The sequence below is a fragment of the Pleurodeles waltl genome, chromosome 1_1, assembly GCF_031143425.1.
Source record: "Pleurodeles waltl isolate 20211129_DDA chromosome 1_1, aPleWal1.hap1.20221129, whole genome shotgun sequence".
In the NCBI taxonomy this organism is placed as follows: domain Eukaryota; kingdom Metazoa; phylum Chordata; class Amphibia; order Caudata; family Salamandridae; genus Pleurodeles; species Pleurodeles waltl.
Window position 1 is genome coordinate 913265992 of NC_090436.1, and position 72089 is coordinate 913338080.

Sequence of the window (72089 nt, forward strand, 5' to 3'; positions counted from 1 at the left end):
CCGTTCCGCGGTCGAAAGACCGCGGCGGTAATTCTGACTTTCCCGCTGGGCTGGCGGGCGGTCTCGTTCAGACCGCCAGCCAGCCCAGCGGGAAAGACGCTTCCACGATGAAGCCGGCTCGGAATCGAGCCGGCGGAGTGGAAGCTGTGCGACGGGTGCAGTTGCACCCGTCGCGTATTTCACTGTCTGCGCAGCAGACAGTGAAATACATGTAGGGGCCCTCTTACGGGGGCCCCTGCAATGCCCATGCCAGTGGCATGGGCACTGCAGGGGCCCCCAGGGGCCCCGCGACCCCCCCTACCGCCATCCGGATCTCGGCGGTCCGACCGCCGGGATCTGGATGGCGGTAGGGGGGGTCAGAATCCCCGCGGCGGTGCAGCAAGCTGCGCCGCCGCGGAGGATTCAATGGGGCCGCGGTACACTGGCGGGACCCCGCCAGTGGTGCCGGTCCGACCGCGGCTTTACCGCCGCGGTCGGAATCCCCATTGAAGCACCGCCGGCTTGTCGGCGGTGCTCCCGCGGTCCTCCGCCCTGGCGGTCAAAGACCGCCAGGGTCAGAATGAGGGCCAAAGTGTGCTTTTTGTGATTTGATGTAAATCTGTTCAGCCATTTTAGAGAAATTAGGGTTTAAAAAATAGCGATATTCGTGCCTTCAGGAGTCCTATGGGAAAAAATACCATAATTCTGATTAGTTTGTCCATGGGACTGAGCAATATGATTGACCCTCTACAACATGAAGAAAAATGTTACAGCTCCAATTATAGGATTTAAAGACTCAGGGAGTCATTATGATGATGGCGGGATACCCTGCCAACAACCGCGCCTACGGATGGCGGAAGACTGCCAACGCGGCGAAGCCCCCTCAGGCCCTATAATAATGTTCCCGCTGGGGCGACGGGCGGATACAGTGTTTCTGCGCCCTGTCCCAGCTGGAAACAGGGCCTTTACATTTACGCTGGGTCCAATGGAGCCGGAGCAAATGGGGCAGTGCGGAGAGTGCAGCAGCACCCGTCGTGCATTTCACTGCCTGTAATCTGGGCAGTGAAATGCACGACAGGGCTGTGCATGGGGGCACCTGCATTGCCCATGCAAAGTGGGGCCCGAGTCACCCATTCCACCAACCTTTCCCTGGGGATGTAAACCACCAGGAAAAGGCTGGCGGAATGGAACTCATAATCAGCAGGACAGCGCTGCTTGCAGCACTGCCTGGTCGGATCTAAAACGCTGCCACTGCCAGGCTGCCTGGTGGCGGCAGCCTGGCAGTGGCAGCATTTCTACCGTGGCATTTACGCCATGGTCTTAATAGGGTGGGCGGACTGCCACTACTGTGGTGGTCCGCCCACCACCATGAATCTGGCGGTCCATGGACCGCCAGATTCATAATGAGGGCCTAAGTATGGATAACCTGACCCTATAGCCCTTGTTGGTAGGTCTGAGAGTGACCCTTCATAGGCACAAAATTAAAAACAAATATTTCCTGCTCATCACAGTCGGACCCAGCACAGCCTCCGTGTGGCCCTATGAGTTTCCTGCGGTACCCAGTGAGCCATCTTGCTCCTGCTGGAGTCTAACAGGACTAAAACATTATTTAAAAAGGGAAGAATGCTCTGTGGGTGTATGTGGATGATTGGTGGCCACTCACCTGCAACCAGGCCCTGCACCCTACTCCCACTACATGGTTAACTATGCGATGTAACAATACAAAAGGTGTAATTTTACAATAGATACACTTATTGTCTTTAAGAAGGGGCCAGCATACTACTACATATGTAAATGAGACCTATTGGCTTAATCAAAAAGTCACCAATAACTATTTTCTACATTTGCACCTTACAATATTCAATAAAATTGTCACAAAATATTTTCAATACCGCATTTGAAAAAACATTAAACATGTCTTTGAGTCTTATTTAACATTTTTAAGCCACTAAGGGGGTGATTCTAACCCTGGCAGTCGGTGTTAAAGCGGCGGCCAACCCGCCAACAGGCTGGCGGTAAAAAAAATGGGATTCTGAGCCTGGCGGGAACCGCCAACACAGACAGCCACCTTAACACTCCGACCGCCACGGCGGTACAAACAAACAGCGCGGCGGTCACCGCCAACAGACAGGCGGCAGACAATGTACCGCCCACACTATTCCAACTCACCAATCCGCCACCTTTTCCGGGGCGGGAGCACCGCCGATAAAAACACGGCGGAAACAGACTACGGACGGGAAAACGCTCACCATTACGCACTCCAGGAGGAAGGAGGACAGCATGGAACCCGAATTAAACATCCTACCTGCTCTCGTCTACCTTCTCATCTACCACGAGTACGAAGTCCGGCGCAGACGACAACGGTGAGTACTGCACCTACGACACACGGGAGGGGGAGGACGAAAGGTTACGGCACACACATATGCGACCCCCACCCCCCCAAACTATGTACTCACCAATGCAGAGCACCAAGTCACAGTGACACCACCCAAACACCCCTGAAAAATGCCAGGACATAATCATATTTGGAATAAATATTTATGTACCAAAAAGCTCCAGAAAATTAGCGTACAACCATGAAAGATATCCACAACAAAACTAATGACATACACATCAGTGTATAACTGAAGTAACAAGTCCTGCACATCCTACGAATTCAGCATGTCCGTGGGCCAAAGTCTTGAGAAACAAGGGCAAAGCCCACACAGGAGACCTGAGTCCTTTGGAGAGAACACTGCAGGGGCATCAGATGTAAAAACTACAGGCACCTCAGGGGGAAGGGAAGGGGGGGGCACCACAGCCACATGAGTCCACTACGCCAGATCCACGAGGAGCCACCATGGCCACTGGACCATCCTGGGGAGTGCAAAGCCACAGTCTCTCAATGTCTCTACAGTGGGTGGGCTGCCCACTGGACCATCCTGGGGAGTGCAAAGCCACAGTCTCTCAATGTCTCTACAGTGGGTGGGCTGCCCACTGGACCATCCTGGGGAGTGCAAAGCCACAGTCTCTCAATGACTCTACAGTGGGTGGGCTGCCCACTGGACCATCCTGGGGAGTGCAAAGCCACAGTCTCTCAATGTCTCTACAGTGGGTGGGCTGCCCACTGGACCATCCTGGGGAGTGCAAAGCCACAGTCTCCCAATGTCTCTACAGTGGGTGGGCTGCCCACTGGACCATCCTGGGAAGTGCAAAGCCACAGTCTCTCAAGTCTCTACAGTGGGTGGGCTGCCCACTGGACCATCCTGGGGAGTGCAAAGCCACAGTCTCTCAATGTCTCTACAGTGGGTGGGCTGCCCACTGGACCATCCTGGGGAGTGCAAAGCCACAGTCTCTCAATGTCTCTACAGTGGCTGGGCTGCCCACTGGACCATCCTGGGGAGTGCAAAGCCACAGTCTCTCAATGTCTCTACAGTGGCTGGGCTGCCCACTGGACCATCCTGGGGAGTGCAAAGCCACAGTCCATCAGGTGGATGACAGTCTCCACTGGTCAAGGAGGAGGCATGGTGGGCACAGTGAACCATAAACGGTGCTTGAGACGGCGGTGCCCAGCGGAGCGGTGCTTGAGACGGCGGTGCCCAGCGGAGCGGTGCTTGAGACGGCGGTGCCCAGCGGAGCGGTGCTTGAGAGGAAGGGCCCAGCGGAGCGGTGCCTCAGAGGAAGGGCCCAGCGGAGCGGTGCTTGAGAGGAAGGGCCCAGCGGAGCGGTGCTTGAGACGGCGGGGCCCAGCGGAGCGGTGCTTGAGAGGAAGGGCCCAGCGGAGCGGTGCTTGAGAGGAAGGGCCCAGCGGAGCGGTGCCTCAGAGGAAGGGCCCAGCGGAGCGGTGCTTGAGAGGAAGGGCCCAGCGGAGCGGTGCCTCAGAGGAAGGGCCCAGCGGAGCGGTGCCTCAGAGGAAGGGCCCAGCGGAGCGGTGCTTGAGAGGAAGGGCCCAGCGGAGCGGTGCTTGAGACGGCGGGGCCCAGCGGAGCGGTGCTTGAGACGGCGGTGCCCAGCGGAGCGGTGCTTGAGAGGAAGGGCCCAGCGGAGCGGTGCTTGAGAGGAAGGGCCCAGCGGAGCGGTGCTTGAGAGGAAGGGCCCAGCGGAGCGGTGCTTGAGACGGCGGGGCCCAGCGGAGCGGTGCTTGAGAGGAAGGGCCCAGCGGAGCGGTGCTTGAGAGGAAGGGCCCAGCGGTGCTTGAGAGGAAGGGCCCAGCGGAGCGGTGCCTCAGAGGAAGGGCCCAGCGGAGCGGTGCTTGAGAGGAAGGGCCCAGCGGAGCGGTGCTTGAGACGGCGGGGCCCAGCGGAGCGGTGCTTGAGACGGCGGTGCCCAGCGGAGCGGTGCTTGAGAGGAAGGGCCCAGCGGAGCGGTGCTTGAGAGGAAGGGCCCAGCGGAGCGGTGCTTGAGAGGAAGGGCCCAGCGGAGCGGTGCTTGAGACGGTGGGGCCCAGCGGAGCGGTGCTTGAGACGGCGGTGCCCAGCGGAGCGGTGCTTGAGAGGAAGGGCCCAGCGGAGCGGTGCTTGAGAGGAAGGGCCCAGCGGAGCGGTGCTTGAGAGGAAGGGCCCAGCGGAGCTGTGCCTCAGAGGAAGGGCCCAGCGGAGCGGTGCTTGAGAGGAAGGGCCCAGCGGAGCGGTGCTTGAGACGGCGGTGCCCAGCGGAGCGGTGCTTGAGACGGCGGGGCCCAGCGGAGCGGTGCTTGAGAGGAAGGGCCCAGCGGTGCTTGAGACGGCGGTGCCCAGCGGAGCGGTGCTTGAGAGGAAGGGCCCAGCGGAGCGGTGCTTGAGAGGAAGGGCCCAGCGGAGCGGTGCTTGAGACGGCGGGGCCCAGCGGAGCGGTGCTTGAGACGGCGGTGCCCTGTTCAGCGGTGCTCTTCTCCACGGCAGGCCCTGTTCAGCGGTGCTCTTCTGCACCGCGGGCCCTGTTCAGCGGTGCTCTTCTCCACGGCAGGCCCTGTTCAGCGGTGCTCTTCTGCACCGCGGGCCCTGTTTAGCGGTGCTCTTCTCCACGGCGGGGCCCTGTTCAGCGGTGCTCTTCTCCACGGCGGGGCCCGGTTCAGCGGTGCTCTTCTGCACCGTGGGCCCTGTTCAGCGGTGCTCTTCTCCACGGCAGGCCCTGTTCAGCGGTGCTCTTCTGCACCGCGGGCCCTGTTCAGCGGTGCCTATCTCCACGGCAGGGCCCTGTTCAGCGGTGCTCTTCTGCACGGCGGGCCCTGTTCAGCGGTGCTCTTCTCCACGGCAGGCCCTGTTCAGCGGTGCTCTTCTGCACCGCGGGCCCTGTTCAGCGGTGCCTATCTCCACGGCGGGGCCCTGTTCAGCGGTGCTCTTCTGCACCGCGGGCCCTGTTCAGCGGTGCTCTTCTCCACGGCGGGGCCCTGTTCAGCGGTGCTCTTCTCCACGGCGGGGCCCGGTTCAGCGGTGCTCTTCTGCACCGCGGGCCCTGTTCAGCGGTGCTCTTCTCCACGGCAGGCCCTGTTCAGCGGTGCTCTTCTGCACCGCGGGCCCTGTTCAGCGGTGCCTATCTCCACGGCGGGGCCCTGTTCAGCGGTGCTCTTCTCCACGGCGGGGCCCGGTTCAGCGGTGCTCTTCTCCACGGCGGGGCCCGGTTCAGCGGTGCTCTTCTCCACGGCGGGGCCCTGTTCAGCGGTGCTCTTCTCCACGGCGGGGCCCTGTTCAGCGGTGCTCTTCTCCACGGCGGGGCCCGGTTCAGCGGTGCTCTTCTCCACGGCGGGGCCCGGTTCAGCGGTGCTCTTCTGCACCGCGGGCCCTGTTCAGCGGTGCTCATCCAGCAGGTCAAGGGAGCCAGACCTGGCCTCGACGCCCTGCTCAGTCGCCCTCGGACCGTGACGTTTCTGGACCCTTCGGGGACGGACTCCTGGCCTCCTTAGTGTCCTCCTTCCCAGCTGGGATGTGGCATGTGGGGTCCACCTTCTCCGCGCTCCTGCTGCCCTTCCGCTCCTTTGAAGGGGCTCTCGGGCCCTTGCCTCCCCTAGATGGTGTGGGTGGTGAAGTGGCCGCACATTGCTCCTTGGGGGCAGCCCTGTCGGTCCTCGCACGGCGGTCCTTGTTTTTGCGGGTCCTCTTGCCGGGGGGGGGGCTGGACGTGTCCTTGCTGCTGATCGATGTGTCACTGCTGGCAAAGGGTGGGCTCCAGAACCCAGGCACAACAGTGACACCGGAAGCTGGGCTGGTGGTGGCTGCGGTGCTCTTGGGACTCTTTGAAGATGGAGGGGGGAGGTGATCGGGGGGAAAGAGGTTAAGGTTAGCCAGGAAAAGTTTTTTAGGGCCAAGGTAAAGGGTATGAGAAGTGGAGATGGAAGTGGAGGTAGAGGAGGTGGTTGTAGGAGAGTCAGGTGTGCTGTCATTGGGTGAAGGTGCTGGTGCTGTAGGCTGTCGTGAGGTGGATGGCTGTTGGGTGGGTGGCTGCCTGCGTTTGTGTGTCTTGGAAGAGGGGGTGACAGACACAGTGGGAGAGGACACAGGGGACGTGTACATGGCAGTGGGGGTGGTGACTGCACGAGTGTGGACTGTACTGGAGGGTGAGGTGGTGATGGAAGCACTGGCTGATGTTGGGGTGCATGCAGGTGTGAGTGTAGACGTCACAGGGAGGGAGGAGGGAGACGAGGAGGAGGGGGACACAGGGGTGGCAGTGGCTGTTGGCATGTCTGCATCTGGGTGTTGCTCGGGTGAGTGTTTGCGGGATCTGTGGTGCTTGTGTTTGGATGAGCTGCTCTTGGGTATTGAGGTGTGTGCAGGCTGGTCTGATGGTGTGGATGGGATAGGCTGAGGAACAGGAGACAGAGACAGGCTGGAGGCAGTCAGAAGAGGGAGGCTGGAAACTGGGACAATGGCTGCCGTCAGTGCTGAGGCCAGAGCAGTGAACGCTCGTTGATGGGCAGCCTGACCCGAATGAATGCCCTCCAGGTACGCATTGCTCTGTTGCACCTCCCTTTGCACACCCTGGATGGCATTCAAAAGGGTCGTCTGCCGAACAATGAGCGTCCTGACCAGGTCAATGAGCTCCGCACTGAGGGCAGCAGGGGCAACAGGGGCAGGGGCTGAGGTGCCTGGGGCGAAGGAGACACGCGCCTTCCTGGGCGAACCGGCACGGAGCGAAGACTGAGGGGCTGCTGGGAGGGCGGGGCTGGTGCGCTGGGTGGCGGCTGTACCTGTAGAGGCGGGGGGCACGGATGTTGCCGCCACCCCTAGGGAGCTCCCATCCGAGGACATGTCGCTTTCGCTGCTCTCACCAGCGGTCCCCGTCGTGGTGCTCCCCTCGATCACTGGTGCCCTCGGTGTCTGTTCCTGGGCCCACCGGGGCCTTGTGTCCTGCAGCTCCCTCGTGCTCCGATGCCATATCTCCTCCGCCTGATGATGCTAATGCACACATGCACAAGAAGATGAAGAGAAAGGGTAGGGGGAGAAAAAAGAAGTCCAGGTTGAGTGCATGCAATGTCAACACCGTTGGCGGAGAGGACAGACACAGGTGCCTAATGTCACCCACAGCCCTGGCCTAATGTCACCCAGACGCCTCCACTGCGCAGAAAGATAGGAGAATGTGCTGATACTCACCCCCTTGTGTCTGCTGTGATGTCTTAAAGCGCCCATCCAATTCAGGGTAGGCCACCGCCAGGATCCGGGACATCAGGGGGGTCATGGTGCGACTGGCACCCCTCCTAGGTTGGGAGGCCATCCCCAGCAGTTTCTGCGGTCTTCCTTGTTCCGCGGCGGATGTCCTCCCACCTCTTGCGGCAGTGGGTGCCCCGTCTGTTGTGGAACCCCAAGGTCCGGACTTCCTTGGCGATGGCACGCCAAATATCGATCTTCTGATGGGCGCTGACCTATTAGACATGTACAGGGTGGAAAGGAGGAAATCATCAATGACCTGCATGTTAGATGTAATTGGCCCCCACCCACCCACTTTGCCATATGGCACATGCTCTCATCTGTCGGGCGTTGCACTCCTCATTCGCCCCCCACCCCACCAACTTACATCCACCCCAATCCACACAGGCATAGCCCATTCCATTAGCACCCGGTGTACTCACTTGTTGGTCTGGAGGACCGTAGAGTAGCGCATACTGGGGGAGGACCCCATCCACGAGCTTCTCCAACTCTTCAGACGTGAAGGCAGGGGCCCTTTCCCCAGTCGCAGCAGCCATTGTATCTTCCAGACCGAGGTCACAGCAGCACTTGCAGTATAGGTCCTCTCCTGTGGATGATCAGGTCTCGAGTGATTAAGCAGATAGAAAATGGCGGTCACGCCCGCGGCGGTGCGTACCGCGGCGGTGCGTACCGCGACCGCCGGCGCACTTCGTCATTGGCTCCTGAAACCCATAGGCTTCAATGTTAACCAATGCGGCTTTGCGCCGCGGTCTTCGACCGCCTACCGCCACGGTGTGCCCCGCCAGCGCATTGACCTCACATCCCATTGTCCCACTTCACAGGTCAGGCAGCCGCCATTTCAAGGGCCCACATGGCTTAATTTTGACTGCGACACACAGGCCTAGGCCTTGCATTGCCACACATACACGCCTTTCAACCCATTGCCATTCTTTAACTGTGCAAGCTGTCTGTACGTACCTGTGGTTTGCCTGACTCTGTGCTCCATGTTGTCCTTCCTAGGCACCGTCCGCTGGGACTTGCGATGAGAAGGAGGAATCCTCGCGTGTACCGACCGCTGGTGGACCTGTCGACAATGGAAGAACGCCATATAATACTTCGATACAGACTTGACCGTGCCACTATCCATGAACTGTGTGCCCAGCTGGAGCCAGCCCTGATGTCCCCCATCCGCCAACCCACAGGGATTCCCCCTCTGGTGCAGGTTTTGTCAGTCCTCCATTTTTTGGCCAGTGGGTCATTTCAGACCACAGTGGCCATGTCATCTGGAATGTCTCAGCCTATGTTTTCTAAGATTTTGAGCAGAGTGTTGTCTGCCCTGATGAAACTCATGCGGAGCTACATCATTTTCCCCGATGAGGGTGACTTGCCTACAGTGAAGGGTGATTTCTATGCCCTTGGACATATCCCCAACATCATTGGTGCCATTGATGGGACCCATGTGGCTTTGGTACCCCCAAAAGACGATGAGCAGGTGTACCGAAACAGAAAAAATTATCATTCGATGAATGTCCAGGTGGTCTGTTTGGCTGACCAGTACATCTCCCATGTAAATGCCAAGTTCCCAGGGTCAGTGCATGACGCGTATGTGATGCGAAATAGCAGCATCCCCTATGTGATGGAGCAGCTACAGAGACAACGTGTGTGGCTAATAGGTGACTCTGGTTACCCCAACCTGCCGTGGCTACTGACCCCAGTGAGGAATCCCCGGACAAGGGCAGAGGAACGGTACAATGAGGCCCATGGGCGTACTAGGAGGGTGATTGAGCGAACCTTTGGCCTCCTGAAGGCCAGGTTTAGGTGCCTGCATATGACAGGTGGATCCCTAATGTACTCACCAAAGAAGGTGTGCCATATCATCGTGGCGTGCTGTATGCTTCACAACCTGGCTTTGCGACGCCAGGTGCCTTTCCTGCAGGAGGATGGTCCAGATGGTGGTGTTGTAGAAGCCGTGGAGCCTGTGGAGAGTGAAGAGGAGGAAGACTCAGAGGACGACACAGACAATAGGGACAGAGTGATACAACAGTATTTCCAGTAACACCCAGGTAAGAATCACCCACGCCATTTCACAATTGCTTATAGCCTCCTGCATCTGTACTTTCTGTAGTTCCCCACAGTTGTTTTTCATTAATTTTTGCCTTTCCCTTCCCTTCTCAGTGCTGTCTGACTCAGTACCTGACTTCTGCTTGGTTCGCCCATGAAATACAGCGTATTGACATTGGTATGTTGTCATGACTAATTGACAGAACAGAAATCGAACAGTAATATGTAATACATTTGTCAATAATACAGCATGACTCAAAACAGATTTGTGTGCAAAATGTGATTTATTTACAGTGCTAGATATCGGTACATGTGATTCTAAGGGTGATGGGTGGGGGTGGAGGAATATCCATGGCAGAGTCCAGTTCTCAGTCTCACAGGTGCATTGTCCTTTTGCCTGTGGAAGGATGGAGCATAGGCAGTTCATGGTTGGACAGGGTGGCAATGTGGGACAGTGGGAAGACTTGAGGGGGTATGTCCTGCAGGCGGGGGTCTTGACATCCTACTCTGTCTTTTTCTTTGGTCTCAGGCTCCTCTTACGGGGTGGTTGTTCTTCAGCAGGAGGTGGGGTTCTGGGGGGCTGTCGAGGTGTTGGGACCTCCTGTCCACTAGCGCCGGCGGAGGTGGTAGGCTGTTCCTGGTCCAGGCTAGTGACAGGGGCCCTGTGTGGTGCACCATGGTCCCGCAACGCGTCCTCTATCCTGTGGAGGGCCTGGACGATGGTCCCCATTGCGGTCCCGATGATTCTCAGCTCCTCCCTGAACCCCATGTAGCGTTCCTCCTGCTGTGCCTGGATCTCAGTGAACCTGGCCAGTACCGTCGCCATCGTTTCTTGGGAGTGGTGGTATGCCCCCATGATGGTGGTGAGGGCCTCTTGGAGAGTGGGTTCCCTGGGCCTCTCCTCCCCCCCCTGTCGCACAGCAGCCCTCCGAGCTGCCCGGTTTCCCCCGGCCTCTGTCCCCTGGACGGTGTGCCCGCTACCACTGCCCCCAGGTCCCTGTTGTTGTTGGGGTGTTGGGTTAGCCTGGGTGCCCTGTAGTGGCAGACACACCGCTGATTGAGCTGTCCTAGAGACAGAGGCATGGGCCCGCTGGGTGGGAGCTGTGCTGGTGTCGGCAGAGGGGGTCGGGTCTGGTGTGGCCTGTGGCTGCCTGAGGGGAACCGACTGCCCAGAGGTCCCCGATGGTCCGGGCTGGTCATCAGGTTCACTGTCGACAGAGCTGCTATCCTCAGTGTGGGCCTGTTCTGGGGGTGGGATGGACACTTCTGGACCCTCCTGGCTGGTGTGTTGTCGTTCGGGTCCTGCATGGGGTAAGAGAGTTTGGTTATTATTTCTGTGTGTGCAATAGCATGCGTGTTGTGGGTGCCCTTGTCCCCCAGTGCAGGCATTCCCTGGAGGGAGGTGTTGTGAGGGTATTTAGTGGGGGGGAGGGGTTAGTGCAGTGGTCATGCTTAGGTGATGGGTGCCCATGATTTGTGTTGGCATGCAGGAGTTGGTGTTGGGATGGGTGGGTTGTGCTGGTGAGACATTGTCAGGGAGGATGTGTGCTGGGGGGTTGGGGGTGAGGGTGGGGGTGTGGGTTGGCATGCTGGTGGGGTGGGGGGGATATAGTAGTTGAGATGGGACTTACCAGAGTCCATTCCTCCGGCTACTCCAGCGAGGCCCTGAGGATGCAGGATGGTCAAGACGTCTTGCTCCCACGAGGGAGGGGTGGGTGGGGGTCCGCCGCCAGTCTTCTGGACCGCGATGTTGTGCCTGGAGACCATCGATCGGACCTTCCCCCGTAGGTCGTTCCATCTTTTGCGGATGTCCTCCCTTTTCCTGGGATGCTGTCCCACCGCGTTGACCCTGTCCACGATCCGCTGCCATAGCTCCGCCTTCCTGGCTATACTGGTGTGCTGCACCTGCGAGCCGAAGAGCTGGGGTTCCACTCTTAGGATTTCCTCCACCATGACCCGGAGTTCTTGGTCCGAAAAGCGTGGGTGCCTTTGGGGTGCCATGGGGTGGTGTGGGTGAGGTGTGGGGTGGTGTATGTGATGCGGAGTGTGTTGGTGAGTGGTCCTTTGTGCTACTATGTGGTGTGTGTGATGGTGTAGTGTGCCTCAGTGTGTCTTGCTATGGATTGTCTGCTGTGTCTCTCTCTCCTTCTCTCAGTAATTAGGGTCGCAGGGGTTTGTGGGTGGTGTGGGTGTGTGTTTTATAGTTGGTTGATTGTGTGGGAGTGGTGTGTGTATGTGTATCAGGTGTGTGTATTTCAAATTGTCCAATGTGGCTGTGTTTTGGTGCTGTGTGTGTATTCTGACCGCGGCGGTGTGTACCGCCAATGGAATACCGCGTTTGAATGACCGCCGTGTGGATTCGTGGGTCGTAATGGCATGGGCGTATTTCTGTTGGCGTGACGGTGGAGGTTTGGTCATCTCCAGTTTATCGCTGCCCGCCGATGTGGCGGGCTGCAGTGGATGACGGATTTTTGGAAGTTTGGCCGTTGTGGGTCGGAATGACCGTGGTGGTTGACCGCGGCCGCGGCGGTGTTATGGCGGTCTTATGACCGGCGGTAAGGGCATTTTACCGCCGAGGTCAGAATGACCCCCTAAGTGTAGCCATAGGATCAACCACAAGAGTTTCCTGTGTTCTTGCTGAAAAAGCAGAGAGCTCCAGCTCAAAGTGCTTTAAAAAAATATGGTAAGCTCTCCTAGGGTCATGAACTAAATGACCCAGGAGACAAAGTTTTTTTTAAATTTACTGAGACGCTTCTGTGAGCCCTTCAGCCTCCCCACAGCAAATTTAGGCCAAAAGTCTATTTTTACTAAATTTTTGGTATTCACAAAGGTAAGTTATGAGTAGTATCTTTACTTCTGCACTAGGGGCAGAATCTTTGCACTCAGGGCAGAATCTCTGCACTTGAGTGGAGAGTCTCACCCTGAGTGTGGGGATTTCACTCTAGGTATGGAGTGGAATTTCTGCACTCAGGGCGGAGATTTCGATACAAGTGCTGAGATTCCGCCCCAAGAGCGGACATGAAGATACTACTCTTAACTTACTTTTGTGAATACCAAAAGTTGTAAACTTAGGGCCTCAGTACAAGTTTGGCAGTCTGTGGACCACCATGGCAGTGTTGGTGATCCAACCACTATCGGGTTGGTGATAAGACCGCCGTATTACAAGTTATGTGAGCCTATGAAGCAAAGACCACCGCGGTCCGGCCGGCACCGCCAGACAGCACAGAATACCACGGTCACAAGGCAGCTCAAACAGGACGGATGGCAATGTTTATGCCAGACACTTTATGAGGTTGCACACCGCCTGCGTGACAGTGGTGGTCCAACCACCACATCTCAGCAGGTGGTAATGGGGAGTATAAAGGGAGACACTCACCTGCAGGCAGCCTTACACGTATATTGCTTCCTTGTAGCCCATCTCACACATCCTGTCGCTGATCAAAAGTGCACAAAATCCACACTGCCATGGATGAAACTGACTGGAGGTACACACACATACTTGTGTCATTATGCTCAACAATGACCATCACAACGTCAGTCACATTATAAGGGGGTCATGCTACAGGCAGCAAGTACACTTGTCATTGTGTCCAGGGTCAGAATCTTACACAAAGAAGGAAACATTCACTGTCACCAAATGCCCCTACTGGCAGGTCTCTCACACTGCAGCGCAATACTACACAAAAACACATGTCTCCTCTACCCAGGCACAGGGACAGTGAAGTGTACACAACATTGTGTCACACATCACCAACAACACAGCAACATTACATCTATAAATACAACTCACACACTCACATTGCACACATGCCATGGACTGCTTTCAAATTCAACACACAAATGTATGGATGTGTCAGGGAACAGAAACACCACTCCCATTGAACAGCCCTGCAATAGACACACACATTACCCACATTGCAACACAATGGAAGGATAATGGGATGCACAATCGACATCGAGACAAATATACAAAGCTCAGTATGCAAACAATACCTGCGCAATAGGGATGGGGGCATCAGCAGCACTTAGGGAAGGAGGCTGCACTAGGACACATTTCCCTTCTCCCATGCCCCTTAAACAACATTTGCACAGGAACTGCCCTTTCAGGAATCTTTAGGACAAACAGTACTAGACCCAAGAGACATGGCCATATGCATAATGTGGAAGTGCAAGTCAAGAAAGTAAATAGAACCCCAATTGCATGGGACATACATCTACATGAAGTAGTTGCAAAGTGCACACAGCTAAATGGACACATGCACAGTCAATGCAAACAAGGATAGCAGAATTGAACACCCTCAATGTGTGGACGGTGGAAAACAGACACCTTGTTGCAGTACCCCCCTACTTTTTGCCTGGTTTCTGAATACAACTGGGACTGGAGTGCACTGGGATCCTGTTAACCAGTTTCCCTGTGCTAGTGTTCTTTCCCTAAAAAATTGTAAAGGTAACTGGATATACCTTTAGCTACCACTATAATTCCCTAGTAAAGGGTACTTAGGTACCCAGGGCATGGGGTACTAAGGGTAGGCGTCTGAGGGCAGCAGCACTAATTATGCCACCATCTAGGGACATGCATCCAGATGCACCCAGCACTGTCATTGCAGGCTGGATGTCCTGGTGCAAACCTAAAACACAAACTTGACTTGGCTCACTACATGTGTTCACTTTCCACCATACACTGCAGTTAATATAGGCAAGACACCCCTCTATCAGGCCTTATAGCCCAAAGGCAGGGTGCTCCATATTATATGTGAGGGCACAGCTGCATGAGCAATATGCCCCCATTGTGTCCCTGACAAACCTGGAACATAGTGAGCAAACAGAGCAGCCATTTTAATACATGTGCTGGACACTGGTCAACACGAGTTCCCCAGCTACATAATGGCTACTCTGAACCCTGGGTTGTTTAGTATCAAATACCTCAGAATGATAAATCCAACCTGGTACCAGTACTGGATGTTTTTTATAAAATGTACCCAGGGGTCACCTTAGGGGGCCCCCTGCAAAAGCTAACTAACCTGGCATGGTTGCTGACTGGTTTCAGGAAGCCTGCCACCTCCAGACAGCCAGTATGCAAACCTTGGGTGAGAGCCGTGTGTCTCTGGTTTGTAAAACAATGCCTTCCCTAGATGGAGGAGCTAATACCCCCTTTCTCAGGTATGTGCACTGCCCTGGCAGTGAGCATCAAAGGGCTACCGCCGTTGAAACTCGACCCACAGCCCTGCTGCCAGCAGCAGATGGTCTCCCCCTTTGGAAACATCATCTTTTGTCAGGAGCAAAGGCGGGAAATCACACACAAAGGGTAGGGGGAGTAGCCTTATCTGGTAAGCACCACCCCTAAGGTGTTGCGAGTGAGGTGGACCCTGTTTTTCAGCTTCCTTCATCTTGGGATAGAGGAAAATATCGAATGAGGTTCAGGGTAGTGACCCTTCCCACAGGAAGTGGTCACTATAGTGAGTGTAGCCAACCAAAAGTATGTGGCCCATTGGACACTACCAGGTTCCCCCTAAAATACACACTACATTCAGTATTTAGTGGGCACCCCTAGACCACGATTCAGATTCAAAAAGACAAAGTCCAGCACCAAAGGAGATCCAAAGCAAGAGAACCTTGAACTTGCTGCATCAAGAAAAGGCACCAATCCCTGCCTGCTGCACCGAGGACCCAAAATTAATCGCCGCAGAGGAGCTGGATACTGGACTGACCCCAGGAAACCCAGGGGTCCTCTCCAAGCTTCACAAATTGTCCCAGATCTCCCTTCTGAGTGGAGGTGCCACTCTACAACAAAGCAAAAATCAACAAGCCAGTGAGGGTCACTTCACTGACTGCAGATCTCTCCCGGATTGGAAGCTGCAGCCAGACCCGCCGACACACCAATAGCCACCAGGACAAACCCCGCAAGTGTGCCAAGTTTAGTCGCACTTCACCATCCAGTGGCTGTTTTATGCGAATACCCTAGGTACTGGTCAGTGGACATCTGAAGCCATGTAAAACATCTCCCCCTGAGCTGCAACTGGATAAGAAGAAAGCCCCAGTTGAGGGACTTCAAGAATACTCTGGACCTCCTGTCAGAGTGCTCCCCTTGTCCTGCAAGGGACCCTGACCGCGACCTGCATCTGGACCAGAAAGGCATCTTTTTGCCCTGTACCTGGCCACCCTGTACCTTGCAACGAGGAACCTGCTATGCCCCAAGGGTCCCTCACACCTTGTGACTTCGACACCATGGGGGGACCCCAAGTCACCACCTTTAAACCTGCCCCTGCAGACCTTTTCCAAGTGGTCCCTCGCAGTGGCCCTGCACCAGCTCCAATAGTCTTTCCAACGCTGCTCCCACCAGAACCAGGAGCCACCCAAAGTTCTCCTGCTGGCACAGTGTGCCCACCGACGACTGCGCCCAACCTGCCAAAGCTGAACTTGGTAAAGCAAGCATGTGATTTTATATGGAGTATTACAGGTGGCCTTCCATTGATTCTTATGGTGCGTACCTATGCACAGAAAGACTGCATTTATTAAAACTTGACATATTCATAACTTAAAAAGTACTTAACCAATTTTAATAATTTGAGGCTCAAAAATTATATAAAAACTAAAGTATTTTTATAAATTGGTCTCGAGTTATTCCTTTGAGTGTGTGAGTCGCATAATTGATACTGTGGGTACAACAAATGCTTTGCACTTCTCCAAGATTAGCCTAACTGCTCGACCAAGCTACCTCAAAAATTAGAGCATTAGATGATCTAGCTTTTCCCTCTGGAAACCAACGTGTCATTGGCTGGACACCCTACACAGTGTGTCTAGTTGCACACTACATATAGGGCCAGCCTCCTACATGGACAAACAAAACGCAAGTTGCCACACATTAGATGAATCCATAATTCATATCAGGGGGACAAGTCTAACACCATACATGCTTACATTGGACTGCACAAGAGGAAATACTTACCATACAAAACAGAACACAATGCAATGACACCATAATTGTATTAACAAACACATATCCATACAGTCAACATCTACCTTTGTCTTGGGGGACACCAGGACTGCCCACAAAGACAGATGCAGCAAACAACAGCAAATGGATCAGCAGGCAGGCTGAAACACACACAACTGTAGGCAGACAACACATGTAACTCAGGAACAACATAAAGATAGAAAAGGAATTGCAGGCCAAATGTGTACCCAAAAGAACAACCATTTGGCTTTATTTTTACCTAAATTTGAAAAGTCTAAGGGCATTGGTAGGTCCATATGCAATTGTCCATGCACATCACTGTGCTGTCACTTGCCTCCTAACTGCCCAGGAACCTCAACAGGAAGTGACATCAAGTGGGCAGGCAGGCAGGCATCTCAGTGATCATCCTGGGTGGTCGGACTTGGGAAGGGTGGGTTTGGGCTTGGGCTTGGGAAGGGTGGCCTGCTTCTTATAAGGGGTGGACTTCTACTTGAAGAGGAGGGGTATGAGTGCTTGCAGGGGGGGCAGGCGTGACCGGGGAGGACTTGGAGGTGGAAGGGACAGATGGGGAAGTGAGTGGGGCCCCTTGGGTGTGAGACAGGGTGGAGGGAAAGGGGAAAGGGCAAGGTCAAACAAAAAAACTTTCTTAGGAACACAGGGACGGTCAGCAGAAGGGGGTGGGGATTTGGAGGTCAAGGGAGTCCTTGTCTGCTGTGTCGGTGTGTATGTCTTGGGTGTGTGCATGTGTGACGTATGCTTCTGTGTGGGTGGTGTCTGTTGCATGTGTGAGTGTGAGTGGTTGCATGTCTTGATGGCTGTGAGGTGGAGGTGCTGGGATGTGTGAGTGGTGGATATGTGTGTGTCTGTTGGGGTGGTGTCTGTGGGTATGCTTGTAATAGTGGATGTCTGTGTGACTGTTGGGGTGGTATATGTGGGTATGGTGGATGTGGTGGATGACTGTGTGTCTGTTGGAGTGGTATCTGCGGGTATGGTGGTTGTGGTGGGAGTGTCACTGACTGTTGTGGTGGTGCCTGTGGGTATGCTTGATTTGATGCATGGGCCAGTGGGGGTGGTGGCTGGTGTGGGTATGGGTGTCTGTTGAGTACTTACGTGCTGGTGTGTTTTGTGGTGCTTGTGTTTATATGTGCTGCTATTGTGTGTTGAGGTGTGTGCATGTGGATCGGTCTGTGTGCTTGTGATAGGTAGGGGAATGGGGATTTTGGATAGAAAAGAGGGAGGTAGAGGGGGACAGAATGTGGGGGTGATTGGCTGCCATCATTGTGGAGGTAAGAGCCTGAAAAGATCTCTCTAGTTCAGACACTGCACTATGAATGCCTTCCAGGAATGCATTCCACTGCTGCAGTTGGGTGGACAATCCCTGGATGACATTCACAATGGCTGTCTGACCCACAGAGATACTCCTCAGGAGGTCAATAGTTTCTTCATTGAGGGCAACAGGGGTAACAGGGGCTGGGGCAGAGGTGCCTGTGGCAAAGGAGATGCCCACCCTCTTAGGCAAGTGGACATGGCCAACTGAGTGGGGAGCAACAGGGAGGGTGGCAACAGAACTTGTGGTGGCAGACAAAGATGGTACAGGGGTACATCCTAATGGGTCTGCCATCACTATTGAGTAGCCACTGGAGGAAGAATCTGATAATGCTGAGGATGTTGATCCGGTCTCCCCTGTGCCACTGCCCTCACCCTCCAGGCCACTGTGCCCCTCTGTGCTGGTTGTGTCTCAACCCAAGGTCCCATGGCCAGATGCATCACAACTTGGCTGCACCCTGTCTCCTTCGCTTCCCTGGGCTGATGCTGCAAAAACAAAGAGAAAATAAGGTCATCAAATGTCCATGATCACATTTGGACAACAGTTGTGATTAGCAAACATTACCATGACAAGTAGGCCCCAGCAAAAATCTTCACCTAAGTGGCCCCTACATGTACCATACCATATGCATGCATGCCATCTGAACAGTCAACAGTTGTCCAAAGGAAAATCAGGATTGCATGGCTGATGTTGTGCAAATCACAGTAACCATTCAACAAGTAGGAGACCTAATTACCTTCAATGCTTTGCGTTATGGAGGATACATCACTTACCTGTTGTCATTCAATAGTAGGCCAATGCCAACTTTATTCCCACAGATCCTATTCAAGGTCAGGAAACACATCTTTTTGTCACATACACAATGACACAACAAAAAGAACTGATGCTCCTAGAACATGCCATGTTGCTAACAAAGGTACAATATCCTGGAGAAGGAGATATGGAAATACTCATGTCACACTGGAAACAGTTCCCCAATCCACACTTACCAATTCATGTTTGTTTCAATGGAGTCATGGAGCTAGTACTAATGTTGCTCAGATGTGACACATATTTGCCTTGGAAATGTACATTGTAGGCGAAATGTGCAAAATGTACAAATACATGTCTCCAAACTCCACAACACAATTAATCAGCAAGTTTCAGAGAACTCACCACTAATATTGGCACCCCTTACAATGACATACACTGAGTGCATCAATAGACACCATTATTCCCTTGGATGTTAGAGAGGCCCAGAGATTTGCAAGCGCTTCTGGAAGGCCCTAAAATGTTGCCCATTTAAAAGCTATGTCATTGTCTCCATTTTGATCATGCAAACCCAGATGTCTGTGGATGAATGTTTGTACCCAAACACGTGTTTCCAACATAAATACAAGCCACTCTATAATGCATGGCAACAGTCAGGTTACAAACCTTCCCTATTTCACATGTGTAAAGCACATTGATACAGGATTATAGATCAATGGCATGGAAATGTACATTGTGGGTAACAACCTCTAGGCCATTCTGTCATGTACCTCATTGCTACTGCAGTTGTGCATGTCAAATGGCATTCTATGACTGGTGAGGTTTTGTGTCTGCCAATAATCAATTGTGATACACTGCTGTCTGTGGCACAACATGAAATGTACCCTCCATTGTAAATGTCCTATTCCACACACAGATGCATGACATGCACATATATGTGAGGGCATATAGAAATTATCCCCTCAACACATGCCATGCATACCCTGAAACTGGTCCTAGAATGCTTCTTTCCAGTCCAGTGAGGACCTGACTTGACAGTTTGGGCTGGACTGTTCCCATGAGGAACAGGGTCAAGAATGATTTGCATATGGCTGGGTCCAAACTAGGGTAGCGAGGTGAGCAAAAAAACAATGGATTAAACCCAGATCTTTCTGACTGGGGGTAAATGTTTGCATTGTTCAGCATTCCACCCATCCTCTGCTCTTTTTGCACAGGACAACAGGGGCGCTTTGGCAGGAGGTCCAGGGTGTTCCTGAAGTCCCTTGACTGGGGCTTCCTCCTGATCCTTTTTTAGATCTGGGGGAGCTGGTTTTCTTATTGTCTGACATCAGTTGACCAGTACCCAGTGTAAAGGTATGGTCTGGCCACCAGATGGGGCAGTGCCACCAAGCTTGGAACACTTGCAAGGTTTGTCCTGGCAGTTGTCAGTGTGTTGTAGGGTCAAGCTGCAACTTCCAGTTTGGGAGATATCGGCCAGCCTGGTGAAGTGACCCTCAATGGGGTGCTGGTTCTTTGTTGGTTGCAGAGTGATACCTCCACTCAGAAGGGAGATCTTGGGCGATTTGTGAAACCTGGAGGTCCTCAGGGTTTCTTGAGGTCTGTCTAGTGTCCAGCTCCTCTGCTGCGGCGGTTGTCGAGTCCTGGGTACAGCAGGCAGGGTTAGGGTTTTTCTTGTGCAATAGGTCCACAGTTCTCGTGCCTTGGATCTTCTTTGGGCTAGTCTTTTTTGCCCTTTTGAATCTAATTTCTTGGTCGAGGGATGCCCACTAGATACTGAATGTAGTGGGAGTTTCAGGGGGAACCTGGCAGTGTCCAATGAGACACTTACCTTTGGGTGGCTACACCCACTATAGTGACCACTTCCTGCTGGATGGGTCACTGCCCTAAACGTAATTGGCTCTTTTCCTTCCATCCAAGATGGACGAAAATTAAGTAGAGGGTCCACCTTGCAGGGAACACCTTAGGGGTGGTGCATGCCAGGTGAGGCCACTCCTCCGACCCTTTGTTAGGTTTCCCGCCTTTGCTCCTGCAAAAAGTGGGGGTTTGTAAAGGGGGAATGGGGGTCAAGTTTCAAAGGTGGTAAGCCCTATGATGCTCACCGTCAGAGCACATTCCTGAAGGAGAGGGTGTTAGATCCTCCAACCTGGAAGGGCATTGTCTTACAAACCAGAGAGACAGGGCTCTCTCCCAAGGTTTTTATATTGGCTATCTGGAGGTGGCACCATAATAGGACCAGTCAGTAACCATGCCAGGACAGTTGGCTTTTGCATGGGGCACCTCTAAGGTGTCCCCTGGGTACATTTAGGGATACATCCAATACTGGCACTGGTTTGGATTTATCAGTCTGAGTTGTTTGATACCACACACACCAGTGTTCAGAGTGGCCATCATGTAGCTGGGAAACCTATGTTGACCAGTGTCCAGCACATGTATTAAAATGGCTGCTCTGTTCACTCACTATGTCCCATGCTTGGCAAGGATACAGTGAGAGCATATTGCTCATGCCGCAATACCCTCAAATATAATATGTAGCACTCTGCCTTAGGGCTGTAAGGCCTGCCAGAGAAGTGTCTTACCCATAGTAAATGCAGTGTATGGTGGACAGGGCATACATGCAGTGTGCCAAGTCAAGTTTGTCTTTTAGGTTTGCACCAGATCACTCAGTCTGCAATGGCAGTGCTGGGTGCATCTGGATGCATCGCCCAAGATGGTGGCACAATCAGTGCTGCTGCCCTCAGGGACCTACCCATAGTACCCATGCCCTGGGCACATAGATGCCCACTTATTAGGGACGTACAGTGGTATCCAAGGTTATGTCCAATAGTGCCAATGCATCACAACAGATTACAGGAAAGAGCTCTGGCCCAGAGAATCTGGTTCGGAGGGGGCCTGGCCACTACAATTCGTAAGATACATCAACATCAAGCAAAAAGTGGGGGGATAATCATGTCAAAAAGAGGCCCTCTCTCTCACAGACCCACTTCTTCCAACAAAGGGTGCTCCACTGGCTGTGGACCCCCAGGGTCTGCACCTTCTTGGTGATGGATCTCCAAAGCTCATTTTCTGATGGGCATTGACCTGCCTGGATGCAAAAGACAAATCAAGAGATTATAATCACATGTTTTGGAACAAATGGTTGAGTCACATACATGAAAGAAACACCAAGCTAGAGCTTTTCAATTTGTTAACACTCCACAAGTGTGAAATACACAAGCCCATGAGTACAGGGACATGATTCGAGACATATGTTTTTGGATCCGCAGACTAACCCACTACCCTGCTCAAGGCCCACAATGACTAAGCAAGCAACAGGTAGCCCCTGCTCTAGCAACCTGTACTGTGATGTGAGCCACAGTGAAACACAACACACTTATCTGGCTTCTGAAGGGTAAACTCCTTAGGCCTGACTGAACCAACATATTCATGCTCTGTGTGACCGACTCACTGCATACAGTTCCAGAAGGCAACTGCCATCGTACAAACTTCACCATTACATTTGAGTAACAATCAAGGGGCTGGCATGGGGGGGGGTACAGAAATTGTCTTCCTTGCCCATTTGTGGACTTGTTTAATAGCAAATACAGACTCATGCCACTTCAGGGGGTGTTCTGTGGTACGTACCAGTACCACATAACAGACCTTTGGACATAAGTGTCTATTCTATAGGGATGGCATCCATCATACAAAGGCATTCATTGTATAATATCTGCTATGTGACCAAGCTACTGAGTTGCATATCATGGTCTCCCAGGAATCAACGCACAGTCTGCACTGTGGAACTGTGATTTATGCAATAATCCTGTAAAGGACAAATATGACCTGTGTTAAGGTGAAAAAAGAGCTGTGGGAGTAAGAGACCAAATGATGCAAAATGCACAAATGGACTAGTTGAATGATTCATCCCTTTGCCCATTCCTAATAGTGTCAAAGGAATAAGACATTTAGAGTAGGTTTTGGTACTAGAGCATCATATTGGCCACATGAAAGAATCTTCTGGGGTACAGGGAGTGGGCACAGTGCCCCAACTGCACTGCCATAGTGACACTCCTAAATCCTGGACTAGGTCCCATGCTTGGGGATACGTTTGCCAGGCCCTAGTCTCTGGAGGCTGAGCATAAAGAACCTAAATGACACTACATTCTCATCACTTACATCCATGACAGTACATCATGTGGCCATCACCAATTTAGCATATGGTTTTGTGCCAACCTAAAGGGCACAGAGAGTCATGGTATGCCTTCAATAAAACAGTTTAGCAAGGCCAGATGTGGTTTGAAAGATCTGTGGCACTATACACATTGCTCACATGATTCTCAAAGGACTCATACAACATGCATACGCAGCTCATGCTATCATGCATATACATGTTGTCCAATATTCACAATAATCACGGGGAAGAAGATGTCATTGGATGACAGTAATGTCTCCTTGCTTAGTTATGTGCATTCAACACAAGGATCATTTAGGACCCCAAACACCTAACAAATTAAAATGTGGCTAAACTTAACCTATGGTATATAGCTACCAATACCTGCACATCCTACATCCCATTGATGCCACACAGACTGCAACAACAGGCACATAACAAGTCTAATTAGCACACAGGGGCACATTGTAACCTGTCAGGTAAAAAGGATGGTGAAGTATACAGACAATTGTGGACATGAGGTACTTACCTACTCCTCTGGTGAGCCAAAGAGCTGTTCATACAGGGGTAGGACCTCATTAACTAGCCTCTCCAGACACTCTGGAGAGACAGCAGGGACCGTATCACCTGCTGGATGTGGCATGATTGCTCCCAGAGGCAGAACACAGCATCTCACATCATTAAGGTATTACTGGCTGCAGTGTCAAGAGTCAAGTGAGTGAATCCGCAGAACATAGCTGTCACATCCACCACATACATGGTCATCAGCGCTGGTGGACACAGCCATTGGCCCATCATCACCAGTGGCAACAGCGTTAGCCTATCGCTGTGACCGCCGTAGTTGTAGCTGCCTTGATGACTTCCACCTGTGGTCGCTGGCAGATCCTAATGTTCAGTGGAGTAGGTCAGGCATCCACCTTTCTGGCGGCCTTAAATGCTGTATTGTGCTTCATAAAATTCCACTCACCAACAAAACATGTTTTTTTACATCACAAACATCCTTATCCTGTCTTGTCATGTAGGTCCTACTACTCAACCACCATTGTAGTATGTTGCAGGGCACAGATGGCAATTAACAGTGGGGCATAGTCCATCTCCGCCAACGGTCATTTTGGTGGTCAGGATATATAGTCACATTTCGAGGTTCAACTGTGTTGCACATTGTTGTGCTTCATCCAAATCCATGTTGTGACACATGTTTTGAAAACCACAGGGGTCACATGTAAGCTTTGTGTAATTGGCAGCTGTGTACTGTTGTCAGGTGTATATAGTCAGAAATGATTTGTCACATTATATCATTGACATACATTATGGCCCTCATTACAACCCTGGCAGTCGGTGTTAAAGCGGCGGCAATATTGCAAACAGGCCGTCGGAAGAAAAAAAATGGGATTGCGACTGTGGCGGAAACCGCCAACATAGACAGACACTTTAACCCTCCGACCGCCACGGCGGTAGAAACAAACAGTGCGGCGGACACCGCTAACAGACAGGCGGAAGACAAAGTACCGCCCATTGTATTACCAGAGGCCTATCTGCCACCTTTTCCGGGGCAGAACCAACGCTATCAAAAGCATGGCGGGAACAGTAAACAGAAGGGAAAACACTCACCTCTCAACACCCAACGAGGAACCAGGATGCCATGGAGCCCGAACTTCATGTGTTACCCATGCTGGTTTACCTCCTCTTCTACCAGGAGTATGAACGGCGGCGGTGGCGACCACGGTGAGTACTGCACCTACAACACGGGAGGGGGAGAGAGTGACACACAGATGCAACACGCAACACCCCCACCCTCAACGACATGCACACAAATGCATGCAGCAACATTACATATACACCCCACCACCAACTGGAAGAACGCAAGGACAAAAGGAAATGATTGTAACAATTGTAATCATGAAAAATCCATTAGTGCAAAGTCAAAATTCAGTATATACAAATATGTAAACCAACTACACAGGTCCGGATAGTGTACTAATCATTGTCCGTGGACCACTGCGCCCAAAATGCAGGAGCGAGGCCCACGCATGATACCTGACTGGAAACAGAGAGAACACTGCTGGGGCAGATCGAAAATATACAGGCACCTCAGGGGGAGGGCGAAGGGGGGCACCTTAGCCTGATGAACGCATGACGCCACTGCTGAACGAGGGGGCTCCATGCCTATTGCTGTATCTTGGAAAGTGCAAAGCCACAGTCTCTCTAGTCTCTCCAGTGGGTGGCTTGCCCACTGCTGTATCATGGGGAGTGCAAAGCCACAGTCTCTCAAGTGTCTCCAGTCAGTGGTTTGCCCACTGCTTTATCCTGGGGAGTGCAAAGCCACAGTCTCTCAAGTGCCCCCAGTCAGTGGTTTGCCCACTGCTTTATCCTGGGGAGTGCAAAACCACAGTCTCTCAAGTCTCTTCAGTGGGTGGTTTGCCCACTGCTGTATCCTGGGGAGTGCAAAGCCACAGTCTCTCAAGTCTCTCCAGTGGGTGGTTTGCCCACTGCTTTATCCTGGGGAGTGTAAAGCCAGAATCTCTCAGGTCTCTCAAGTCTCTCCAGTGGGTGGTTTGCCCACTGCTGTATCCTGAGGAGTGCAAAGCCACAGTCTCACAAGTCTCTCCAGTGGGTAGTTTGCCCACTGCTGTATCCTGGGGAGTGCAAAGCCACAGTCTCTCAAGTCTCTCCAGTGGGTGGTATGCCCACTGCTTTATCCGTGGGAGTGCAAAGCTACAGTCTCTCAAGTGGATAACAGTCTCCACTGGTTCTGGAGGGGGCCTGGTGCCCAGAGTGCTTCATCCTGCCAAGGAATGAGGTAGTGGATGTGATTCTCCACTGGTTCTGGAGGGGGCCTGGTGCCCAGAGTGCTTCATCCTACCAAGGACTGAGGTAGTGGATGTGATACTCCACTGGTTCTGGAGCGGGCTTGGTGCCCAGAGTGGTTCATCCTGCCAAGGACTGAGGTAGGAGATGTGATACTACACTGGTTCTGGAGGGGACCTGGTGCCCAGAGTGCTTCATCCTGCCAAGGACTGAGGTAGTGGATGTATCTCTCCACTGGTTCTGGAGGGGACATGGTGCCCAGAGTGCTCCATGTGCAGTGTGGCCGGTACATTCCCTCACCTGGGTGTGCGTGCCACGAGATTTGCGAGGTTCAGGTAGCATGATACGCCATGGAGGCAGCGACATACCCCACACTGCTGCGGCTGTGCCTTCCACCTGCAGGTGCAAACAGTGATGGAAGTCATGCCTCATGGAAGCTGCCCAGGGTCCCGGAACTCTCCTCCAGCCTCAAACGACTGACCACTGGGTATGGTAGCTATGTCAGCTGTGGAGCCTGTGTCCGAGGATGCCACAGGCCGGTGGCGGTGCTTGCATCGGTGTCCGTGGCGGCGGTGCTTGAGGCGGTGTCCGTGGCGGCGGTGCTGGCGGCAGTGCTGGCAGTGGTGCATGGGTCAGCACTGCTGAAGGACACAGCAGGACGTCTCCTGCAGCCTCGAACAGCTGCCCACTGGGGAAGAGGCTGGGGACTGTCGTTGAGGCTGTAGACGTGCCGGGGGCAGTGCAGGTGGCGGTGCAGGTGGGGGTTGTGGTGGAGGGGCAGCTAGCAGTGTTCACCGCCATACAGGTTGGCGTGGTCGTGGACAGAAAGTGTGACACTGGTCCCTAAGTCGGTGCTACCATGCCCTCTCCTGACCTGCTCTTCAGCTTTTGGCCCTTCCCCACCTTTGATGGTGCCACAGTTGTCTTGCCACTATCCCCTTTGGTTTTTGCTGAGCCCTTGCTGCCTGGTAGTTTCGGCTTCTCCCTCTGGGATGTGGGCAACGTTTTCACCTTGGCAGGTGGCAGAATGACCTTGCCCTCGCTATGTGGCACATTGGCAGCCCTGATGGGTGGCGCACTTGATGAGCCCGCAGTTGCTGGCACCACTGTGCCTAGGGATGTGTTGGCTGAGGTGCTGGGCTGGGACCTGGAAAGCCTGGCCCTAGGGGAAGGACGGGGGGAGGTTTAGGAAAGAGGTCAACGTTGGCCAGGAAGAGTTTTTTTGACACACTGGGACGGGAAGATGGAGGGGGTTTGGGAGTGGAGGTAGAGGTAGTGGAGGTAGAGGTAGTGGTTGTAGGAGGTGTACGTCTGGTGAATTTGGGTGAAGGTGCATGGGCCGGAGGCTGTTGTGAGGTGGATGGCTGTTGGGTGGGTGTTTGCCTGCGTTTGTGTACTTTGGGAGGAGGGCTCACTGACACACTGGGAGAGGACACTGGGGATGTGAAAATGGTAGTGGGGGTGAGTGCACGTGAGCGGTGTGTGGTAATGGGCAGTGATGGAGGCAGTGGCTGAGGATGGAGTGCATGCAGGTGTGAGTGGAGACGAGACAGGGAGGGAGGAGGAGGATGTGGTGGAGGGGGACACAGTGGAGGCAGTGGAGGTTGCTGTGTCTGCATGGGGATGGTGCTTGTGTGAGTGCCTGTGGGATGTGTGGTGCTTATGTTTGTCTGAGCCACTCTTGTATGTTGATGAATGTGCATGCTGGTCTGATGGAGTGCCTGGGACAGGCTGAGGTACAGGAGATTGGGTATGGGTGGAGGAAGTTGGAGGGGGGAGGCTGGACACAGGGACAATGGCTGCCATCAGTGCTGAGGCCAGAGCCTGAAATGCTCTCTGTTGGGCTGCCAGAATGAATGCCTTCCAGGTATGCATTTGTTTATTGCAAATGCCTCTCAACACCCTGGATGTCATTTACAATAGTAGATTTCCCAAAGACGAGGGATCTTAGGAGGCCAATAGCCTCTTCACTGAGGGCAGCAGGGCTGACTGGGGCAGGGCCTGAGTTGCCTGGGGCGAAGGAGATGCCCACCCTAATTGGTGAGCGGGCACGGGACAAACGCTGAGGGGCAGCTGGGAGGGCAGTGGTGGTAGGGGGGGTGGCGGCTGAACCTGTTGATGCGGGGGGCACAGAGGTGCCTGCCACTGCAAGGGAGCTCCCATCAGAGGAGGAGTCGCTGTCACTGCTGTCTGCTCCTGTCCCCGCCATGGAGCTCCCCTCACCCTCCGTCCCACTGGTGGCTTCAGACTCCATTGTTTCGCCCTCCAGGGTCAAGTGGGTTGCAGCTCCGTCCTGCTGCGTTGCCATTGCTCCTCCGCCTGATGATGCTATTGCACACAAGAACAGGGAGACCACAAAAAGGGGGGGAAGACAAAAGAAAGACATGTTCAGTGCATGCAACACCACTACCGTTGGTGGACACAACACACAGGGAGCAGCCCTCGGCACTACGCAATGCACTGACAGTTCCTAGAAAGTTCAGCTGACCATGGGGCACGAGGCCAAAGACCAATTGCTGCACACCTGGAAGTCATTGGAGCCTGACTAGGTGTAGATTGCTCTTACCACCTGTGGGTTTGGGGGGCCACATGGCCTGCCTCACAAGGGACCTTGCCTACCAAGTTCGCCCTGGCCTAGGGGAACCCACTGCCCACCTCCTCCACTCAGACACCTCGTAATGCTCGCAGAGACAGCTGAATGAGACTGTACTCACCCCCTTGTGGCTGCTGTGATGCCCTCAAGTGCCCATCCAACTCCGGATAGGCCACCGTCAGGATCCGGAACATCAGGGGGGGCATTGGTGCGATGGGCACCCCTCCCACATTGGGAGGCCATCCCTAGTGGGCCTCCGCCGTCTTCTTGCTTCAGCAGCGCAGGTACTCCCATCTTTTAGGGCAGTGGGTGCTCCGTCTGTGTTAGACCCCCAGGGTCCGGACGTCCTTAGCGATAGCACGCCAAATACCCTTCTTCTGGTGGGCGCTGACCTAGAGGAATGGTACAGGGGGAAAGGAAATTACTTACCTGTCCGGACCGTCATACTCATTGCCCCCAGTTCCCACCCATGCCCTGGTGCACATACGCAGAGCCCAAGGATGAAGCATGTCACCTTTGGTGAGTGAGGGCTCTTGTTCCAAAATAATTAATTTTCCAGGGACCTGGCTTTCTTTCTTTTCTTTACAATCTTTTCCTTAGATAAGGACCCAATGTGGTTTCCCTGATTATACTTACATTGTGGAACTGTGTATACCTTGTTTTTGCACATACACTCCCCATCCGCCCATGCAGGCTTCAGCCCTCCCCATGTATCTTCCATCCACACCACTCAAAACAGGCATTGCCCATGCAGCATGCTCACAGTGTACTCACCTGTTTGTCTGGAGGACCGTACACTTGAGTGTACTGAGGGAGGACCCCATCCACTAGTTTTTCCAACTCCCCCGAAGTGAAGGCAGGGGCCCTTTCCCCAGACACATGAGCCATCGTCGCTTCCAGACACAGGTCACAGCAGCACTTGCAGTGTAGGTCCTCTCCTGTTGAAGGTCAGGTATCAAGTGAGTTAACAGACAGAAAATGGCGTTCACGTCCACAGCGGTGCATACTGTCACCGCCGGCGTACATCGTCATTGGCTCCTGGCACCCATAGGGCCCAATATTAACCAATGCAGAATTGCACTGTGGTCTTCGACCACCCACCGCGACGGTGTAGAACGCCACTGCAGTTACCTCATATCCCCTTGTCCCACCTTACAGGTCAGGTAGCCGCCATTTCAGGAGGCCACATGGGATGGATGTTAACTGCGTCACACCTATCTAGGCCGGGAATATAGACAGATACCGGCACATTGCGGATTAATAACATTTCTGCAAATAACACATTGTGATACCTCAGTGTTGAATGACTCTCTGCTCACTGTTCTCCTCCATAGGGCACGTCTGCTGGGGCAGGTGATGAGGTAGCGGCATCCTCCGGGTTACAGACCCCTGGTGGACCTGTCGACAATGGAAGAGAGACATATCCTGGTCACATACAGACTTGATCGTGCAACTATCTAGGAACTGTGTGCCCAGCTGGAGCCAGACCTGATGTCAGATATCCGCCATCCCACAGGGATACCCCCTCTAGTGCAGGTCATGTCTGTACTCCATTTCCTGGCCAGTGTGTATTTTCAACAGTGGCCATGGCATCAGGGATGTCCCACCCAATATTCTCTAACGTGTTGTACAGAGTGTTATCTGCCCTGCTGAAACACATGTGCAGCTACATCGTGTTCCCTCAGGTGGAGGATTTGCCCAAAGTGAAAGGTGACTTCTATGCCCTGGGACATATCCCCAACATCGCCAACATCATTGGTGCTATTGATGGTACACATGTGGCATATGTACCCCCGCAGGAATGAACAGGTGTACAGAAACCGGAAGAGCTACCATTCTATGAATGTGCAGATGGTGTGTTTGGCAGACCACTACATCTCCCATGTCAATGACAAGTATCCTTGCTCTGTGCATGACGCTTAAATTTTGAGGAATAGCAGCATCCCTTGTGTGATGGGGCAACTCCAGAGGCAGTGTGTGTGGCTAATAGGTGAGGGTAAGGTTCCAATACAGTTGACATAGGTGTCTGGGTATAGGGCTGTCCCTAAGGGTTAGTGTGTGTCTAACAGTTGTCCCTCGACATTTGCAGGAGACTCTGTTTACCCCAACCTGTCATGGCTACTGACCCCAGTGAGGAATCCCAGGACAAGGGCAGATGAACGCTACAATGAGGCACATGGGCGAACTAGGAGGGTGATTGAACGCACCTTCGGCCTCCTGAAGGCCAGATTCCGGTGCCTCCATCTGACAGGTGGCTCCCTATACTACTCACCGAAGAAGGTGTGCCAGATAATCGTGGCCTGTTGTATGCTGCACAACCTGGCTTTGCGACGGCAGGTGCCTTTTCTGCAGGAGGATGGGCCAGATGGTGGTCTTGTGGTAGCTGTGGAGCCTGTGGACAGTGAAGAAGAGGAGGCAGAAGAAGAGGATATCGACAACCGAAACAACATCATCATGCAATACTTCCAGTGAGACACAGATAAGAAGATGTCACTGCTTCCCACATTTTATAATATTGTTTGAGCTAGCATAGGTCTGTCATTTTCATTCAGTGTAAAGACCCTGACTTGTCACTTTGACTTTCCATTTCACAGATCTGGGTCCCACTTTGTGCCCTCTGGTATGTTTACTTCTGGCCTACAGCTGTGTTGCATTGGTATGTGAACAAGTAAATTGACATTACTATATTCCATCGTTATTGCAATTACACATTTGTGAAAGCACAGACTGACTCCAGATAGTTTTGTGATTGAAGTGTGTTTATTCCATGCTAATAAGTGGAGGGGGTTGTAAAATGTGCTGGGGGGGGTGGTAGAGGAATGTCCATGGCAGAGTCCAGTCTATTTGTTTGACAGGTGCATTGTCCAAAGGGACATAGGAAGTGGAGCAATGGCAGTTTAAGGATGGACAGGGTGACAGTGGGACAGAAGGGTGACATTCAGGGGGGTCTCATTTCCTGGCGGGGTCTTGGCAATGTTCTCTGTCTTATTCCTGGATCTCAGGGACCGTTTGCAGGGTGGTTATCCATCTGCAGGGGGTGGGGTGCGGGTGTCCTGTTGTTCCTGTGCAGTACCTCCTGTCCACTAGCGCCGATGGAGGTGGAGGGCTGTTCATTGTCCAGGCTAGTGTCAGGGGCCCCATGTTGTGCCGCTGTGTCCCTCCTGGTGTTGAGAAGGTCTGCCAGTACCCCTGCAATGGTGACCAGGGTGGTGTTAATGGACTTCAAGTCCTCCCTGATCCCAAGGTAGTGTTCCTCTTGCAGCCGCTGGGTCTCCTGAAATTTGGCCAGTACCGTTGCCATCGTCTCCTAGGAATGATGGTAAGCTCCCATGATGTTGGAGAGTGCCCTGTGGAATGTCGGTTCCCTAGTCCTGTCCTCCCCCTGTCGCACAGCAGTCCTCTAAGTTTCGCTGTTATCCTGTGCCTCTGTCCCCTGAACTGTGTGCCTACTGCCACTGCCCCCAGGTCCCTGATCGTCCTGTGTTAGTGGGTTTGCCTGGGTTCCCTGCAGTGGTGGACACACTGCTGATTGACGTGTCCTGGGGACAGAGGGATGGGCCCGCTGGGTGGGTGCTGTGCTGGTGTTTCCTGACGGGGAGGCTCTGTGGTGGCTTGTGCCAGAGGCAGGGGAACCGACTGTCCCGAGGTCCCAGATGGGCTGGGCTGCGCATCTTGATCCAGGCGTGGAGAGCTGCTGTCATCACTGTGGGCCTCTTCTGTGGGGGACTGGATATGTTGGGCACCTCCTGTCAGGTGACGTTGGGTAGGGGGCCTGTTGGGGTGTAAATGCATAATTATTGTATCTGTGTGTGCCATTGTGTGCAATGGGAGAGTGACCCTCTACTCCACGGCTTGCATTATTGGCTTGGTCCTTGTGTCATTGGTGATTTTGGGACATTAGTGAGTCTCTGTAGTGGACATGCTTGGGTGATGGGTGTCCATGCATTGGTGTTACATACAGGGCTTGGTTTTGGGATGTGTGGGTTGTGTTGGTGGGGTATCTGTGGGTTGTTGGGGTGATGGGTGTGAGGGTAAGGGTGGAAGTATGTGATGGAATGCAGGTGGGGTGGGGGGGGATAAGGTAGTAAAGATGTGCCTTACCAGAGTCCAGTCCTCCTGCTACTCCTGCGAGGCCCTCAGGATGCAGTATTGCCAAGACCTGCTCTTCCCATGTTGTTTGTTGTTGGGGAGGAGGTGAGGGTCCACCGCCAGTCATCTGTACAGCAATCTGGTGTCTGGAGACCACAGAACACACCTTCCCCCGTAGGTCATTCCACCTCTTCCTGATGTCATCCCTAGTTCTTGAATGCTGTCCCACTGCGTTGATCCTGTCGACAATTCTGCCCCATAGCTCCATCTTCCTTGCAATGGATGTCTGCTGCACCTGTGATCCGAATAGCTGTGGCTCTACCCAGACGATTTCCTCCACCATAACCTTGAGCTCCTCCTCAGAGAACCTGGGGTGTCTTTGAGGTGCCATGATGTGGTGTGGGTGATGTGTGAGGTGGTGTCTGTTGTGATGTGTGAGGGGATGTGTTGGTATGTGTTGTTTGAGGTGCGTGGATGTTGTGTAAGTGATGGTGTTGTGTGTCTGTGGATGCTGGTGTTGTTTTAGGTAGAGTCTCTCTCTGGCCTGCTTTCAAATTTCTTGCAGTAAGGGTTTGTGGGTAATGTGGGTGTGTATTTTATATTGGATGGGGTGTCTGGGTGTGGTGTGTGTATGTGTATCAGGTGTGTGTATTTTGAATTGTCCAATGTGGTTGTGTTTTGTATGTGTGTGTGTATTTTGTGCGCAGCGGTGTGTTCCACCAATGGATTACCGCGGATGAAAGACCGCTGCATTGATTCGTGGGTCGTGAAACTGTGGCGTATTCTTGTTGGTGTGACGGTGTCGGTTTTATTTTCGCCAGTTTATCACTGACCTTTAATGTGGCGGGCTTGTGTGGGTGTCTGTATTGTGGCGGATTCCGGGCTGTGGGTCGTAATACCTGGAGCGGAATTCCGCGGCTGCAGCGGTATGTTGGCGGTCTTCTGCACAGCGGTAAGCGGGATTTACTGCTAGGGTTGTTATGAGGTCCTATGTATGTTGCTGTGAACACACTGACTAATGTTAAAAATCATGTCTTGTCATACATAGATACCCTAGGAGAGGGAAGATGCAACAACCCCCTGCCTACTGTCCACTGCCAGACCTTCAGACCATGTAGCAACGGCACATCATCATGTACTACCTCCTGGATAGGCACATAATAGTGAACTTATGTCATCAAGTGGAGCCGGATCTGATGGCAACTATTAGTTATCCAATCAGCATAACACCGACTGTACAAGTCATGTCAGTATTGCACTTCCTAGCCACAGGGTCCTTCCAACATAGAGTGTCCCTATCTGATGGTATGTCCTAACCTATGTTTAGTCTGGTATTGAAGGATATCCTCTCAGCAATGTTGAAACACCTTGAAAGGTATACCTGGTTTCCCCAATGTGAGGATTTAGCCCAAGTGAAGGCTGACGTTTATGATCTTGCCCACCTCCCACATGTAGTAGGGGCCAGTAATTGCACATATGTTGGCTTGGCGCCACCACAGGCCAATAAACAAGTTTAGTGTAACCGAAAGAACTTTAATTCCATCAGAGTGCAAATTGTTTGTTTTGTGGAGCTCTACATTTCACATGTCTGTACCCGTAATCCGGGTTCAGCCCAAGATTCTTTCATAATGCAGAACAGCACCATATCCCAGCTAATGTCACAGCCGTACTCAGAGAGGGCCTGGCTGGTTGGTAAGTGACATCTGCCCTAATTGTGTGTGTGCAATGTCAGGTGCTACAATCATGAAGCCAGTGACTCATTGGAGCACATATGTCCCATTCCTTAACAGGAGACTCAGCTTATCCAAACCATCCTTGGTTGTTAATGCTGCTAAGGAATCCAACTACAGGAAGTATACTTCAATGAGGCCCATGGATGAACACGGTGAGTAGTCAAGTGGGCTTCTGCGCTCCTGAAGGCCAGATATAGGTGTCTGGACAGGACTGCTGGAGCCCTCCTCTGCTCACCCGGGAAAGTGTGTCAGACCACTGTGGCATGCTGCATACTCCACATCATCGCCCTTTGGAGGAGGGGATCCTGCAGTGTGACCGGGTGAAACTCCAAGTAAGGATGACAGTGCTGAAGAGGAAGCAGATGACTTGCTGGAAGATCTCATCAACAGCTACTTTTCATGAGTAGAAGTATGTCATGTGATGCCATGACTGTGACTGTGCATTGAATTGTAGTTGTAAGAATGTGTGAAGTTGATATTCTGCAATATTCAGCCAAAGGCTGTTTGATGAGTTAGCTTTTGATATATCACCACCTTAATGATTTTGCTTTGTTTGTGTCAGTTTCCTTGCAATTTAATTTTAATTTCCAGATGCTTGCTATGTGATTTGTGTAATAGGTATTTTTTCAAGCCTATACTCCTTGTTTTGCCTTTGTACAGCTACCTTCACCATTACATCCTCGTATGGGCGTTTCAGAGTTGTGACAATGGCAGGTATATGATGCTGTTCTCACATACAAAGTGGACATGGATTGTTCCAGGTAATGTAGGTCACCGATTGTAAGAGTAAGCTAACATAAAAAAAAATGACATTAGTTGGGTGGGGTTGGTGGTATGGAAGAAGGGAGTTTTGCACCAAAAAATGACATCAGGCAGGTTAGGATAAAAAAATGACTCTAACCTGCCTAGAGTCATTTTCTGATGCAAAACCATCCATACCACATGACTCCAGTCTCAGAAAAGACAGGAGTCATGCCCACCACCACAATGTCCAGCACAGGGGACCAGGGTCCCCTGGGCATTGCCATTGCAACCAGTGCCATGTAGGGGGGGCCATTTTAGGACCCCCAATGGCACTTTAAAAAATAAATAAAATACTTAGCTGTACTTACCTATACTTACCTGGGATGGGGTCCCCCATCCTCTGCTGTCCCTCTGCTGTGGGTGGGGGTGTCCCTTGGGCCTGGGGAGGGCACCTGTGGGCTTATTTCATGGTGCTCCACCATGGAAATAGGCCCACAGGTCCTCTAACGCCTGCCCTGACCCAGGCATTAAAAGATGGTGCTATGCAAGCTCTGCACCATTTTTTGACCCCTCCTCTCTCCTGTGTGTGATTTTAGCACGGGAGATAAATTTGGAGCTAATGCCATAGAGTCATTTTTTGCACGGGAACGCCTACTTTGCATCTCATTGACGCAAAGTAGGTTTCCAGATCCCAAAAATTACTTTAACTCCATAAATTTGGTGCTTGACGGGTCTAGCGCCAACGTATAAATATGAACTTAGTTTTGCACTGAAGTTGCGTTAAAAAATTACGCAAATTCAGTGCAAAACAAGTATAAATATGCCCCTCTGTGCTCCAAGCTGAGCATGGAGTTCTGCAAAAAAAAAACTTCACCGGCCGGTGGCAGAGTGGAGTTCACAGGCATGCCACGCTCAAGTGTCTCTTCTTAGCTTGACGTCAACTTCAGCAACTATAGTGCAGGCTCCTGTATGGCTAGACCAGAATGTTTGGGTCAGCATTGATGTTTTTCCCGCACAGCTACATAGGTGATTTTCCGGAGGGTTTGTGAGGTTGCTTGCCTGGTGCAGGAGACTCACAGCTGCACTTCTTTAGTATGCTTGGGAATTTCTTTGCAGTGGATATATTACTGACTCCTGACTCCTGATGCACAGCACTAGGCGATAACTAGAATCGTGCCACTGCTGGTTCTTGGTCTACTGTCATCTTGTGCTGTAAGGTAGGATGGCCAAAGCAAGGCAAAGCAGCTATTAGTGTCAGTTTTCCAGTCAATAAATTAGATGAGAGACAGCTGCTTTTGTAATATAAAAAATACTGAAATGCTGTTGAGACTGCATCCTGTATATGTGATGTTCGATGGTTGATTAGCATGAGGCAGTGCACTGCTTTTTCGCATGATTGTCAGGTGTGAGAAGGATTAGCATTGCTGGTGCGATGGCCTAGAGACCGAGAAATATGTTAGAAAAACACTGGGAAGAGACATCCGGGCAACAGGACAATGGAGACAGGAAATTAATTCTGCATAAAGACCACAGGAGAAAAAGGCAACTGAACTGGGTCCAAAAGCTGCACCCCTAAAGGTATAGGAAATCTCAGTTTCCCACCCTGTCACCAGCCATGCACTCATGCAGGGTGACAGCCCTCTCATAGATGAAAGGAGGAGCACTTTGGATGCCTCTCAACAGTCCACAGTCTTATTTGGACTTGTGGCACATCAGGAAGTGTCCCTTTTCTATGAACTGGAGACCGCTGGATGAGCAGTTGTAACAGAAAGTTTTTAGGGATAAAGCCTACGGTCAAGATGGTACAGCTGCAGCAGGCAGCACAGGGCATCCATCATTACATAATTTCTGCAGCATACGTCACAAACCAAATAGTCCTTTAGCCCTTAAGTAGCAAATCTTACTATAGCCCAACTGTAGAGGTTGTCCCTTCACACTGGAGGTCTGCGGTCTATACATAAATGTCTGCAGCAGGTGCTCGAGCCAATAAGCTATCTTATATGTCATCACAATAAGGTTGGATGGCACAGGGTCCACTAAAACTGACCAACTACAGGCACACAGACATAGCCCTGGTGCCCAATCACCAGGGCACATCTGGTCTCAGGAGCTGCATGTGCCACACCAGGGTGAAGGACGGGCGGATGGTGATGGGAAGGGTGGCAGCACTGCGACACCGGCCTTCTCATCCCCCACACCTACCACCTGCAGAGTTACCCAGGGATCCTCCCTCAGCCCCACGCTGTTTAACAACTACATGGCCCTGCTAGCCACCATCATCAGAAACTACAGACTCAACATTGTCTCCTACACTGACGACACCCAACTCATCCTCTCCCTCTCCAATGATCCCAACACAGCCAGACACAACTTCTGAGAAGACATGGAAGCAGTCGCCAACTGGATGAAAATCAGCTGCCTACAACTCAAGCAGACAAAACTGAAACACTCATCATGGGCCCTCAACCTGACGTGTGGAACAACTCCTGGTGGCCCCCCCCACTCTCAGAAGCTTGCCCACCCCCACAAACCAAACCCGCAACCTTGGAATCATCCTGGACTCCACACTCAACATGGACCGCCAAATTAACTGAGTTGCATCTACCTGCTTCCGCACCCTCTGCCTCCTACGGAAGACATTCCCCCTCCCCCTCAAACACAGAAAGACCATCACACACGCCCTCATTACCAGCAGATTGGACTACGGCAACGCGATCTACGCCTGAATCAACAAGAAACTCACTTGCAAACTACAGAACATCCAGAACGCCACTGCCAGACTGGTCCTGGACCTACCTCAACACTGCCACATCTCCCAGCACCTGCTCACACTACACTGGCTCCCCATAGAGAAAGGAATCACCTTCAAGATCCTCACCGTCGCACACAAAGCCCTCCATGACACCGTACCAGCGTGTGTCCCAAAAACTTTTCCTGTCCAACCTTGACCTCTTGCCCTCACCTCCTCCACCCCCTCAGTCCCCTAGGGCCCGCCTTTTCAGGTCCCAACCCAGCACCTCAGTCACCACATCAGCAGGAACAGTGGTGCCAGCAGTAACCAGCTTCTGAAGTGCGCCAAGCAGCAGGGCAGCCAGTGTGCCAAGGAGCCAGACCACGGACAGTCCCCCACCTCAGAAGCATAAAAAGTTGCCCACTGCCCGGCGGGAGAAAGGCAAAACATCTGCCACCGAAGGCTTTCCCAGGAGTACAGTTGGGAGTGTGAAGACAGCTTTGCCACCATCCAAGGTGGGGAAGGGGCACAGAAAGAAAGGCAAGTCGACATAAACCTGCACGGCGGACAAGACCACCACCAGCACCGCTGCCATGGACACTGCCGTCACCAGCACCGCTGCCAAGGACACCGCCGCCACAAGCACCGCTGCCAAGGACACCGCCGCCACAAGCACCGCTGCTAAGGACACCGCCGCCACAAGCACCGCAGGCCAATGAGTGCCGAAAGCTCCGACGCTACTGAGGCCGTCACGAGCAGGATGAAGCACTCTGGGCACAAAGCCCCCTCCAGAATCAGTGGAGATTTACATCCACTACCTCAGTCCTTGGCAGGATGAAGCACTCTGGGCGCAAAGCCCCCTCCAGAACCAGTGGTGATTTACATCCACTACCTCAGTCCTTGGCAGGATGAAGCACTCTGGGCACAAATCCCCCTCCAGAACCAGTGGAGATTTACATCCACTACCTCAGTCCTTGGCAGGATGAAGCACTCTGGGCACAAATCCCCCTCCAGAACCAGTGGTGAAAGGCATCCACTACCTCAGTCCGTGGCAGGATGGAGCACTCTGGGCACAAAGCCCCCTCCAGAACCAGTGGAGATTTACATCCACTACCTCAGTCCTTGGCAGGATGAAGCACTCTGGGCACAAAGCCCCCTCCAGAACCAGTGGTGAAAGGCATCCACTACCTCAGTCCATGGCAGGATGAAGCACTCTGGGCACAAAGCCCCCTCCAGAACCAGTGGAGATTTACATCCACTACCTCAGTCCTTGGCAGGATGAAGAACTCTGGGCACAAAGCCCCCTCCAGAACCAGTGGAGAAAGGCATCCACTACCTCAGTCCTTGGCAGGATGAAGCACTCTGGGCACAAAGCCCCCTCCAGAACTAGTGGAGATTTACATCCACTACCTCAGTCCTTGGCAGGATGAAGCACTCTGGACACAAAGACCCCTCCAGAACCAGTGGAGACTGTTATCTACTTGAGAGACTGTAGCTTTGCACTCCCCAGGATACAGCAGTGGGCAAACCACCCACTGGAGAGACTTGTGAGACTGTGGCTTTGCACTCCCCAGGATACAGCAGTGGGCAAACCACCCACTGGAGAGACTTGTGAGACTGTGGCTTTGCACTCCCCAGGATACAGCAGTGGGCAAACCACCCACTGAAAAGGCTTGTGAGACTGTGGCTTTGCACTCCCGAGGATAAAGCAGCGGGCAAACCACCCACTGGAGAGACTTGTGAGACTGTGGCTTTGTACTCCCCAGGATACAGCAGCGGGCAAACCACCCACTCGAAAGACTTGTGAGACTGTGGCTTTGCACTCCGCAGGATACAGCAGCGGGCAAACCACCCACTGGAGAGACTTGTGAGACTGTGGCTTTGCACTCCCCAGGATACAGCAGTGGGCAAACCACCCACTGGAGAGACTTGTGAGACTGTGGCTTTGCATTCCCCAGGCTACAGCAGTGGGCAAACCACCCACTGAAAGGACTTGTGAGACTATGGCTGTGCACTCCCCAGGATACAGCAGTGGGCATGGAGCCCCCTCGTGGATCTGGCGTCGTGCACTCATCCGGCTGAGGTGCCCCCTCTTCCCTTTCCCCTGAGGTGCCTGTTGTATTTCTATCTGATGCCCCTGCAGTGTTCTCTCCGTTTTGATCGGGTATCTTGTGTGGGCCTCGCCCATGCCTTTTGGGCCCAGTGGTCCACGGACTTTAATGGTGCAATACCTGGACTTGTATTCTTGGTGTATATATTTGTTTATAGTGTATATATATTTTTGAATGCTGGATTTTAATAGATTACAAACGTTCAAATCATTTCCTTTTGTCTTTGCATTCTTCCAGGGGGGTGTTGGAGGGTGAAACTGTAATGTATCATGATGTATTAGTGTGTGTGTTGTAGTGGGTGAGGGTGGGGATGGGGGTTTTGCGTGTTGCATGTGTGTGTCACTCTCTTTTCCCTCCCCTGTGTCGTAGGTGCTTTACTCACCGTGGTCTTCGCCGCCGGCATTCGTGCTCCTGGTAGAGGAGCAAGAAGACAAAGGCAGAGAGTATCTGGAGTTCTGGTTCCATGGCATCCTGGTTCCTCGTGGGGTGTGTAGAGGTGAGCGTTTTCCCTTTCAAGTCCTGTTTCCTCCGTGTTTTTGTTTGCAGTGAATCCACCCCAGAAAAGGTGGCGGATTGGCCTCTCATGATACTGTTGGTGGTACATTGTCTTCCGCCTGTCTGTTGGCGGTTACCGCCTCAGTGTTTGTTTGTACCGCCGTGGCGGTCGGAGTGTTAAAGTGGCTGTCTATTTTGGCTGTTTCCACCACGGTCATGATTAAAAAAAAATTACCGCCGGCCTGTTGGCGGTTTTACCGCCGCTTTAACACCGACCGCCAGGGTTGTAATGACCACCATAGTATCCTCCCAGCTCAGTAAACATATATTGAGAGTAACCAGACTTTTGGTCCTTCAACAAATAAACACTGTTCTGTTGTTTGAAGCCAGTAAAACTGTGCTTCCTGTGAGTTGCAGTTGTTATTCTATCTACTTCACACACCTGACCAATGATATCCCCCCAGGTGAGTAAACTTCATTTGGGAGTTGACACACAGGGGCCTTTGGGCAAGGAAACACTGGGCTGGTGTTCGGAGCTATATAAACAGTGGCCACTGGGAGTTGCACTCATCTAACTCTCTTCTACACACACTTGAGAGTTCACTAACAGATGTATTGTAGAATATGTCCACTGAGCTGGTGTCTGTGATTACAGGAGTAGTGCCTGCTGGGAATTTGAGTCATGTCAGTCCTGGTACTACACACACTATACAAATCTCATCTTCCCAGGTGAGTACACTTCAATTGTGACTTGCCCAATAGAGGTCTTTGCACAGGTGAACACCGGGCTGGTGAGAGGAGTAACAGTAAATGAGGCAAAAGGTGAGTTGTGAACATGCATGACATAGTATTTTTGTGACATTTTTTGTGTTGTGACGTACCAGACTCCACTCCCCTAGGTATTCCTGTGAAACCCTCAGGATGGAGGATGACCAGGACCTTCTCCTGCCAGGGAAAGAGATGCAATGGGGGGCTCGGAGGGCCACCACCAGTCTGCAGCTGGTGCCTGAAGACCAGGGAACAATCCTTACCTCTGTGGTCATTCCACCTGTTTCTGATGTCCTCCCTTGTGCGCAGAGTGGTGACTACAGCATTCACTCTGTCAACGATCCAATCCCACATTTCCATTTTCCTATTAAAAGGAGTATGCTCCGAACAATTGTGACTGTACTCTTATCATCCACTATGACTCTTAATGAATCTTTTGAAAAACTGGATTTTTGGACGTGACATGGAGGAACAAAAAAAAAGGATGACAGTGACATACTAAACAGGTGAAGTGCAAAAGGGTGCGAATGGACAAAAGTCTGTGCAGGGTGTTCAGTGGGATGGTGAAAAAATGCAGTGCCTAATCTATGTATTCTACAAAATAAGGTGTTCGGGCCTCGTTGTCTTGCTGTGTAAATGCAAAGGATTCTGGTCTATGAAGGGGTGTGTTTTATAGTGTACTTTGCAGGTGTGTCCATTGAGGCAATGTGCGTCAGCTGTGCTGTATTCTAATTCATCCAATGTTCTTTTGTGCATTACTTTTCTGACCGTGGAGTGCCGTGGTTCGGACTGCTATTGGCTGACTGCCATGGGGGGTCCGCCACGGTGACTGTGTGCTTGTAATGAGGTCAATTGTTAGTCACTGTGCTATCGGAGCTCGAGGTCATACCACCTATTTCCAGGCCATTGCACAGCTAGTGGTCTGCCTTTTTCAGTTGGCGGTGGACAGTTCTGCCTAACTCGTAATATGGCAGTCGGAAAGACCACCAACATGGCGGTCTGGCGGTCCAACTGTTAGACTCGTAATGAGGTCCTTAGACTTTTGGGCCAAGTTTAACTTTGTGGCATGTTTTTGCAATGTGTGTGCCAGTTGCAGGTTTCCAGGCATACTTCTGGGAATGTGACTTTTTTTAAAGGCTCAAATTTCATCTTTGTGGAGTTTTCTGTAGTGCACCACTCCATACAGGGTGAATGGAGTCTTCTGTGCAATTTTGCTATTTTTTCTCTCTGCAGGGAAGCATGTTTCCCCTTGGAGAAAACCCTTCTCCCACAACCTCAACCTCCTGGAAGGGGTGTCACACTAGCCTTTGACTGCAATAAATTTACAGTCCTTTCAAGTGTGGAAAGAAGACAGAGAGGAATTTCGTATTGCCTACAAACTTACATGTTTACTGATACTCCCAGACCTTCTACGTAAACCATGTTCTAGATTGCCCATTTCCAGTGGATTTAGCACCATTCATCAAAGAAAAGTCTGCACTAGGAAACGTGTTGAGCCTGCAAAAAATTCCTTTGTAAATTCTTGGGAGGCAATAAAAAAGAATGTTCAGGGTTAAGTTTACTACCAAATTTAACTTCATGAACTGGTGCCACAATATTCAATTAATGTTTAATCAAGAGAGGAACCTACCTATTTGTGTGTCTACGAGGAGAGCAACAGTATGTTGGTCTCCATCAAAAGATATGTTCTTAGTGGAACAGAAGTTTTTGTTATCAGTACACAACACCACTAAGGAATTGCCTGTAGCATACTGTCTAGCCTTTGAAGCCACATATTGAGCAGAATAAATATAATAATGTTAGTTTGGAAAAAACGTGGTACAGAATGCAAGCATTTATTCAAGAAAGGTGGGGAATATCGAAGGCAAGAATTTGAAGGGTCCCAATATTGTGAATGGAACATCAAGGGACGAAGGGCTTCATTTATGAGGCCCGTGGCACAGGGCGACAAAGCAAGTATCTTGCTAAGTCGCTCTGCGCCACCGAAAAAGGGCAGAAATGCACAGTATCTACAAGATACAGGGGGTCATTCTGACCCCCGCGGGCGGCGGAAGCCGCCCGCCTGGCGGGAACCGCCAGAAGACCGTACCGCGGTCAAAAGACCGCGGCGGTCATTCTGACTTTCCCGCTGGGCTGGCGGGCGACCGCAAAAAGGCCGCCCGCCCAGCGGGAAAGCCCCAGCAACGAGGATGCCGGCTCCGAATGGAGCCGGCGGAGTTGCTGGTGTGCGACGGGTGCAGTTGCACCCGTCGCGATTTTCAGTGTCTGCCACGCAGACACTGTAAATCTCAATGGGGCCCTGTTAGGGGGCCCCTGCAGTGCCCATGCCAAAAGCATGGGCACTGCAGGGGCCCCCAGGGGCCCCACGACACCCGTTCCCGCCATCCTGTTTCTGGGAGTGAAAACCGCCAGAAACAGGATGGCGGGAAGGGGGTCGGAATCCCCATGGCGGCGCTGCTTGCAGCGCCGCCGTGTAGGATTTCCTGGGGCCGCGGGAAACCGGCAGAAAACCGCCGGTTTCCCTTTTCTGACCGCGGCTGTACCGCCGCGGTCAGAATGGCCCCAGAAGCACCGCCAGCCTGTTGGCGGTGCTTCCGCGGTCGTTGGCCCTGGCGGTCCATGACCGCCAGGGTCAGAATGACCCCCACAGTGTAGTTCTTTCCTCTCCCACTGCGCTTATGCACAAATTTACTTCCTAGAGCCAACGCAGGCACCTTTGCACCATGATGCAAGGGTGCCTATATTACGGGCATGATTGTTTTTGTGCAGGAAGGGATACCACACAATCACAAGAGGTGTTCTCCTCTTTCTATGCTGTACAATGCAGCACACATAAAAAGAGGAAAACACAGGGAGGAATAAAGATGTTTCTCCCTGTTGCATCATTCTTGCGCCACCCCCTGAGGTTTTCTAGGAATCTGACACATTCACAGACACAGTATTGCGTGGGAACACCCCAAGCAACCCCCATGGAACAGCCCTTTCACTCTGTGTTATGCATGAAAGGGATCCATATTTACAAGGCCATAAAAAGAACACAGCGCCACCGGAGCATCAAAAAACACTACGCTCAGTGGCGCAGTGTGCCGCTAGGGCCTCGTAAATGTGGCCCAAATTATTGAAAGGTAAGTTTATATGGATGTTCTATGCCTAACATTTCATACACAAAGCTTGATGATCCATATAACTTCAAGTTAAGTAGAAGTGGAAATAAGAATAGTAAATCCATACCTCCCTCTGTGCACTTTGCTATTTTGTTCCTAGATATTCTGGTTACAATATTGTGAGGTCTCAATATTCTGTCTCTGATATTTCATATCTGAACTTTACGGATACTGAAGATTATCGAACTAATAGCCGGGTGGACTATGTGCAGTTATAACGTTAGATGATGTGTGTGCTTGTTTTTTATTTATTTATTTTTTATTTTTTTATTTTTTACCTGAATCATCAAAAACGAAACTTCTAGCTTCCTGGGCGAAGTGAGTTAATCAAAGACCGTAAAGAAATACGGTAGTGAGTGCATGAAGGTAAGGATAAGGACCTTATACAATCTGTGGCAAGAGTAGGCTGACAACTAGGCAGGATGGATTGCCCTTTGGTCCTAGCCTGTTTTGATTTTCAACGTTTGTGCGCAACATGCCATCGCACATTAATATCGAACTGACAAGACTGGGCTGTTGATGGGTGTTCTGAATATAAACAGATGGCTCTTCGTATGAGAGTAAACTGACAGAGCATTATGGGAAACCAAAACAATGGCATATCTACCAACTCTTCAACATTATGGGAACTTTTTTTCTATTTATTTTTAACAGCCTTACCTACGAATAACACCGTTTGGCATTTCATCAGCGTGGCCTTATGCTGGTATTGGAGAAAAGGAACGCGTTTAGCTCCAGCTTTCTAAGATATAGTGTTCAGCCGCTTAAGAAAAGGTCTCTCAGTTAAAATGTCACAGTCAGTCCTATTTTCATTTTCCAGCATGTATTATATTAACACCTCTCTATTGCTTGCAAACCTGCACATTGAGACTTGCACCAGAATATTATACTAGCTTTGTTCCCTGGAACGGGTTCATCGGGGTTACCAATCATGCCATTATTTTAGCATGGATTTGTCTTTTTGTCTTTGGAAAGAGGCGCACAAAATGATGTGAGACAAGAAGAAACTGCTTCGTTATTTCTCAGCCTATTTTTTTTTTTTGCATTACAATTTATATTTTTGTAGTGATGTGAAATATCCCGCTGTGCATAACACAATATTTTGTGATTCCATGCAGTGCTGATGAGTTCAGAATTATGATAACGAAAATTAAGACACTAAAGTGTAAATCCCATTTCTCAGCCAGGGAAGAGAATGAATCACTGGAACACGAAGGACGCCGTTATAATGGTTTTACCAGTCTGATCTAGTTAATCCTTTCATAAAAAGTCATCTGTAGATTACCATAATAATTAGCTATATTTTAAAAGTATATCTTTCTACCAGGGAAATCATGTTTCCCTCCTTTCTTCCTTACTAATGCGTCAAACTGCGAATTATCCAACGTAGGGCCATATTAATGGCCAAGTCATGCAGTGCAGCTCAGCAAGACAACTTGCTGTGCTGCACTACATGACAGGGGAAGGGCAGGAATGCGCCATATTTAAGGCAATAAGGCACATTCCTGTCCTTTCTCTTGGGGTGACGCACTATGGGATGCCTAGCGCCAATGCAGGCACACCCTTTCACCATGGTACAAGGATGTGTGTGTTGCATGCAGGATTCTTTTGTGCAGGAACAGGCATCTTCCTGCACAAAAACAATCTCCTGAGTCTTTTTCCTCGTTCTACTGGTGCATTCTGCAGCACACATGGAAAGAAGAAAAAAAGAGGAGAAATAAAAATATTCCTCCTCGTAAGGCCTCACCTTGAGAGGCATATCTTTTTTGGCACATTCCTTGGATTACCTGCTCTTGTACATCCGGGAATGCATCAAAATCCATGGATGTTGTGTGGCAACACCCATGGAAATGCCTGCCTGGTGCAGAGTAATGAAACACATTGATTTGTGCTGTGCTACTCAAGATTTATGAAGCCACAAAGAGCCACTCATTTTTCATTTGCGTTGCGCTTGCACTATGTCGGGCTCATAAATATGCCCCTTAATACATACTTTTGTTGCAGGGAACACATGCACATTTTATTGTCTCCTAGTAGTTTATTCAGTCGTCTTTAAACATTTTTAAAGTGGTGGCACCCAACTTCAAATTTAAGACACATGTATAAGAGACACACAACTAAACATCTCTGGCTCAGAACAGAAAATATAAATGTAAAAATTTGACTCTCAAGCCAAAAATAAAATAACAGACTATGCCTCGAGTAACATAACAGACTATTCCTCAAGTGGGCGTTCACTCCAACAGGTCTCTTGATGCCATTGAAAGATAAGGAATGTTTATTGTTACCAAGTTCAATGGTGCTATCGTTATCTCACTAAAGATTCAATGGGCTCTCCAGGGTATGAAATTGTGAAAGCAGGAGCACACAAATGCATACAGTTGATACACTCAGCACCTAAACCCTGCATAGTACGAAGTCCAAAATATCTAACATCTATCCAAAAGCAGAAATTTCAAATATCAGAACACGACGACAAACACAAACGTGAAAACACAAATAATTTTAAACTATGCCTGCAAAAATGAAAAGGAGTCAATTTGTTTCCTTCTTTTTGTGGCTGCAAGTCTTATTCTAAATAATCTCTTTTTTAATTTAGTGTATATTGATTAATTTTCTTGTCCTTTTCTTTCTTTGAAATTTGTTATGGGAATGATTCTGCTTTTAATGTACAATTGCTGTTAGCTGTGTGTGTGTTTTATATGTGCAAGTGGATATGTGTGTGTGTGTTTGTTTTATCGCGTATGCTCTCATTATCCTAATGAGACTACTGGATTTGGGTGGCAGAATCACTTTCAATGTGGGGGACTGAGTCTGAACCCACTACAGGTGACACATGTTGGCCTAATCCAGGTTTTGTTCCGGCTAACTAGCAGGGCGTAATCTCCACCCAAGGGCAGGGGTGATTGGGCAACAGCGCGCATGACACAATTGACTCCTCAGGGAAATCATGGTAGCTCAGATCTCATCCGTTTCTCTCAGTTACATGAGTCTCACGTATGCAAGGATCATCAGAGGCAGAGTATAGTTCAATAAGGTTTTATTTAAGTAAGTGCATCTTAGACAATAAAGTATGTATTGCAATAACTAGGACGATGAAAAATGACAGGATTAAAATTGTGACAAGGAGAGTGAAGCATAAAAATAACGCTACCATATTGTCACTAAAATCGTTAAGAGTAGCTCCTACCTAGCCTATGTTAGAGCGCAGCATGTCAAGCTCTAATTCTGCCCTTTAGATTCCCCTAGGAAGACATCATCCCTCATACCTAAGCAAGAGGCCTGTAGTCTACATAAGAAGCTGCAGCGAAGCACTCAGCAATCATCATACAGTCGTGGTCATCTGGCTGGAATCTCCCTTTAACGTACATGGGTCAAAATAGGGTTTTTATAATAAAATAGCTGTTGCTCCAAGAAAGGATCCCTACTTAAGAGTGTGTATGTTTCTGTGAACATTAGAGACAAAGCATACCACTTTTGCCGGTAATCTATCTTACTGCAGCCTTTAGAAAAGCACAGAGCAAAAAAATTGTCTTATTTAAGAACGCAGTGCTGGCCTAGGCAAAGAACAGCCAGATAGAGAACATAAAACAAGAATGAAAATGTGGCTATTGTTAAAATAATAAAACAAAGCTGAATAAAATACATCTTGGTTAAAGTGCACAGCGGCAGGCCTAGTTTGATAAAATAATAAGTATGAAGCTATATCTAAAATGGCTACACAACAGTGTGTAGTCGACTTTGCCAATGCTTTTTTTCTTTTCACTCTTTATCCTTTTTACTTTATTAGTCTTATCTGGCTGTTTTAAATATGCATTTGGCTAATTCACAGTGTAGTTTTTTGCACCAGTTAGAGTCATATTTTTCTTTGATGTGAAAAAGGTTTCTATGTCTATTTTAAGTAGGCCTTTCTACTAGGAAGAGCCTGTTCTATTAAAATTATATGGATTTGATACTTCTTAAAATGGTTTCTCTTTTTTCTTCTTTTTATTTTTGTGGCATATTCTTGCAGTAAAGATAAAAAACTTAATCCATTGCTGAAGCTTGCTTTGCTAATGTTTGTTCCTGTTTTGTTTTTGCCTATCTTCTTTCAAAGTTAGTGCTTAATTATATATTTTTTTATAAGGGTCTAGTGTTCTTTTTAGGTGTGTGTGTGTGTATTTAAAAGCATTATTCCTTTGACATGCATGCTTATTTTCATGTATTTTTTGTATGAACTGTAGTTTGCTTTCCATTTGATTGGCATGTACTAGTAATGATGTTTCCTGAGATTTTGTAGTTTGTCTACTTTAGTGTTTTCTATAAAGCTATTCATTTTGTGTGTGACTTTGTGTGTGTCTTCTTACAAGGAATTATGGGGCTCATTATGAGGCTGGCTGTCCCAAGCCCACCAGCCTCACAGTTACAGTTGGACCGCCTAACTCCAGGTCGTCTGACCTCCACATTATGACCCAGGAAGTCGGACCATCAGGGGACCACAGTACCCACTTGGACATGATTCCTGATGGACAGACGGTGGTCTGAGTTGTGGTCAGCCATGGTGGCACTGCACTCAGCGCTGCTGTGCTAATTACAACTCACCTTTACACCAGCCTTTTCATGGTGGGCACCCCACCATGAAAAGGTTGATGGAAAGCCAGTGCAGGAATCACAGGGGAGCCCATGGACTACCCATGCCTATGGCATGGGCAGTGCAGGGTCCCCCCTTCCCAGCACCCTCAGAATGCCCATTGTCTGCTTTGCATACACTGTACATTCCGAGGGTGCTGGTGTGCTACGGTATTGGCCTCACCTCCCTTAAGAGAGCTGAGACCAATATCTTAGCATTGTTCCCACCGAACTGACTGGCAGGGATGTTGTCATACAATGTTCTCACTGGTCAGCCCCGTGGGCACATTGTAATACAAAGGGGAGGGATGCAGCCGGCATGACAGAAGCTCCCCGCAAGTTTGGCGGTCAACTCGTCCGACCACCAAACTCATAATGAGGCCTTATGTCTTTGTTGTGTATAATGTGTTTGTTGAGATATGTGGCATTTTGCTATTCTTACTACTGTGATGAACATTTCAACACCTGCACTGTGCAATGGAATTAGGCTCTGCAGCAGGTGTACACGGTTGATAAAAAATATTACGTGAGAAGTGTGGCATGAAGGAGCACTCTGTTAAAACAGTACAAAAGGGAGGTGGGCTATGAAAGCTGTAAAAAGGAAACCATCCATATTGTGGCCTCCCTCACTCCAAGAAATCTAGATTGCTGTGCTGCTCTCGTCAAAGAAAAGAAAGAAGCTAAGGATGACTTAAAATTCTGTGAGAAATGGGGGAGTAGGCAAAGCAAATATGTGACTCATTCATTGTGGAACAGACACTAGTATAAAGTATTCGACCAGTGAATGCCATGTGACAAAAATTTCCTAGAACCATTTGGTGAGCATGTTCAATTATTCTTGGTGTTTCTTTGTGTGCAATACTCTTGGCTGGTGTTCCACCATAATAGTATTTCCGAAATATCAATTGACACACACATCATGTCAAAATATCAGAATGTCAAGCATATTGCGCGACAAAATATAGAAGTTAAAAAGTTAAAACATTTATATCTTTCTTAAAAACAATTCAACATAATCTATTTTTTTCATTATACATTTTATTTTTTATTAGTTTTTTTGTTATAAGTTCCTATTATTTTAATGGTAAGCATGTCTAAATAGTTTTAGGGCTATTTTATTATTTCTTGGTGATATAATGTCCTAAATGACCCAGGGTGAGATAGGAAAGACAAACATCCGACAGGGAAAACCAAGATGGAAGATATATTGGCCCTGTGAACCCCCCCTTATATTAGAACAAGTACTGCATCTATGGAAACTCTTACCTATGCCTGATGTCCCTTTAATCTCCATCTGATCCATCAATGGAGTTACTAGGCATATTTACTTAACAAGTAAAGTTATAGTTCCATTTTTTTTTTAAGTATAAAATTGCTTGGAAATTTATTCTAAGTGGCTCACATCCTGGCTGAAATAAGCACTCTCTCTTTGATCATGGTCCAAGAGTGGCCCATGACAGCTTAGCCTCACTATTCCCTTGATATTAGTGCCTAAAAAGAAGGCATGGTTGTTTAGTGAGCTTGCAGGTGTAGCTGGCTTCATGGTTGTCAGAACAATGGTCATGTCTGACATAAGCATTGCCTAGTTGATTCAAAGTCTTAAAGGCCCAGAAGAATTTTCTGGCCACTACTCTTGATTAAACATTGCGGCGAGATGGTGTAAAGTGTGTGTTTGCATATTATGCACCACATATATATTGTACTAAGCAATGAATGGGGTCATCAACATTCCTACTTGACCATAATGTACAGTTAATTTCAAAAGGCGGATGCATACATCATTTTTTCAGCTTAGCCAAGTTTGCATTTTTGTTGTGTTCTCTTGGTCTGATAATTTTTATTGCCTTATTAGTTCCTGTTAAGTGTATTCAATATTTTCTGTTAGGCATAACACAATTACGGTTTATTTATGCATTTATTGTTGGAAATTGGATTATGAATTGTGGCCAGCACAAGTCATGGTTCCTCAGCTGTCCTCAGTGGGAACCAAACAGCCATTACAGCACCTGACTCCCACAGGATAGCAAGGCAGAGCAGTCCAAGGCCTACTCAAGAGAGATGATGTGGGCTAGTAATCAGCAATCACTATCATGCAATAATAACACTCAATAAATGATTGTCCAGTTAATGATTTTTCATTAGAAAAAGAAGAAGTATATTTATTAGGCACACACTACTAAATACTGTGCAATAATTTACAAATATACATTGGCAGGCGAAACATAGCATAGATGACATTGTGTAATCCAAGGGCCTTCAACCTGGGGGGGCAGGACCCCTAAAGGGGCCACCAGTGATCCCGCAGGGGCCTTAGGCTCTGGCCAACAGCAGCATTATGCTGACAAAAGGGCTTTGTTATAAGGTGAAAAAAGTGAGCAGCAGTAAACCGCTCTGTGATGGGCCGTTACTAACCTGTTTTGTCACTTACATCCAAGCTGAGAGTATGTGTCAAAAGGGAAGGGACTTCAACTACTCTACAAAACTCCTACTTAAAATAATCAAACTGTGGATACTTTTACATGTTAGTAAGGCCTGTCTGACCACAAAAGTATGTTTGGCATTATGCATTGTGCATTTGACTGCATTGTTAAAACAGTAACAGAACTTAACTGCAATGTTTAAAAATAAGTGTAGACAAATTGAAACATTGGCAATTTAATTGAACAACTCTGAAAAAATCAGGGGGGATCCTGATGAATTTTTTTCCACTGGGGAGCCACGACATTAAGAAGTTTGAAGACCATTGGTGTAATCACTGGCGACCCCCTAGAGAGGTCTCCCGAACATATCAAAGGGAGTTTCAACAGTCATTGTGTGATAACCATATTACTTTGGCATGAACCAATGTCATAATTGCAATAATGATGAATCAATAAAAACATGTGCAATCGTCATGAAAGCCCAAAAAACATTGATCACAACGTAACTTTGTATTTGTGCATCCTTTCATATACTTGGCAATAACTATAATGTTCAGAACAACTCCTAGAGGACATCACAGTAAAACAGTATTGCGAAGAAGCTTTGCAGTGTAACCACATGAATTATGCATTACACATTTTTAAGCCTTCTAAAACGTTTTCATACACAAGGCCCCTAGAGGGCCAACTACTACCGGCTGAAGAGTAAAATCTCCAGCCATGGGAGAGCTTGAAAATGCATTGAACAGCAGGAAAGGTGATTTTGGAGTCCCCACAACCTACGGTGGGGACCCAGGTGATGACTCGAGAAGAAAAAGCACATTGTGCTGAGTAATTTTGCTATGGTCCCATTGTCCTAGGACCACCACAAGTGGATTTATGGGTGAACATATTTTTTAAAAGAATCTCTCGCAAAGCATAAGGGGAGCTCTGTAAATCGTGCATATTATAGCAGCGGCTCTCCTGCTGCAGTGAGGTTTGCCATGGTGCTTTCCTTTTTAAAAGGCAGCCTCGAGCCACTTTTTGCATTGTTTTGATATGGGGGTGCCTGGTCTCACCTGAGCACCCGAGAAATTGCTTTGTTGGAGAGCAGTACAGGTAGCCCATCCTGACTTAGGTCAAAGGTCACCAAACTTTACAATGCCATAACATAGTCCCTTTTCCACAGAAATTGATGATCCTGGGCTCATTTTACTCCTGATGGAGAGTGCTGTCCACCAGTGACAGATGCAACAACCCTCCTTACCTCCAAAGTGGAGCCATTCTCCAAAAGCTGATGCTCCTTGCTCCCTGCAGAAGTTATCCTTTGTGGCTTTGTTGGTGGGTGTAAAAAAGTCCAGGGCTTAACCCAACTGGTCCTCAGGGGGGCTAAGGGGAACAGCCTCACTGGCCACTGGTGCTGGTGTCAACTGGACAGAGTCCTGGGTCCTTCGCTGGGGTCTTCATGGCTATCCCAGGATCTAGCAATGAAGTAAGTAGAAATTTTGCAGGCAAAAGAGAGTTACTCTTGTGCAAGTGTTTATAGCAGAGAGAGAAAGGTTCCAGAAGACAGACACCCCTAACCAATCCTGGGGTGCTCCATCACCTTTCCACCCTATCCCAACCCTCCTGAACATCATGTTGGGACAGTCCTAAATGGCGTCATCCAGGAGCCAATGGTCACATCAGTTCCTGGGGCCTCAGCTCCACCCCTTGTTGACATCACTGCCAGTACATGCACACTAGAATCTCAAAGCCAGACCTCCAGAGACTTGGCCCCAGTTGTCTGGGATCTTTCCTTTGTTCAGTGGGCTTGGGCAGGCATATCCTGGTGCTGTATGACAGCTGGATGATTGATACAGATGATTCCACCCCAACCTTTTCTCCTCAGGAGCTATTATTTTTACATACGCAAAGCTGTGTATTTGATAGACATATCTACACCATCTCTCCCCATGAGTGTGGCTATTCTTTCAAACTCCTATACATGATCCATCCATCCTGAGTATATTGAAGTCCATGTGTTCAGCTACTCCCAGTGCCAAAGTGGGTAGGTGGATCCCTCCCACTGGCCCAAGTGTATTCTACCAGGGCTACCCACCTGTCCTTTCCTTTGTCCCAACATGTCTACTTCACTGGGCTTACTACATATCTACTTGTCCTCTCTCATATATTTACATGGTGTCAGGACATACTTTCTACTATCCTAAGTGATCCCTGTGGGACCGGTACATGAGCCCGAGATCACAGCCCTATGAATCGATCAAAGTATCGTAATTTAATAACTATTAACGTGGAAGTTTATTTGCGACCACTGGTGATATTGGTTTTTCTATATTAGATATTGTTCAGTTCTAAAAAATGTATAAGAAATGTGCAGAAATAGAGAAAGGGATCAGTAATGTCTGTGAAAATGTGTTAGACACTTTGTTGGCGGTTTGTAATTTGTATTTTTAATTTACACTGTGACTATGGTTGTTTTGCACTACATCTCCCAGAATGCTGGATAATGGCAGAGGGTGGGAGTATATACATATAGGCAAAACAAAAGATGTACTTTATTACCATGATCAAGACTGTGATAGTCAAAACGTGTTTGTGGTGATGATGGGTTGTTTTGGAACACATTAAAGAATTAGACAAAGGCGGTCATTCTAACCGCGGCGGTCGGCAGTCGCCGCCCGCCAAGCGGTTCCCGCCGAAAGACCGCTCCGCGGTCAAAAGACCGCGGCGGCCATTCCGGCTTTCCCGCTGGGCCGGCGGGCGACCGCCAGAAGACCGCCGGCCGGCCCAGCGGGACAGCCCCTTCAACAATGAAGCCGGCTCGGAATGGAGCCGGCGGAGTTGAAGGGGTGCGACAGGTGCAGTGGCAAGCAGCGGGTTCCCTGGGCCAGCGGGAAACCGCCAGCTCCCCTTTTCCGACCGCGGCTTTACCGCCGCGGTCAGAATTGCCCAGGAAGCACCGCCAGCCTGTTGGCGGTGCTTCCGCCGCACTCCGCCATGGCGGTCATGGACCGCCAAGGTCAGAATGACCCCCAAAGTCTTTTGGAGTGCTGCGCTTTGTTTTTGGAAGAAAAACATAAATATTATGTATATAACCGTGAGTAAATATACATTTGGTAAACAGACTTAAAGAGTATGTGTATAATTTATTGTTATGACATAGTAGCGATACATATTTCCTAAAGAACTATACATATCTAGAATATACACATAATCAGATAAAAAATATTTATCAACACAGGCATATGCAGTCCATTGCTGTTTGAAATTGGTGGTTATGAAGGAAAGAGCCAACTCTTGAGAAGTCTTGAGTAGTCTTCTGAAGACAAGATAGTTATCCCTTGATCTTATCTTTGGGGGTAATGAATTCCATAGTTTGGCTGCTTGAACAGAGAAGGATGTACCACCTATTGTCTTTTTCTTGTATGGTGGTGTTCTAAGGCAGGGTGTCAATCTTGAGCGGAAGTTTCTTTGTTGAATGTATTTGGTTATTTTGTTTCTGACAAAAAGCCGTTCTGTTGCATGTATAGCTTTGTGGGTGATATTCAACAGCTTGAAGGTGGATATTCTGGCAACGGGTAATCAGTGTAGTGCTCTCAAGGCAGGGCAGATGTGGACTTGTGGCTTTACATATAATAGTAGCCTGGCAGAGGAGTTCTGAATATGTTGCAGTCTTTTCCTAATAGATAGAGATGATCCATGGTAGAGGCCATTGGCATAATCCAGTTTGGATAGTATACTAGAGATAGTAGCCTGCACCTTGTGGGGAAATTCGAGGCGGGGGAAGATGCGTCAGAGTCTTCAAGGTGAAGCTTGTTTGTGCTAATTTCTCCACTTGGGCATTTATTGTTATCTTGGAGTCCATGGTAATTCCACAGTTTTTAACTTCCTTGGATAGATGAGGAGGTGGTCAGGATAGTCAGGCCAGGCGCACAGTGGGTCATAATTTTTCCAGTCATCACCTGTGAGTATTTTTGTTTTGGTAGCATTTAGTTTGAGATGGCTCCAAGTCATCCCCTGATCAACGGCTCTGAGGCAACTGAAGATTTGTGAGTTTTCAATGTCTTTGGGGCATTACAATTTAAGTAGTATTTGCGTGCCATCTGCATAGTTGTTGCATGTGAGTTGAAAATCATTGATCAATCCTGGTAATGATATCATGTAGAAAAGCAAAGGTGAGATGATTGCTCCTTGGGGGGCCCCTGCTTTTTTGAGGTAGGGTTTGATGTAAAGGGGGGAGAATAGATAATATTAATTCTGTTTTGAAGGTAGGATGTAATTCAGTTGAGAGCAGTCCCTTCTATGCCGGCTTCGTGGAGTCTTTGAATTAGGGTGTCATGGTCAACAGTTTCAGCCGAGAGGTCCAAGAGAAGTAGTGCAGCAACTCCATTGCGGTCAACTGTATTTTTTAAATCATTCCAGATTGCTATGAGTGCCGATTCAGTGCCTCTTCCTGGGCGGAATCCCATTTGGTAGTTTGAAAGTATGGAATTGTCTTCAATGAATTGTGACATCTGGACAAATACTGCTCTTTCTATCAGTTGCTAGGCACTTCACAGTATGCAGACCATCCAGAAAGTGAAGTTTGCTTCACCTGACAATATTTTGGAGATGGAAGTCTAGTTCAATAGCACCACCATAAGGTGGTTTCTAGTTCCCCGCCAAAGGTAAGTCTGAGTTTTCTTGGTTGCAGCTTGGCAGTAGAGGTAGGACGTTTCTTAGATTTGCACTATAGCAACTATGCAACTGGTCTATTGTAGTTTGTGTGGCATAAGTCGCTGCGCAGTGGTGTGTAAATCAACCTTGCGTCCATAGTTCTGGCGACACTGGGTAGTGACCAGTGTCCAGGATGAGGGTCTCAAGCATACTTACGCAGAGTAGCTCAGTGAGGGTGTGCGTACACTTGTGGAAGTTTTCAGATATTGAAGCATATGGGATATCAGTTTGGTTCCTTTCTTTAAATCAGAGCAAGGCAGCAGTCTGCGCCAGGCACAAGAAATTCCCTGTGAATCTTGTAAAAATTCCTTCTCTTGTCGAGACTTGTGACAGAAACCGCTGCTTTGGTTGGGGGCATTGACAGGTTTACAACACACCCTATTACCTTTTCATGCAGTGTTTACAGCACATCAGATATAGTTGTCATGCTTCTGAAACTTCTTGAGTCAGTAAGATAAATAGTACATTCTTAAATGTATTGTAATGGATTTTTCGAAATTGTAATTGTTCCCTCCAAAAACAAATTATACTGTTTGACTTTTATGAAAGATATGTATCATACACCGACAAGAAACTTTAAAGCACATTGCATTTTAAGCCAGCTTCCCGTGGCATTTTACAGAAGGGAACATACCTAATTAAATGCACTGCAAAGCCCAGTTTCAAATTTGAGAATACATCGCAAAAGGAAGCGGACTGCTGACGTTATAGGACAGCTTTGCCAGCAACCTGGCGTTCCAAGCATCAGAGAGAACAGTCATCTTTATTCCTAACACAAAAGCTTCAACAAAAAGCCCTAATCCCTGCTGAGCGCAAGACAGAACAAAGCTGTGAGCCACTGAATGTTTGCCTCTGATCCTTCGGAGCTTTGTCAAGAAGACTTGGCGCTGATACAGGCACAGGTATCCCGGAAGCAGTGGGGCTTTGGAAAGCAACATGCAATAGTCTGAAAGCTTCCTGTAGGGCAATTGCTCAACCTATTCACGCGCTTTGTTACGCATTAACACGGTTGACTCCTTCTGACCGTGGCTCAGTGGTTTACTGTTCCGTTCCCGAAGACACACGTCCTAGTCTGTAGACTAATCGCAGGACCCAAAAATGTAGGAGCAGCTAATGGGACTTCAGTTAAGGGAGAGCTATTAATTCCACCAAAGTATTGCCCAAGGTTGGGCGAATAAAATCATAATTTATTTTATATGTTTACATTTTTGCGTTGAGACTAAATTAAAACTTCAATAAATGTAAATTTGGTCAAGTGTCGGTTGAAATTAAAGTATCAGCAGAAACTGCAATATTAATTAGTGCAGTTTTGTATTTTAGGCGGTCATCACTCACCTACCTCCTATGTCCCCTCTACTTCACCGCAGCTCTTCACATCATTCTGCTTCACATTGCTTCCCAATTCTTGTCAATGTTCTTGATTCTCAGCCCTTCCCATACCCTGCGTATGGTTCTGAAGCTTTAAACATCCCATCCAAAGCCCCAAGCCCAGCCCCAACCCCATTCATGGCTCTGTCAACCTCCACTCAACATCATGCGTGTCCGTCCACAGTTGTTTAGAAGATGTGGATTATCCTCCCTTGCAGGAAGGTTTGAAAACAGTAAATTGGGGCTAAGCTGTTAAACTTTGGCCGACTTTTCCAAATATAATTTATCCAATAACCCCAACTTAGTGGGTGAAGGGTTTAACATCATCTAGTCATACATACGGACCGCTATTTTTGCTGTCACATTTCTATGAGATCAGGGAGCAAATATACCACAGCGACACCACTTTCCAATGATTTCAACTTTGACCTTATAACCTTCAAAATTACTTTGCAAAAAATGATTCTGTTAACATACGTTGGATCATTCTAAAGTACATCTAGGAAGGTTATTGAGGAACAAATTGCATGGGAGGAAATAGCATGACAAAGAAACCCATAATGACTTAACAGCTGAAACATCTCTGTGGGGGTAAGAGGCAAGGAAAAATGTAGAAACCATTGTAGTGGTTTTCCTTACTGATCACTAAAAGGAAAAGTAGAGTTTGGTCATGCTTCACAGCCCTTAGGGCTTCTGCTCCCTCTACTGTACCAGCAACTGGTTGTGAGGGTCTGAATATGCCCTCCTGTCAAGCCTTTACTAGTTGCCTCGCCAAGCATTTTCTGTAACTGCAGTCCATAGTTTGTAAAGCAAAGAGTGTCCCATACCCCCAGGCACTGAAGGCCTACTCCACTTGCAAGGTAACTGTGTGCCCAGCAGGAGCCTGGGGGACCATCTCCCATGGCAGCCACTATTAGGACCGGTGCACAGAAATCCAAGGTCAGCGCTTTACTTAAGACCCCCAGGCCTTATATGGCCCATTAGAGGAGACAGGAAGCATTTAAGCCACTAGCTCTGGAGACAAAGTCCAACAAAAGTCCAAGAAGTACAGCTCCAGACAGCCTTTCATCTATGGTGTGTGCCTTCCTTTTTCCTTGTGGTGCTCCTCTTCTACTCGGGTCTTCTTTGCGAGTAGGTTGAAAAGTGGAGGCAGAGCGCTCTACAATATGCAAGTCCCTATCCAATCCAGAAATGCTATTAACCCAGTTACCTTAATTGCCTCTTCCAGGAAGCAGACCATCGGCTGCCCCTAAATAGCTTTCTGCAATAAATCATAATGGCAGCTTGGAGGGGTGTTGGAACAGGACTCTCTTTCTGAGGCATACCCTACCTGTCCAGGTGTGTTTTTTCCCATCCAAGAGCAAAAAAAAAATATGTGGTGACTGGAATCAAAAGTCTGCCTTTTCTCTTTTTGTTCCACGGTAGAGCATCTTATCAGTGTTTTTCAAGGAGAAAGTAGTTAGTTATTTTTTGAAGACTTTACCAAATCCCTTTTTCTGCCAGGAGAATGCTAATCTCCTAGAATGGGACTGTGCTTCAGTCGGATCTTTGCACTTTCACCTGTCCAGAAGTGTAATTAACTTGGCCTCACAGAGGAACTCAAATCATTACTTTAATTAAGGCTGGCTCAGGGAAACATGCCCAGTTTTAAAAGTCCATAAGGGAACATATGGTCTGTAAAACAGACTCTAGATATGTGTTAGTGCACACACTTTGGTACTGTTTCAATAATATTAAAATTTATGATTTAGACTTACATTATCCAAAGTCTGAAAACAGTTTAAATGCTATAGATTTTACTCTCCAGCCAAAAACAAAGGTGACATTTCATCTTGGTTCCCCACTCCAATAAAAATGCCTTAGTATTTACACTGCGTTCCATCTGACACAGTGCTATATATATGCAGATGCCTGGCTTAGTCTGACAAAAGTCTTACTCAGCATGCAGATGTATCTAGGTGTGTGTATATGTTTCATCTTTAACCTCCAAGAGCTGTGTATTCCAGCTGCGCAGCAGCAGACCATAGCTTAAAAGGTCGAAGAGGTTACAGCTAAAATCTATTTTTGACATAAGCATACAGTGGGTGACAATGCATTAGGGTGTCTCACTCACAGCAGAGGTCCAAAAAAACAAATGACCTAAAGCAAAAAACATGTGTATTCTTACAGATCAGAATCTGCCTCCTATTTTCTGAAGATGCAGCCATTAACTCTAAAATCCTGATGAGAATCTCCATTTGTCTTTGTCTTTTCAGTTTTTTCACCAAAAGGAGCAGGATTAATAAAAAAACTATAACCAAATATATGGCCCTCACCCACCAATGTCTCTTGGGCACAAAATCTCCCTTGACCAGGTTCTCTTCGAAGCGGTCCCTGAATATAATTATGTTGAAATTCAACTCACACATGTTACTAAGAGTTTGGCTAAACGTTCACATAGGAGTTGTGCTCTAAAAAGGATTTTTACTCTGTTCAGACAAACAGCAATCACATAATATTTCTGCATGTATATAGCCACCACTTTGGCTTCTCATCATACAGATAGCCATTGTTGCTGGCCATCACCCAGCACAGTGAGTAAAAGCAACAGTTAAGGATGGTGTCATACTTTGGATCTAAATCTGATGAACCATTGGGGTATAGTTTACAAGGAATTAAGTAAAGTTACCCCTTCAGATTGTGACCTTGCAATGGAATATATTTCTCTTTTATGTCATTTTAAACTCTTTCCAACATTGAGCTTGTGAATCAATGAAAATGAAAAAAGGTAATTGACGCAGGCATCTAGTTGTATTCCAAAGAAGCTTTTGTGAATTGAACAATAAGCGTTTTTTCTCCATTAAGAACCCTGTCTCACTTGTTCCAGAAAGTGATTTATTTCTGAACTTGACAAGAATAATTCTCTAAGCTTTTCCACAGTGAGAATGGGTTGGAGAGGAGTTAGGTTAATTAACAAACATATATTTGTGAGTACTCACAAACTAACTGGGCATTCCCTCCCTATAACACCAATCTCTCCGGTCCCACCATCTGCTCATAGACATATTCTCATGAAACCTTTGTGTCTCACACAATTTCTAAGTCTGAAACCAACACTTTTCATTTAGAAAGTGTTTTGCAGTCACAAGTAAGACCCTTAGCATGCATAGCCATGCCATACATGTGTGAATAGCTTTGCAAATTGGGTCCATGGTGTTCCAGAAACTCTTGCTGCAACCAATAAGTGGACTACTACCTCATGTGATCGTGGTTGATTTGAATGGTATACTAGACCCATTGTTCGATTGATTTATAAAATCCCAATTAAAAGGAGGCCAAAAAAGAGAAGCAGTTTATCAGCATATCTGGGAATAGATTCCAAAGGTAATTGGCCAACACAATAAGGGAACCCTTTTAACCCTGTAGTAAGGGCAAATTATTTTTCCTGCTCCTAATATTCCTAACTGGACAGGTTTTATATGATAGGTGTTATGATGCATTCAGGACAGATTGGACATCAAATAGAGGTTGTCTTGCATATGTATGTTATAGCTGGCATCCTTGGCGTGGTCGACCCTGTCCTTTTTGCCTCTGCTTCCCATGTTTTGACTGCGTGCTGGACTCTGTTTTGCTGTTTTTGGTACTCTGGGCACTTTACCACTGCTGACCAGTCCTAAAGTGCAAGTGCTCCCTGTGTGAAATGTATTTGTAATTGGCTTTTCCATGATTGGCGCATTTGATTTACTAGTAAGTCCCTAGTAAAGTGCACTAGAGGTGCCAAGGGCTGGTAAATCAAATGCTACTAGCAGGGCTGCAGCACTGGTTGTGACACCCACATGAGTAGCCCTGTAAACATGTCTCAGACCTGCTACTGTAGTGTCTGTGTGTGCGGTTTTAACATCCCAGTTCGACCTGTCAAGTGTATCCACTTGATAGGCTGAAACATTCCCTTTTTATACATGTAAGGTACCCCTAAGATAGGCCCTAGGTAGCCCAATGGGCAGGGTGCAGTGTATTTTAAAAGGTGGGACATGTACTGATTTATTTGACATGTCCTAACAAGTGAAATACTGCCAAATTTGGTATTTGCTGTTGAAAGGCCTATCCCTCTCATAGGTTAACGTGGAGGCTGCCTTTATATATCTCTTAAGATCAGTTTCTCTTTGGGAGCAGATGGAAATTTGGAGTTTGGTGTCTTTGAACTCACAATTTAAAAATACATCTTTTGGTAAAGTTGTTTTTTAAATTGTCAGTTTGAAAATGCCACTTTTGGAAAGTGGGCATTTTCTAACTTAAACCATTCTGTGACTCTGCCTGCTTGTGTATTCCCTGTCTGGGTCAGACTGACAAATGGGATAAGTGTGAATCTCCACTAGACAGTGACACAAAGGGAGCTGGGGTGTAGCCTACATATCCTGATGGGTCAGCTGGCATAGAGTGAAGGGAGGAGTGCTCACTTACACCTGAATGGGCTGTGCGTGCCCTCATACAATGCAGTCTCCAACCCCCTGGTGTGTGACTGGGTCTAGGCCTGGGTAAGGCAGGATCTTGTAAACCACAGAGACTTTCCTTTGAAGTTTGACTAGATTTACAGATTACTTCTGGAACCAAGAGGGACCTTTGCCAAGGAAAAGAGCTGAAGAGCTGGAAGAGGAGTACTCCCCCTTTGCCTGTGACTGTGCTTTGCTGAGTTGGCCTGCAGTTGCAGCTTCTGCCTGAAAGAGGACCAAGACTGGACTTTGTGGTATATTCCTACTTGTGAAGAATCTCCAAAGGCTTGGAATGAGCTTGCCTCCTGTTTTGAAGTCTCTGGGCCATCAAAGACTTCCTCTGCTAGCACCTGGACTCTCTGCTGAGAATCCTGCCCTGCCAAGTGGTGCCTTATGCAGTCCGTGGGCCCCTGAAAGGAGAAGCTGGTAGAAAAAGGCTGAAATCCATGTTCAGGAGGCTATCACCTGCATCATGGCTGGAGAAACGACGCAACACCCACTTGCGACTGCTGAAAATGACGCGAAACCCTCGCAGTGTGGTTTTTCCATCACCGTGCGGCCGAATTTCACCCGCATCACCACTGGGTGTCAAAGTCATCTTGAACCTGCGTGGATCCGAGCTGCCCCATTCAGAAATCAACCCATCGCTGTCTTGCGGAAGAGAAAAATAACCCATCGCCTACCTGACCAGAGAAGAAACGATGCATGGCCTCACTTGCGAGTAGGGAATCAATGCATCGCTGACTCTTCCGATGCACGCTCGCTTTATATTTGATAAAAAACAGGTACTTTGTGTAAAAGCAAGGTTTCCATTCTTTTCTATGGAGTAAGACTCTATTATTTTGAAAATTCATAACTTTACTTGTGTATGTTGGATTTTTTTCATTTAGTTTTTGTTTGATATAGATAAATATTGCCTATTTTTCTAAACTGTTGTGTTGTCTATTTTGTAGTGTTTTCACTGTATTACTGTGTGTGTTGGTACAAATACTTTACACATTGCCTGTGAGTTAAGCCTGACTGCTTGTGCCAAGCTACCATGGGGGTGAGCAAGGGTTATCTAAGAGTGTACCTCCATTGCCCTGAATAGTGTGAGGGTCCCTGCTTGGATAGAGTGCAAACTGACTGCCATCCAGATACCCCATTTCCAACACTGTCCATTAACTCTACCAAGCAAACAATCAACCTAGTGATCCAAGAGAATGTAACCCCTAGAGTGCCAGTTAGGGCAGGAAGCATTTCAAGCTATAGCTTGAGGGTATGCAAAACAATATGGCATTATAATATGCCATAAGAAGGACGAGAAGGGGTAGGACATCCTGAAAGTATTACAACATATATGATAACATTTTGTGCAACATATCATATATGGGCCAGATTTACAAGGCCCTTGCGCCCCTGAGTGCAAACTTTCTGCTGAAAATGTGACACTAATGGGCCATTACCATAGCGCCATATTTACAAGGTGGTGCAAATCTAGGTTTTTAAAACCTTTGTGCCACATTATGCATAATATATGCATGATGTATGCAAAGGGGGCGTTCCCTTGTTAGAGGGTCGCTAAACATGGCGCAACAGAACCTACAAAATTCCATTGCACCATTTCTAGCATCATAAAATGAGGCTCCCATTGATTTCAATGGGGCACTTCACACCATATTGGATTAGCATCATTTTTTACGCTAATCCAATATAACGTTACAATACGTCAAATAAATTACACTATTGCCCCTAACATGCACCATGGTGCGCTGTTTTGTAAATACAATGCTGTTGTGGTGGCATTAGAGATGCAAGGGGGCTACAAGAAAAGTGGTGCATCACAAGTGATGCGCAACTTTCTTGTAAGTATGTTCCCATAAGTGCAATGTGAGCAGTAGGAGCACAGATAGGCAATGAGTTTGTTGCATAATCAACCAAAATTAGACCAAGTGTCGAAATTCAGACATATAACTATAGTGAAAAATATTCATGGTGTTACATCCCTCAGATAAAGAAATGGTCATTTACTATGACTTTTACAGTCTAGTAATATTAGATGCAACATAGGTTAAAGGGGAACTTCCAAATTATTTTTTTTCCAGGAGCTACATGCAAAATAATATTAACTGCCATGATGCAGAGCAAGAAAGAGATTCTAGAGTCAAAGGTCAGTCAAGAAGGATTGCTGGATGTTATAGCAATGAATCTGAGTGGCACCGTTGTTGGCCAAATTGAAATCCACAAGCTTTAGGCAAATGGAATGGACTGGAATAAATACATCAATGTCTAGCTAGACATGAGGCAGTTTCTTGCAGGATCCCTTTGACAGAAATATATAGCTTAATCATTCTTGCTTATTTTCAACAATTGTTTTATTTTATCTGATGTTTCCTAGTGTTTAGTAATAATTAATTTATTCAGTGAATTTTCGGGGGAACACAAAAATTTAAAACGACGGCTGCACTGTATAAATCTTAGTTTGTACTTTCCTACTGTTTACATGAAGATTTTTGCCTCTAAATTTTAGACAAGCGCAAGAATCTACTAAGCATCATCTAGGAATTACTTTGCTGAACATTTACAGGTAGCAATAACTAAATAACATGACGCACAGAAACGAAACATGGGTAAAAAATTATTCGTGAGACTAGAATAACCATGTATACTAGAAAGTGAAGAGCGAAAGTGTGATTATTTATTTTAACTGGAGCCACAGTGAGGAAGATTTTTATGAACCACCTGTTTCCACTTAAAACAAAAACAAAAAACAGAATGCCAACCATGGCATGGATCTACAGCACACGCTTACTTTATTTGGGAAGTGCTAGCTGTGTCCTCACAAGCATCAATACTTTTTTAGCGCCGCATTTACGCCACTTTTTAACGCAAAAGCGGCACAAACTTACAAAATACAGTTGTATTTTGTAAGTTTGTGCGGCTTTTGCGTCAAAAAATTACGTAAATGCGGCGCCATTAAAGTATAAATATGGGCCCAAGTGTGCAAATTCTTAACTGGAAAGAGGTCATATGATGACTATTAAGAAAACAAAAGTAATTCGAAGATCCATGAAAATCTCTTTTTTGAAATGGTCGTAGATATGTTTCCTTATTTTGCAGCCTGCTATCAAATAATAAATACCCTTAACTAGTGGAATTTTGCTGACGCAGAGAGACTGTGGCCCATATTTATACTTTTTGACGCTAAACTGCGCTAACGCAGTTTAGCGTCAAAAAGTTTTGCGCCGTCTAACGCCATTCTGAAGCGCCATGCGGGCGCCGTATTTATGGAATGGCGTTAGACGGCGCAATCAGACCGGCGCTGCCTGGTTTGCGTGGGAAAAAACCACGTAGACCAGACAGCGCCGGCGTAGGGGGAAAATGGCGCATGGGCGTCTTAAAATGGGGCAAGTCAGGTTACGTCGAAAAAATCGTCTTAACCCGACTTGCGCCATTTTTTAACGACGCCCATCCCCCATCAACATGACTCCTATCATTGTAAAGATAGGAGTCATGCCCCCTTGCCCAATGGCCATGCCCAGGGGACTTCTGTCCCCTGGGCATGGTCATTGGGCATAGTGGCATGTAGGGGGGCACAAATCAGGCCCCCCTATGCCACAAAATATTATTAAAAAAAAAAAAAAAAAAACTTACCTGAACTTACCTGAATGTCCCTGGGGTGGGTCCCTCCATCCTTGGGGGTCCTCCTGGGGTGGGCAAGGGTGGCAGGGGGGGTCCCTGGGGGCATGGGAGGGCACCTGTGGGCTCATTTTGAGCCCACAGGCCCCTTAACGCCTGCCCTGAGCAGGCGTTAAAAAGTGGCGCAAATGCGCCGTTTTTTGCCACGCCAACTCCCGGGCGTCTCTTTTGCCCGGGAGTATAAATACCACGTAAAGGCCTGGGAGTCATTTTTTAGACGGGAACGCCTCCCTTGCATATCATTAACGCAAGGAAGGGGTTCACGCTAAAAAATGACGCACATTCCGGGAACTTTGGCGCTATTCGCCTCTAACGCCATAGTATAAATATGGCGTTAGTTGGCGTTAGTTTTGCGTCGAAATTGCGTCAAAAAAAACGACGCAATTTCGGCGCAAACGGAGTATAAATATGGCCCTGTGTTTCCTTTTTCTTTTTAATAATGGCAAAGTTAAGCGCATCATTGTTTTCAGAAACAGTTTAAAAAGGTCAACCCATTCAATTACAGGATCAAACGTAGTTTGATACCAAAAAGCAGTAAATATTACGAAGACACACACAAAATATGTTTGTTGATGAAAGATAGTACACATAGGTTTTGATCAAAAACATGATGCAACAAAATCATCTGACCACAAACTAGTACACCAAGAGTTCCAATTTCCCTAACGTAAGAAAGGAAAATTGGCCACAGCCATAATATTGGTGCAGTGGGAATCCTCAGGCTCCTAAGTCTCAGTGATCCTGCCCATGATCGATGATTGAAAGGTATGTCTCTGATAACATCTCAAAACCTTTCAGACACATTTTTGTTAACTTGTTAGGCACTTTCTAAGGGCAACCTATAAGTATTTAATCAATTGGGAAGTAGAAATCCTCATTATTGCGGTTTTCGTATTTTGCATAATTTCTGTTTTCCTCATTCCTGCACTGCTTGAGTAATTTTTGTGACCAATAGTCTTTACCCCAGATTTGCGAAAATGCTGGGATTCAGATACGCAATATTTAACGAACCGCTATATCCTAATCGCAATATTGAATATACTAAGACTTGTCATTACCAAGTACTGATTTCTTATTCTTCGCTATCGCTTAAAACAGATTTGTTAAATATCTTAAGTTGCAAATTGCGAATGTCACAGTGGCAGCAACTGATGACCTCACAGAACGAGGATGTGAGTCAGAATCATTTTACTGTGCCTTGGAGAAGAGTATATCTATCCAAACTGCTTAAATTTGAAAATTGTGCACAATGTGAATAATGTTAAGCCTCGAGCTACAAGAAGATAAGGGAAAAAAGGAACAGGAAGTTCAGGGACCAGGAATTAGAGATTTTGTTTGAAGAATGTATCACTGAAAGGTCTCAATCAATCAATCAATCAATCAGGGATTTGTATAGCACACTCAGTGCTTAATTTGTAAATAAAAACGTGCCGGTTCCCAAAGCCCTCCTCTTAAACATGCGGCTGCTGCAATTAAATGTTGTAACACAGAATACTGAGGCAGCTTAATCCTGAAGCCATCTCGGGCCTCTTCAATCCATTTAAAGCCACTCCCTGCCTCTTCAGCTCACTCTTGCAGCTTTCTCTCTTTGTGATGCTTTTTCGTTTTTCCCTTCTTCCTTGTTTCCCATATGTGTCTTTTGCTCACAGCAAATGCTCGAGACAGAAGAACAAGCCCCGGCCCTAAAAAATAAGTGCCGGTGCTCAGCATCGGAAACAACAAGAAAAAAATTAAGCACTGAGTGCACTACTCACCCGTCAGGGTCTCAAAGTCTTACTCATCATCACAGAGGGTGCTTTATTCACATTGTAGAGAAAGATTTAAGACTATTGCAGTAGATGTACACCATATATCTAATATGTGCATTGCTTCTATTTCTCTTTCCCTTTTGATTCATTTCCTACTAATGCCTCAACTTCCTCTCCTATTGTGAAAACTCTAAGGGCCAGATTTACTATTGGTTCACAAGACCCAATACAGCAAGGGGACTTGCTTTGCTGCATTGCATTAAAGGAACAGAGCAGAAACGCTCAGTATCTACTACAATTCTGCTTTCTCTTTGCACTGCCTCACTTGTGACTGCCTACTGCCAACCCAGGCACCCTTGCACCTTTGTGCAAGGGTGCCTTTATTGTCGTCAGGATTGTTTTTGTGCAGGAAGGGGTACCTTCCTGTGGAAAAACAGCATATTCCTCTTTGTATGAGTGCTACTGAATGCAGCGCACATCCAAAAGGGAAGTTACAGGGAGAAATAAAGCTATTTCTCCTTGTTACACCTCTCTGCGGTAGGTGCAAACCCAGGTTTCGTGACTTCAGTATATCTGTGTTTGCATCAAAATACATGGGTGGATGCATGGAAAAACCACTGCCCCAACCATGTAATGCCTACCAGAATCAGGGCAATTAATGGCACTGCATCACAATGCCCTGTAGCTGGAAAGTGATACAAAGCCACGCCAATCTCAATTACCGTGGCTTTTTAAATTGTCACTTCAGCACTTGCATTGCCTTGCGTCAATTTGCTTGACACAAAGACAACTCAAGTGCACAGTAAATCTGGCCCTAAGTGCCCATATTAATTGAACCATGCGCATATAATTCTTCATTACTTTTCCACTTCTGCTATCTTATTCCAACTGTTAGAAATTATAGTGAATGTACATTCATGTGTTCCCATTCAAAGTTCATATTCTTAGAAATACTCTTCCATGCTAACTCAGAGCCACTGTCTCCCTCATTGAATTAAAGCCCATCCTTAAATCATGCCTCCTTAACCTGAAAATTCTTGGACGAAAATTTGATGGGGCAGATTTAAGAGCCCCTAGCGCCTCCTTGCGCCACCTTAGCATCATTCTTTTATGCTAATGTGGCCCAACGAGGCCAAAATCGCCACACTAAATTTACAAAGAGGCACAATGCATGCACTTTTTAAACCTTTGCACCACGTTATACCTGCCCCAGGAATAAGGGGGCGTTCCCCTGTTAGGGGGCTGAAAACATTGTGCAAAGAAATCTGAGAGATTTCTTTGCGTCATTTTTTTCAGCACATTTAATGCCTGCTCAGAGGAGGCGTTAAAAGGAGGCACACTATTGTTTAGAATGGGCTCTGCAGGATTAACATCAACGTTTTTGATGCTAATCCTGCAAAGCTCCTAACTAGCCTAAACATTTTTTACACTAGTTCCCCTAACTACTGCAATGGTGTGCCGCATCTTAGATATGGAGCACACATGGTGGCATTATGGGGGCGCTATCGGGAGCAAGAAAAGTGGCGCTGCACTAGGTCTAACCCACTTTTCTTAAATCAGGCCCATATTCTCTCAGCCACCACTACAGAAAATATAATTATGTACATGAAGTAAATAATCTGTGCCTAAATGGACCATTTGTTGTAAAGTATTCTTACCAATGTGGAGAGATTCATTTCGTTATGCACAATTTCATTCTTCCTAGTAATCACTTCAAGTGAAAAAGTTTGCACATTGTTACAGCATTTCCGTTAGAAGGCACCACGTCTCAAAAAATTTAAATAACTGCTGTTAGAAATGGGGTTTTTGGTTGGCAGTTAGGTTGCCCTCTGTCCAAGCAAGAACCCTCACTCTAGTCAGGGTAAGTCACACACAATCCAAAATCAGCCTGTGCTCACCCTCCGGTAGCTTGGCACGAGCAGTCAGGCTTAACTTAGAAGGCAATGTGTAAAGCATTTGTGCAATAAATCATACAACACCATAGTATAACACCACAAAAATACACCACACAGTGTTTAGAAAAATATAGAATATTTATCTGGGTACTTGTAGGTCAAAACGATCAAAGCTGCAATACGAATTTGTAAAGATATCACTGAAAAGTGATATTAAGTGTCTTTAAGTCTTTTAAAAAGCAATAAAGTGTCTTTCAAGCACAGAGTACCTGGTTTCTGGTGGGAAATCTCCTCAGAGGGCCACAGGAGAAGAGATGCGTGGAAAAAGGGGTGTGTGCGTCGATTTCTCCTCAGCACACACAGACTTGCGTCGTTCTTTTCCACGCGGGGAAGTCGGGCGTCGTTTTTCCGGCGCGCAGACAGTCTCTTTTTGTGGATCGCGGGGATTACCAGATGTCCCGGGTCTGTGCGTGGATTCTCCTGCTTATTTTCCGGCTGCGCGTCGTTCTGCAGGGCTGCGCGTCGAAGTTTCGATCTCACGGTAGGCGTCGCGTCGATTTCTCCTTGGAAGTCGGGCGGCGTTGTCCTTGCGAGGCCGTGCGTCGAAATTTTGGTCTCACGGCAGGCGTCGCGTCGATTTCTCCTTGGAAGTCGGGCGGCGTTGTCCTTGCGAGGCCGTGCGTCAAAGTTTCGCACTCACGGTAGGCGTCGCGTCGATTTCTCCTTGGAAGTCGGGCGGCTTTGTCCTTGCGAGGTTGTGCGTCGAAGTCTCGATCGTCCCGAGGGCGTCGCGTTGATCAGCGTCGGTGTGCGGCGTTTTTCTCACCGCGAAACAAGCTGTGCGTCGAAATTTTCGGCGCACGGAGCGTCCACGTGAAAGGCAGAAGTCTTTTTGGTCCTGAGACTTCAAGGAACAGGAGGCAAGCTCTATCCAAGCCCTTGGAGAGCACTTTCACAGCCAGACAAGAGTTCAGCAAGGCAGCAGGGCAACAGCAAGACAGCAGTCCTTTGGAGAAAGCAGACAGGCGAGTCCTTTGAGCAGCCAGGCAGTTCTTCTTGGCAGGATGTAGTTTCTGGTTCCGGTTTCTTCTCCAGCAAGTGTCTCTTGAGGTAGGGCAGAGGCCCTGTTTTATACTAAGTTGTGCCTTTGAAGTGGGGGTGATTTCAAAGAGTCTCTAAGAAATGCACCAAGTTCCCTTTCAGCTCAACCCTGTCTGCCAGAGTCCCAGTAGGGGGTGTGGCAGTCCTTTGTGTGAGGGCAGGCCCTCCACCCTCCCAGCCCAGGAAGACCCATTCAAAATGCAGATGTATGCAAGTGAGGCTGAGTACCCTGTGTTTGGGGTGTGTCTGAGTGAATGCACAAGGAGCTGTCAACTAAACCTAGCCAGACGTGGATTGAAGGGCACAACAAGATTTTAGTGCAAAGAAATGCTCACTTTCTAAAAGTGGCATTTCTAGAATAGTAATATTAAATCCGACTTCACAAGTCAGCAGGATTTTGTATTACCATTCTGGCCATACTAAATATGACCTTCCTGCTCCTTTCAGATCAGCAGCTGCCGCTTCAACAGTGTATGAGGGCAGCCCCAATGTTAGCCTATGAAGGGAGCAGGCCTCACAGTAGTGTAAAAACGAATTTAGGAGTTTTACACTACCAGGACATATAACTACACAGGTACATGTCCTGCCTTTTACCTACACAGCACCCTGCTCTAGGGGTTACCTAGGGCACACATTAGGGATGACTTATATATAGAAAAAAGGGGAGTTCTAGGCTTGGCAAGTACTTTTAAATGCCAAGTCGAAGTGGCAGTGAAACTGCACACACAGGCCTTGCAATGGCAGGCCTGAGACAAGGTTAAGGGGCTACTGAGGTGGGTGGCACAACCAGTGCTGCAGGCCCACTAGTAGCATTTAATCTACATGCCCCAGGCACATGTAGTGCACTCTACTAGGGACTTACAGGTAAATTAAATAGTCAATCATGGATAAACCAATCAATAGTACAATTTACACAGAGAGCATATGCACTTTAGCACTGGTTAGCAGTGGTAAAGTGCTCAGAGGTCAAAAGCCAACAACAACAGGTCAGAAAAAAATAGGAGGAAGGAGGCAAAAAGTTTGGGGATGTCCCTGTCAAAAAGCCAGGTCCAACAACTGCAAAGTTGTATATATATGTAAATGTTAAACATTTGTGTGTAAAAGAGAAATGAAAAAACTATGCCCCTAAATGGGCCTAATATACCTGGGCCCAGATTTATGGTGGCCTAGTGCCATTCCTAAACCACAGTAGTGTCATTTATTTCACGCTAAAGTGGCATTGGAAGGGCAAAAATACCATGACATATTTACAAAGTGGCACAATGCTTGCATTGCACCACTTTTTAACCCCTTGAACCATGTTATGCCTGCACCAAGCATAATGTATGCTGTGGGGGCTTTCCGGCGCTAGGGGGGCTGTAAAAATGGCGCGAAGTAATCTATGAGATTCCTCTGTGGCATTTTTATTGGCATTTTTTAATGCCTGCTAAGTGTAGTCATTAATAAGAGGCTACCATTGTGTTCAATGGGCCTCTGAATGCTTTGCAGGATTAGCGTCAAAATATTTTACGTTAGTCCTCCAAAGCGTGGGGCTAGCGTAAAAAATTATGGCACTAGTACCCTGACCCCTGACTACCGCCATGGTGCGCCCTATTTTAAATACGGCACACACATGGTGGTGTTAGGGGGGAACTAAGGGGTGCAAGAAAATTGGTACTGCACTAAGTGCAGAGCACTTTTCATAAATCTGGGCCTGAGTGTTTGAAAACCTTGAAGAGAATTGTTGGTTAAAGAATTTGACATTTCAAGAGAGCAGCCATCTTTGTCCTTTGACATATGCTTAAAATTCGCGTTTGTTCATAATCAGTCACATATTTATCGCAAACACAGTCACACAATGTTCATTAACTTCTAAACATGCAGTTTGGATAAAATAATGGGAATGGAGACTGTGCAGCAGCCAATGTTCCAGAGCACTTGTGAAAGCAATGAAAGCTTCAGGCATAGTGGTCGATAGCATGGAAGTCATTTAGGGGTCGCCCTTGGTCGCAGCTGTGACCCTGGCTTGCCCCTTGCAATCCCTGGCACTGCATTTGCGACTCCTGACCTCAGAGGTGGGAAAATCAGTGCCT